Here is a 72,089-nt window from a genome sequence, read left to right as displayed (position 1 = left end):
TGTCAGAAGGCTCTTCTTGGGAACAAATGACTCAGCAATGAATCACAGACTGCCATGGCCCATGTGCCTTTTGGGAAGTAATTGGACATACCTATCTAGATCCTAAAATTTTGAACAATGAATGAATAGAGGTACATTACTCTCATTTCTATAGGCTGCTGTTTGGTTTGTTTTTCAAATACCTGACCTCACAGAAGGATCTCCTTTGTGGGGTAAGCAGACAGTGTTTTAATTATGTTTTTTATCTTTAGGAAATTCAGGATATAAATGTCCTGATTCCATGACTAAAAACAATGTAGAAAAAAGAAAGAAGGGGAGGAAGGGAGGAAGAAAGGAAGGAAGGAAGGAAGGAAGGAAGGAAGGAAGGAAGGAAGGAAGGGGCAAGCAAAAAATAATTTAAAAAAATCAACCTTGGCTGTAATTTTGGATTTGTCTGTGGCAGAAAGAGTTAATGGGATAGTGGTCTCATAGAGAGGTCTATTTTAGCTTATTGCTAGGAGAAGCCCATATGGCTCAAAAAGATGATGCAACATTTAGTATAGGACAGCCCTGGCTGGGTCCTGGGGGCTGCCACTGAAAGAGTTAAAGCTAGTCTTATTGCCATGAAGCTCCCAAGGAAGAGGAGAGGCTGCAGGAATAGAAACCTGTGTGTTCCAGAGCTTTTAGGTATGAAAAAAGGAAAAAAAAAAGGCTGAAAAGTGTGGCCAAGAAAACAGAATGTAGGTCCAACTTTTTTTTTCTCCCTTGTTTGACCAGCCTTGGCACTGCCCTCTGCCTCTCCAGGGGAAAAGCTGCAGTTCTGCTTCTGCAACACAAGGAGCAGACTGGAGAATTTAGATCTGCGTCACAGCTCAGAGCAGAGAGAGAGGGAGAGGGAGAAAGGCAGAGAGGGGGGAGAGGGAGGAAGGGAGGGAGGGAGAGAGAGAGAGAGAGAGAGAGAGAGAGAGAGAGAGAGAGAGAGAGAGAGAGAGAGAGAGAGAGAGAGCACGAACACACAAGCTGTCGATAGGTCTGCTAGCAGCAGCCGTGCTGCAGCAGAGAAAGAAATCAAGAAACAAGTCATAACAACACTGGGCACCAGGTTCTGCCAAGTGTTCAGAAATCTGTTTAGGGCCAGAGGCCTCTGGGTAGCCTAGGCTAAGATGTCACGCAAGGTGGCATGGGCGGTTCCCATGTGGAGGAGGTGAGATGGAGGTGGGCAGGCAGGAGTGGGTACAAGAGTTGGTGTGGTGGCAGAGGAAGACTTAATCAGAGTGGATTCTGGAACATTCAGGACTGCGGCACCTTGTATCTGGATAGGAATTTGGGTCTGCTCAGGAGACGACTGGTGGTCCAGTGGGGCTTAAGGACCTGATGGCGTAACCTACTTCTTCTTCCCCCACGTATGTATTTTATGTGATAAGGGCAATTTCTAGGATCTGTGGGTCTTCTGTTTTTTTTGTTTTTGTTTTTGTTTTTGTTTTTCCTTACCTTCTTCCTTGCTTTTGGCAATCCCCCCCCCCCCTTTGGAGGGTTTTGTTGTTGTTTCCCACTGTAATTTCTTCTCCCCTAGTGTCAGCTACTAAAACCTGACCAGGGTAGAGGGGAGGAGTGAACCATCCCTGGCTTCTACTTAACCTCCCACCCTTTACCCTGTTTTCTTCTGGTGGACGGAGAGGTTGGTTTTCCAGGCTGTTTGGGTGTCAGTGTCCATCTGTGCAGGTCTCATGGGGAAGATAGAGAGTGAGAAGTGACAAGAAGCAGTCAGGAGGGACTGTTTTTCCAGGCTTTCCCTTGTTAAAATGTCTAGTCCTGGGCATCTGGGGTGGTAGAGAGCATAGCATAGGGTAGGGTGTGGGCTGGGAGGAGTGGGGTGAAGCTGGTAGGTTGTCACTGCGTAGTTGAGAAAAGTGGAGAATGGTGACGCAGTCACTGTTGCATCTTGTTAGGAGCCCTGTGGGGACAGGTAGTGAGGCTCCTGGGATCTGTGAGGCCAGCAGAAGGGTTAAGAATGAGCTTAGGTGGAAAGCTAGCATTTAGAGATTAAATGTCATCCCTTTGGCGTTGGAAAGTTGTTTACCTTGCGTTCTCTGTGTCTCCATGTTGGCTCCCTTCCAGTTCACATGTGATGGCCTTCCCTGTACTGCTGCATCATTAACTAAGTGACTGAGCTGGCCTTCCATTGGCCAGGGGAGGGCTCTTACTTCAGACACTTCCTCTCATTGGTGGGAGGGCCAATGGCAGGTGAAAAGCCCTTTTTGATTGGCTGAGGACAGGGTATCAAATCTGAATTTGCATTTCACTTGCTTAAAGGGGAGGGGGAGAAGCCCAGCAGCTTCTGAAATCTCTTTTAGGGGTGTGCGTAGGTGCCTGTGTCTGCCTGTTTCAGACTGCCCAGTCGCAGCTTCTTCCTTTACCATTTTAAAATTTCAGTCACTATAAGGAATAAGAGCTTAGTGTGCCCTCCAAACTTTTATTTTATTTTATTTTGAGGGAGGAGACTGGGGAGACTGGTTTGAAGAGGATTGACTAAATTGGAAGAAAATATTGTCCTCTGCTTTGGTGTCAGAAAAGGGAATTTTCCTATCTGCCACACCTCGGTGTTGCGACAAAAATAATTCTTGGCTCCCCTGGAAACCATCGGGCAAGGTAGGGCAGAGCTGCTGCTGCTTTCACCACCACCCTGGGCTTCCTACTGAGTGGGCTGCTCTTACCTGAAGGGATCTGCACTGATGCTGTGGTCATCCTAAGGTCCTCAGATCAGCTCTGAGCCGAGCCCACTCTTAGAAGAACCTGCCATTTGGAAGCTGCTGCTACCTTGTGCTTGGAAAGGTGAGGATGGGGACTAACCTCAGGACATTGCTTGAAAAATGGCTGTTGTGAGGTTTCTGGAAAAGTGAGTGGGTAGAGGTTTGAAGGACTCCCATTAGAACGATTAGTCAGTCTAGGGAACTAAGAAAAAGAGAATAAAACTGGGGCAGCATCAACTGTCTTTTATTGGGGGAGGGAAACTGGAAAATCAGAGTTCTAGCATCCCATCTTGCCCTTGTGGTGTGTCTCATTTGTGGGAGGGGGTTTTCTGGGTCCTGTACCATGCACAGTGGCCCCACCCGTGACTGCGCATCCAGGGCATGAGCGCAGTGCGCCCTCGGCCTCTGGCCTGGGACAAACACCTCCCTGCTGTTATATAACTCAGTGTGGCCTGTGCCTTCTCAAGCCTTCTTTGCAAGTCTACCTCTCCACTCCTCAGGGTTTACAGCTGAGAGTCTGCTGAGGAACATTGGGAGGATCCTTTCCTGTATGGGCTAGCCCTTGTCAACTTAGTGACCAAATATGAGTACAGAAATGGTCTGTTGTCTCATTTGGAGACAGGGGCCCCAGAATGTCCTTCAGAGTACACTGTGTCACAGATGGTCTCTGGGGCTTGGAGGTAAGGTAGTGTCCTCTTTTCCCTTTACCCTTTTGATGTGGGGCCAGGGACTTTCTTAAGAAGACCTGACAATATTAGTATGAGAGAAGGTGTGAAAGCCTATTGGGAGGGGCTTGTCAGTTCCCCTTCCTTGTCTCTGGCTTTCCTTTCCCTGGCTAGTCTCTGGACTCCCTTTGAGGCTGCCATTTTGAAGGCATTTCTGCTGGTCTTCCATATAATGGCCGGTGCTGTTAGCTTTGCTGATCCTGCTGTGACAATTCTGAGGAGTGGGTGGGGCTAAGGACGTGGTCTATGATAGAGGGGTACGGGTACTGTGTGGATGGATGTAGTTATGATTGCTGCAGTGATGGTGGTCTGCAGGCAGAACTGCCTGATTCTACCCTGGGTTACAGCACTGGGTGGGGGTCTAAATGAAAACCTCTAGGTCAAGGTTCCATGGCCTGGTGCCCCATCTTTAGAGTGTGGGCACTTGGCTTCCATTCCCTAGTCAGCCTGAAACTCAGAGATGTTTCACAAAGAGCCCAGTGTTGGAGGAGAGTAGAGGCAGACACAGCAGCTCATCTCAGATGTGGCAGACCTGTAGTTTGTGCTCTTCAAATAGTCTCCACCTCTGGCAGTCTCCACATGGGCATGGGGGTGAGGTACACAGCAGGCAGCAGCGTTTGGTCAGATGGCCCTGCCTTTCCTTTATGCCCCCTGCCAGGGCTACAGTTCTAACTGCTGTTCTCTAGTGAGGCTCCCTGCTGCCCAACCCTTTCTAGGCCCTGCTGCGAATAGCGGCCATCTTGTCTTCCTGCTCAGAGATTTAAAATGGTTTCCTAGCATCGTCAGGTTGCAATTCCTCCCATTCAGTAGGATACTCAGGGCTGTCTGAAAATGGCCTTAGCTTTCCCAAGAAGCCTTCTTCAAGTTAAAAACAAGCCAACTCATATTTCTTTGCTTTTATTTTCTCCCTTTTTCAATACTGGTATTTTCCATGCCTGCTCTCTACCTGTTGCACTGTCTTCATGGATGTCTCCTTGAGCAAATCCCTGAACCACTGTTACTAGTCTCCTTTCTTTCATGGTATTTTATTGTATGTGCTACCATGTGTTTTCTGTCAGACTTTGTGCTTTAACAAGAAGCCTGGGGAAGGGGGAGGAAGACAACCCTATTCACAGCGTCTGTTGCCAGATGCCATGTTAGACACGTCAAGAACAGTTACTTGTTTATTTATTTATTTTTTTGTCATAACCCTTTAAGGAGAGTCCTGTGGCTGACAAGAACCCTAGATTTCAAAGTCTTTTTCCTGTATGAATCCTCCATGTTTGTAAGATGTTAGAAGGTGAACCCTCCAATGTGACTATTTTAGGAATATTGTAAGTTTCTTAACACACTATGTTAGGTCATTCAGCTAGTCCATACCAAATTTATAACATTCTCCTTTTTCTTCTTGGCCAGATTTAGTCAAGGTGATATATTTTTGTAGCTGAAATGAACAAGCCTCGGTTGCTTTGCCTGCCTACCTCTTGGAAGAACAGCCAGAGGTGGGTAGGCAGGAACACCTTCATGAGGGCAAGCCCTAGGTGTTGAGGCAGGTGCACACATGGGACTGGTCATACCAGGTCTGTACCCTAAAACTCAGCTGGGTGATTCTAGACAGGTCATTCTATTTCTCACCTAAGTGACCTTAGTTTGTAAAGTAGAGCCTTAGCAGCCTGTTCTTTAGGCAGGCCCATTGTATTGTCTGTTCCTTGTGGAATAGCAGGTGACTAGCAAATTAGGGGGAAATTATGTACTTCTGTGCTGTCACAGCAAGTACAGAGAGGGGTATCTTAGTAGTTTGGACCTCAAGCCTGCAAGGTGGTGGTGTTCCCCCAGGGATGAGTTGCCCCTTTGTTTCTGAAGCGGGAAACAAAGGGGCACTGGGGGTAGCAGAATGGGGGATTAAGCAAGGAGTGTTCCTGAGAGCCTTTTGGTGCTAGGTTTGTTTCTCTATTTGCTGAATCTCAACAGTGACTGCATACTTTCTGATGCTGTTGATCTCTGTGGGAGGAGAATCCAAGCACCCTGATGCCCCTCATCACCAATTCTGGGCCCTGGTAATGGCTGCTTTGTTGTGTGTGCCTGTGTGTGTGTTTCTTTTTTTTTTTTTTTCCTCTTTGGAAGATGACTCAGTGTATTGGGAGCCGGGAGATGGAGCTCTCAGCCGAACAACCAGAATGTTCTGACAACAGGAAAGCAGCAAAAACAGCTCATGGGGCTCTGGGCTGATTCTCAGCCTTGCGTCATTTTTAGGGAGGTCTGGGCAGTCAGAAGGCAACTGCTAGACTTCAGCGATGAGGAGACACCAGATATCTCGAAAAGGGTTCTGAGACCCTTGGATTTTAGATTCAGAGACGAGACAGCTGATTGTGTTATTCAGTGAGCTTAGAAGATAGTACCTTCATCTTCTTTCCCTCCCTCCCTCCCTCCCTCCCTCCCTCCCTCCCTCCCTCCCTCCCTCCTTCCCTCCCTGTCTCTTTCCATCCCTTCCTCCCTTGCTTCCTTCCTCTTCCTCTTCCTCCTCCTCCTTTGTTCTTTTTATTTTTCTTTCTTTTTTTTTTTTTTTTAATTCTTCTGACTGGTCCCAAATGATAGACATATTTCCAGAGCCAGATTTCTGGGTTTTCTCAGTGGGACTGTATGTGATGGGTTTTATGGTTTTGTTGAGGGTAGGAGGTGACAGCTCATTTCCAAGAGTGGGCAAGGAGATCCTCCATGACAGTGTACTATGGTCCCCTGGAGTAGGTGCTCCATTGGAGGCAGGGTGCCTGCATACCCTTTATCTTCTGAGCTTTGTGTGGATGGTGGTCCATCTCACTTGCCCTAACCTGAAGGCAGCTCCTTCCATGTGGTGCCATGTCAAAGCTTATTCTTTTCCCTTCATCTTCACTTCCTCTGAAATGAATCCCCCCTCCCCCGTCTTCCTTCTGCCCTCTTAGCCTTCATTGTGGAAGCCCAGAGTCTTAGGATTTTCCTGCAGCATTGTGTTAAAGACATGTGATCCCCTGCCCGACCCACCATGCCTCCATTGCAATTGTATCCTGGTCAAACTATTACCCTTTTCTCTCTGGCATTTTTGACACAGTTTAGGGTGAAGAACAAACAGTTTAACTTTCGGAATGAGGGACATTCTGGCCCTGAGCTTCATCCAGACTTTTTCCAGATACCACTTTTAATTCTTACATTTTCTAGCCACTGATTTTAGTGTAGACATTTGCCACCAGAGTACTTCTACCCAAGGACCACCTAGAATGACTCATTTAGGATCTCTGAGAGGTAGGTCTCTTGGACCTGAGGACCAAATAGGGGCAAGGAGATATGACTGGGATCATAGCAGAGTGGAGCAGAGCAGGCCTAGGAACTAACTGTATATGCCCACAGTGGTCTCAAAGGTGTCTGAAGCCTCTAGCTTTTGTGTCTGAGTAGAGAGCATCTTGACTAGAAAGGCTGCATAAGTGTAGGAATTGGGAATTTAATGAAAACCTGACTGCCATTTTTCAGAGAATTCTGTTGTCTATTCGTCACTGGACAAAAGTAGATAGGTACTCCTGGATCAGTTCTTGTACCCACAGGTACAGGTCCTTCTCCACACTGCTCTGCCCAGGTTTATCTTGCATCTGTCACAGTTGAGGACTATTGTTCCAGGGGCTACATATAAACTCCAATTGCAGATCATTAGTTGGTTTTGTGAGCACAGCCCAGTTGATCTACCTTCCTTTCTCTTCCCAACAGAGAACTCAAAGAGTACAGCTCCATCTGTAAGTAGGTGACAACCTCTTGGCAACTCGAGCTCAGCTGAGGATGATGTGTGTGCATCTAAGCTGGTTAGAGCGGTCAGCTTACATTTTTATGGAACAGAAAAGAGGACCTGCTTGACCACTCTGCTTGCAGTAGGTAAGTATTCATCTTCATTCCTGTGTATTTTTTTCTGCTTTCAAATATGCAAAGTGAATAAGTATCTATAGTCCTGGGCTGCTATACCTCCTTCCTCTCCTATGTACCCTCCCTTTGTCCTTCAGAAGGAAAGGTTGAAATTTAGTGTTCAGCCACCATATATCTCCCTTAGACTCCCACTTTAGAAGCCAGTCTTCTCAAAAATGGATCCAGTAGCCTTGTCCTTGGTGAAGAGTGGTAATAGCCTTATGAAGGACCCTGCTGTATGTAGCTTGGGTTGAAGCTCCTAGCTGGTCAGCTGCATGAGAATGGTCCTTGCCAGCACTTGGTGCAGATCTGCCAAGTTCTAGCTCCAAATCTCTAAGCTGGTAGGAACCTCAACCAAATATAGCCTTGAGCTAAGCAGTTCTTATCAGACGTGTCTACTCTTCCCCGTGGGAGAAGAATGCTTCTATCATAACCACAATGTGGAGAGTGAGTTATCTCCAAGGCTGGAAGGTGTATGTCCATATCAGGCTTGAGTCTGTCAAACTTACTCTTCTTTTTCCTATTTCAGATGCTGATAGATGACAGGTCATGCTGGATGAAGTTGCTGAGGTGGGATGGCCAGTAGGATGCCATGTTTAGAAAAGGAAAGACTTGGGTACTCAATATGGCCAAAGGTGGTTATGTCTTATGTCAAATATCAGCTCCTAGTGTCTCCTCTGTTTCCTGCTTGACTTGCCCTGTTCAAGAATATCTTCTGACTTTTCTTCACTCTTTTGGATCTTTTACTCTCTGTGCTTTCCTACACCCCTCTTCTTCCCTTTGATTTTTTTTTTCTTTAGGATGAATGAGGACATTCTCAGTTACTGGTCCAAAGTAACTGTTCTTTCTGTTTTGTATCTTCACCTTCATTTAGCAAGGCAGGTAGAGGAGGTTGTCCTGGGAAGGGAGGTGGGTGGTGAATAAGCTCATGGTGTTGGGTGCTGGAGCATGGTAAGTTAGATCGTCTTTTCTTTCTTTAGGTAATCTTGAGCCACCAATTTGTGTGGTTCCGTGACCTCAGGTGTGGTCTGATGCAACATGGACCTAGTCTTGTTGGTGGATTAATATCAGGCTATTGATTAGAAACTAGAAGCAACAAAGGAAAGGCTTGAGCTTGCCTCCCATGTAGCTGGAGTGTGGCTGCTCCCTGGATCTGTTCCTTGAAACTTTACCATTGAGAACCTCCAACAGTTGTCCTTTTTTCCATTCTTCCATTCCTGATTTTTCTATGAATGGAATGAGTAACTGGCGGAGTCCTGGTATAAGGTCAGCCTGCTCAACTAGCTAGGCTGTGAGATATTTGGGAGATATCTGGGTAGCACTGTAGACAGTGTGTGGCCGTACCAGGGCACCTTTGCTTCCTACAGTCAGAGAAAGGAAGCTTCTTTGCTGCTGACATCTAACCTGAGCTTATTCTGGGTTATCGTTCCCCTTTCAATCCCTAAGATCCTGGGAGCTGCCCAGGGCTCAAGCATGCTCTTTCCTGTGCAGAGTGTTTATTTGCCTTACTCTGGACACACTGAGCCTTTAAGGGGCTTAGGCTAGGTCTGGGGTCTAAAGCTTAGGCTAAGGAGTGACTGGATTCTGAATTTTTCTCTACTTGGGATTTTCCTTTGAATGAATCATTTTCTTCTTTCGGCCTTCAGTTGTCTTCAGAATATCTCCAGGCACTTGACAGGGAAAATCTTCTCCTGCTTTACCGCCAGAGCAGTATTGAGTTAAAGTGATGGTGTCCCTCAAAACTGGGAAGACAGCTCCATTGCAGACACAAACCAGAAAGCAGACAGCAGGTGCTTGCTGGGATACTCAGAATTCCCTGTCTATCATTGCTGGCAGTGTTCTTGGCCCCTAGGGCTAGTGGGAACTAACTAACAGCCAGATGTCTAGGGTCTAAGGAGAAAAGGAATAATCCTGGCTAATTCTACTGGGTACCTGTGGAATCTCAATGCCAGCTAGCCCATGCAGCTACTCTGCTGGCATGGTGTAGATGTGTTTCACCTTCCCTGCCCCTCCCACTACTGTCCAAGGAAGATTAATGAATCCCATCTCACATGTTTAATTGTCTTGTGTCTCCCTTTGGGACAAGCCTCTGAGATCCCTGGCAAGAACAGTCAATTTGGATGAGTTATCTGTTATTTCAAGGAGCTGAACCAGTTCATTTTACTGCCTCAGTGGTGTGTGAGGGTCAGCTGGGGGTGGGGGTAAAAGGGCTGAAGTTTGAATAAAGAGTTAAGTTCAGTTGGCTTTACAGCTGGGAGGTGGAAAGGAATAAACTTGGTTCTTAGAGATGAGCCCCACTGGAAGCCAGATGTGCTGCTAGCTATGCCTCAGAACCTTAGGGCTTGTGCCCTACTGTGGTGACCTCTGCTACCATTCACAGCCCTTCCTTTGCCTGATTAGGAAAGTGAGTGGAGAGCAAAGACGATCTTGGCTTTGCCCTGTGTCATACAGCTGTCTCTCTGAATTAGGGCTGTACCTCCCTGCCCATTTCCTCTTTCAGACCCTTGTCTAATGCCTTGCTCCTAGTCACTAACCTGGCTTCTGATGTGTTACCAGCCAAGCAGGCAGGACAGTTAGCATTCCTTGTAGGATCTAAGCATGCCTGACATTTTTTCCTTGGCCTCTGAGTCTGTGAGTTCTGGAAGACAACTATCATACTGAAGCTGAGATGACATGACTGACCATAGTAAAATGCACGGTGCCCTACCCATGGACCTGATTGGTCCACACCATCTGGGTTCCACTGTATCCTTTTCTTACTGGGGCTATGAATTGTTCAGTGCATATCTTGGATCTATCCACTGGCATGGGTAGATTCCCAAAGCTGCAGATTTAGAGGATATGAACTCTCACAGGTCACTTTTTTATATGTGTGGCCTGCCTGGGGGGTAAGATACTGTCCTTTTAATCAGCCTGCCATCATTTTTCTGGTCAGTGGCCATGAGGAAAGCATATACTGGGTTTACTTTCTTGCTGACTGTTTCTACCTGCTAATGGGCTGTTAAGCAAGAAAATACTCTTGAGACCCCGTGGTCTGTACAGAGCCTCCCACTGTGGAGTCATACCTATGTAGGTAGAGTACAGGAATAGGATGGAGGAAACCATGCAGGGCCATGGCTGTTTGTGATTGGATAATAGGAACAAGTCACAAGGGTGAGGGAAGACACATCCAGGGTGGAGCCAGGATGAGTCTATAGTGAAGCAATGAGATGGCATCAAATATCTTAGTCTCCATATGCCATCCATGGAAAAGAAAACTGTCTTTCCACTCTTGGTAACAGATATTATTTCCCTTTTATTGTTAGTGAAAGTGTCATTATTAAATGACTTAAGTCATAGTCACACAATCGATGAGTGATGTTGAGATTGGCTTCAGCATGTTTGATTCCAAAGCCCTTTGTTTTCTCCTCACTCTAGGGCTGAATTCAGACATTTTTGTGAATTAATATCCTCAGGAAATGATATCATCTCAAGTGAAAACAAGCATTCTAGGTCCCAGTAAGGCTGTGCACATTCATTGTTTGGAGAGGTGAAGCAAATGTTGTTTGGTATCTGTGCTGGGGGGAAACAATTCTCTTTTAGATGTTTAGGAATGTACTTGGTGCTGGATGAGACTAAGTTTCTTCTTGTGCTGTGTAAAATACACAGAAGCCATAGATAACATTGTATGTGGATGAAGAAGATGACACTCACTGAAAATATGGTGACTAATTTCTGTCATGTCAGCACTTAGGAAGCTGAAGCAGGAGACTCAAGTTCTAACCTTGCCTGAGCTATATAGTGAGACCCTGTCTTAATAGACAAGTCTTGAAGTGCCTCAGTACCCTGGGAAACTATGTTCTTTGAGTTGTTTTTTAAAAGATTAGAACTGTATGGCTGCCCTTAGCCTCTGTCTTCTTCCTTCAGCCCTCATCAGGCATCAGTTGCCATTGTTCCTCAGTCTAATCACCAAGGCTCTCTTGTCTGTGCAGCACAGGAAGCATTCAGATCAGGTCTTTGCTAAGTCACTGACTAAGTATGTGCTTGCTAACTTGAATCCCAGTCTCTTCTGGGCCTATGGTTTCTTCAGGGAATAGACAAGCCCAGGTGGGGAGAAGTCACCCAGTGTTAGATGCTTTGTGTGCTTTGTGCTCTAGGAGACCGAGGCAGGCCAGTGGTGCTGAGCCACAAGGGCTTCTGCTCCATGTGTTAAACTTCAGGATTCAGAACTTGTTTACTTGGGAAGAGGTGGCTAAGGTGAGCTAGAGTATGCAATTCCCTCCTCCTTGGCCTAACATTGCTGCTTGGGACTATTCTAAATATAGGAGCAGCCATTGGCTGAAAGTGTCAAAAGCTGCACAGGGGTAAGGGGATGTGTGGTTAAAGGTTATGGCATGTGGAAATAGGTCAGGGAAAGTGAGTTTATGCTATTTTGTGTTCATGCCCATGTCCTCAGTTTACTTGATTGTGAAACAGGTTTTGAATGAGGACCCTGTTGGAGGTTCCAATTCATCTTACCCCTAGGACAATCCTTGATGTTTGTGGAGATTTTGCTTAGCTAGAAACTCAAGGCCAGGAAAATGAACCCAAGTTGCTGAGAGAGAAAGGAGGGATCAAGAAAAGACCTAAGAGCAACCAAGTTTTGTTCCAAAGAGGAACCCTAGTACTAGTGTAAATGATGGTGATGGGCTTTAGGTAGGTAGTAGAAATGGGCTTTTGGATGGGTGGCAGTGAAGAGAAAGAGTTAAGCGAGTGAAAGTAGTTGGTGAGGACCTACCAGGTGACAGGATAAGACACTGTTCCCTCTTAGAGACAAGTGGGAGATGTGCATATGGGATCTGGCTGTAGTGCAGGACTTGGTAGGGTTCTGGATCTCTGGGCCTTCATTTCTTATTTTGCACATTGGAGAGGAGAAGGAAAACCAAGACTATCTTTATTCTCCTGCCCTCTGTTTGTCTTACTGCTTGGAGCTCTTGGGAGATCTGGCTTGCACTTGGCTAGAATACTAGGCATTCCCCATATTCCTGAAAATATTTCTTGTTAAGCCATTTTGACACCTTCATGGAGTTTTTCCTCTGAATCCAGGCCTGTTTCTACTACGTGTTGCTCACTGAGAGAGGAAGTTTCTCTATGGCAACTTTGAGATTTTTCCCATTCTGTTTGTGAAGGATGCCTGGAGCTTTCCCAGCATGTGTGTTGTGTCTCTGTTATCTGTTTGCTGACTAACATATACCACCCATAATAGTTAGATGCTAGGAATACTGTCATCAATTCAGAAGCCTTGCCTCATGATCAGTGTGGAAAAATAGGCCTCCCTTGTGTAGGAAAAGCATGTCAGAGGAGTGATGGGCCCCGGGTTTCTTTGAGTTCCAAAAACATTTCATTCTTTTAAAGGGTGCTGAGGCTGAGTATTGGTCTGTATGACCTCTTGGCTGTTCAGCCTCTAAGTGACCTTTATTTAAATAGACCCAAGGCTCTGATGAAGGGCTAGAGAAGTGCTTGTCTTCGATTATCATGAACTTAGTCCTGAAGGGTTAGACTTTCTCTGGGAGTGTTACCTTCAGAACAATTGAGGTTGCAGGGTTAGCAAACATCTGTGTCTGCTTATAAGTGTCGGTTTCTCTGTGTTCCCTGAATGCAACTGCAACTATATTTTGAGTGGGAGGGTACATGGAAGCACTTTTGATGGAGGAGGCCTTTAGCATCCTTCTATGAGTCTGTCCTGTATTAGAGCTGGTTCTTTCTAGTTACCTGGAGAATGGAAAAGAAGGTGGTTCCAACCCAAAGCTGTGAGGGAAATTCATGTAGATGTCATGAAAGGCCTGTGTGAAACTTTCCTGAGTTCTAAAGGAGTACAGAACTTCCTGAGGAGAAGACATTAGCTGCTCTTGTCAGGTCTGCCTGGGCCTGAGCCTATGGGACTTTGAGATGACTCCTGAAACTGTGTGTGGCCAATGTAGCAGGATATAAAGTGGCTCCTTGGTTCTACCTTTAGTCAACCCTGGCTGCCTTTGTGCATCCTTAAGCTGGGAGAGTGGAGGAGACAGTGTAGGCACAGAACCTGGAAGTATAACCCATTTTCCTTTTCAGAGAGAATTTCTGTCACTGAACCAATGGGAACTGTCCTTAATTCTCATACAAAAAGTAGAGAAAGTATATGCTGTCTCTCATATCTTCCAGGGAAGATCTGTTCTATTCCTGTAATTGTATCCTTACTACTCCTATCCTGGGCCATTACTCCCCATGAAGGGGACTCTTGACTATCATTGTAGTTGGGGGAAAGGTATTAGAGGAAGTGAGATCAGATGAGGTTTTCTAAGAACAAGGTCTAAGAGTTTCAGAGTAGACTCATAGCTCTGGGAGTCACAAGTATTGTTTTTGGTGCTAAAGGCTTAGGTGTGTGTTCAAGTGGACATTATATTTAGAGGAAACCCAGAGTGTGAAATAATTAGTTAATGGCAAAATGAAAGTTGTGTTAAGTATGGAAAAATCCTGTGTCCTTTTGAGTTACTACTAACTGTAGACTTAGTATCAGAAGGCTTGGTAAGACAGGCCTGTCTTAAGCTCACACTTACTTTTGATTTTCTTGTCTGTTTCCTACTCTCCTTCATTCCTTAACCATTTCTGAACACAGTCATTTCAATCTACGGAGGATTGGATCCACAGATGCTGAAGTCCTTTTGTGAAATGAGATTTTCATTTAATTTATACATATCCTCTCACAAACTTTAAATCATGCCCAGATTTCTTATAATACCTAACTCAAAGCAAATGCTGTTTTAAGAATTCTTTAGAGGATAGTGGCAAAAAGGTCTGCTTGTAAAGATGTAATTCATATTTATATATATACACGTATTCATGCACAATGATTGGAGTTGGGGGGGTGCAGAACCTGGGGAGATGGGGAGCTGACTATAGTCTGTGCAGTTACATTGCTACATTCTTGAAGTACAGGTCTTCTGGTATCAGTGAATGAGTGACTTTGATTTGGAGTATAAACAGACTGCCCACTGCAGGGACCTTTGTGTCTCTGGGGTTTGGCTATCTATGAACCCTGGCAGAGGTCAATTTGACCTATCATAGGTACCTAATTTGGGGTGGTGGTTGTTTAGGTATGCAAATCCTAAGCCTGATTAGCTGTTATTTCTTTTCAGCTCAAATTCAGATGGCCTTGGATGTCTAAGACCACATGCCATTCTGCTAGATGAGAAAGGCCAGAATGGATAGGCACAGAGAGGGAGGGACACTGCCTCTGGCCACTGGCTGCTCTCCAAAACAGGTGAACTTTGTGTTCAAAAGGAATGCATTTAATCTTTTGGGCCTAATAGAAGTTACTTGTATTTTCTCTCCTTTTTGCCCCTCCTTCCTCTTCACCCCCACCCTTGTTGCCTCCCCAGCCACCAAAGAATTTAATCTGCTGGACAACAAACAATACAGTTATAAAACTTTGAAAACAAGAGGGTGCGGCCTACCCAATGAGGAAAGGGGCATGCTGGGTAATGGCCCCAGGGAACATGCCAGGCTTCAGATTGAGCCTGTGAGAGCCCAGTTGGCTGGGTACCTGAGTGCCTGCCCTGCCCAGTGCTAAGCTCTCCCCAGTCCAGAAGGGGACTTGTAAAGGGGAGTTGTCTGTGTTCCCCTCTGATCTGATGAGAATGCACTAGACTGTGAACTTCCTCCTCTGCCTCTTCCCTTCCTCCTCCCCCTCCCACCTTCCTTCTCTTTCCACCTCCTCCCTTCCATTGCTCTTGAGACTAGCAGACAGAAGTTATAACAGAGGAGGGTTAGAATGGCAGTATAGGTGCTGCTACTAGCTGGGCCTGCGAAAGGTAAAACAGCGTTTAGGCTTGTGTTGCCTACAGGCTCAGACTTATCTCTGCTAAGCCCAGTCTCCCTCCCCAACCCTGGGCAGTGCAGCGCATATACATTGCAGCATGTCCTCCAGTCTGTGTGCTGCCAGGCGTGTGCCCAGGTACTGTGGAGAACTACCACTAAGAGATCAGTGGGTCCACCCTGGCTTCCTGGGCCTTGCCTAAGGCTGTGCTGAAGAGAATGGCTGTTTTGCCCTCCACAGAAGTGAGGCTTGTTGCAGAAAACTCCTTGGAATCAAGTGAGTAGGCACATGGTCCCCTGAGTATGACAACAGATAGGATGTTGTGTCTATTCCTTCCCTTGCTTCCTGGTAGTAGGAAGAGTTGATCAACCCTGGCTGGATAAGGTGGGGAAGTTAGACTTGGGTATCTCTGCCCTGACCTGATTAAGCTGGTATCCTTATTGAATCCTTCTCCACTGAGCCATATGGACCATTTGGGAGTGGGCTGTGTAGGTCTGGGGCCATGAACTTTGTGGTAGGCATTGGGAGACCACAGACAGGCTTATCTTTCCTCTTATGGCAAGCTTCAGCTTCCATGAAAGTACTTCTGGGCTGTGTTTCTCTCCCCTCTATGAAAGCAGAGCTCTCTACTAAAAGAGGGCACATTGCACTCTAGCCTTCACTCTGTACCTGCTTCCCTCCTTCTTCCAGAAGGCAGCCGTAGTACCATGCCCTGTCTAGCCTAGATATTGTGCCAGGACCTTAGTGACCTGTATGGAATTGTACTGAGTTTGGGAGCTCTTGAGACCCAAGACTTGTTCAGTAGCATTGAGGAAGGGACAGAAAACCTAGTTTTTAGAATTTGGTTGCCCAGGAACATATGTCTCCATGTCTCTAATTCAGTGAAGTCAAGAGAGCCAGTGCTAGCCCCCATGGGCTTCTAAAGCCTTTGCTTTTTTCCCTTGGTTACCCAAGCAGGCACTTGCAGGACACCTTGGGTCTCAAGAATGTTATGCCCACTTTGGGAATCAGTGGTCACTGATGTTAGGCCAACAAGCTCCAAATTTCCCTTTATCCATGTATCCTCAACATATATCCCTTGTTTTATCACCCTTTCCTCTGATTCATTAACCACAGCTTTTTGGCAGCATTCCCTACCTACCCTGACAGCCAAAGACAAAATGTCCTGGATGCTGGGCCTGGGCTACTGTTGAGAGTGACAGGAAGCCAGGCAGCCTGTTCAGTTCACATATGCAGTCTCTCTTGGAGGTAAGATGTTCCCTTTTCTTTGAAAAAAAACCTTCCCTAGCCACCTCTCCCAAAGATGAGTTCTTCTAACTGGTGGGAACCCCCAAATCAGTCTTCAGAGGCAGGCAAGAAAATGGATGGCAGGCTTCTGGCACCCTCCCCCATTCTGGCAGGAACTCTCATCATGCATACAACTGTGACTCAGCACCCAGTGCTGGGTCAGGAGCAAGAAGCTATTGCCTGGCTGGAACCTTCCCACGTTCTGGCGTTCTGGCATGTGAGCACGTCAGACAGCAGAGCTGGGCCAGCAGGGCGAGATTCCTAGGGCAAGTAATTTCCCCCTTCCACTGTTTTTCTTCCCACATTTTTGGGGGTTCTGTTCTGGGCTCATGATATTTAGGATTCTAAAAATCATAGTGGTCATAGACTAAAGGAGAAGTCGTCATTTTGATCTTTGTTTTTAGCCAGTGGCCCATGAAGAGTGTTTAACCTTTAGTTGTGCTGTCTGGCCTGCATCGGTTGGTTTTTCTGTGTTGATTTTGTATATCTCTAGACAGAATATTATTTTTTTCAGATTATTGTACCTCTCTTGCATGCTGTTGCTGCTTCTGGCTATTTCCTTCCTAAGTACTCTGGGGGTGTGTGTGTACATGTGTGCATGTGTGTCTGTGAGAGAGACAGAGACAGAGAATTGACCAGTTTTCCCTAGCTTTACTCTTTACAGATGAATACACTAAAGCCATTCTGAATGATAGCAGGGCCTGTTCGAAGCATGTAGGCAAGCAGGTGCTCTGATTTAACAAAAAGTGGCCTCGCTTCCACCCTTCTGGCTTCTGCCTTGCTGGAGAAGTGTCCCGTCATGGGTGGGTAGAATAGCCTCCAGAAAAAAAACAGGTACAGGGACAGATGGAGGCTGAAGAGTGGTGTCTCATACTTCTTCCCTGCCCAGTGACCTATTCAGTACTGCTAAGTGAGGCAGGGTGGTTTCTTTTCTAGACAACCCCATCAAATCCTGTAGCTTGAAGTTTACTTGAAACCATTTAATTGAGGAGGGGGGAAATCCCATTATTCTCACTGAGATCAGAGCCCTAGCGGCTCAAGGTTTTCATGGGCTGCTGTCATAGACATCCAGGTGACTCTCGGGCCTGGTGCCTGCCGGACTTTATCAAATCACCCAGCTATTCCAAACTAGTGAAGGGTCACCAGCTTATTTCAGAAAAGGAACATTGCTCAGCTGACTATGGGACTCACTTTTATGGGATGCTGAGGCCTGGGTGGAGTTGCATGGACAAAGGGTCTGAATACGCTAAGACTGCTTTTCTTTCCATTTTCTGTAGCTTAGGGTTTAAGTCACCATACTGTCAGTGGTTCTTATCCACCACAAAACAGGGCTTACACTGGAACCCTAGACCTTATTACCTTTTCCTTCACTGGTAGTTCCCCCTTGCTAGGCATAGCACCTGCCCTGGGCCTGGGCAGCATATTTCACTTGCTGAATAGGAAGAAAGGCATTAGCTTCATGCCATGCTGAGGACCAAAAGAAATAGGTATTTTCTAAATAGTAGCAAACTGGGCTAGCCTTGGAGAAAGCTTTCTAGAGCTGAGATAAAACAAGTGGGGATGGCAGCTGAGGGAGTAGGTGGAAAGTTGCCAAAGGGAGGTAACAGCACAGACCTAGACTTCTGGGAGAAAGAGTGTGTCCTGGATCCCTGCAAGATATCTCTCCTTTAACATAGTGGGGGGTGGGGTGGGGTGGACTAAGGATACTAGCAATAGGAACTTGCTAAGAAAATTTAGCTGAAATGAAAATCAGAAAAGATGAGTATTATCATATGCATATTATTATATCTCTCCCCTTCATTTACAAGGTTTTGACCCTTGTTAATAACTGCCATCTATTTACGACCTATTTAGTTCACAAGACCCTAACTTTGGCAACCAGTGTCACTGGCACTCGGGAACTCAGTGTATAGATTTGCTTGCACTTTTCTGTAGTTGAGACCCTGGAGAGCCTTCGGTTTCTCCTCTGGCTAGCCCAGTTTCTTAGAAGCTAAGCCTATCAGTGTCATTGGTAGGCTTCATTGCAATCATCTTCCCTATTGTGGGGAGGCATCTTCCCTATTGCACCAGTGGGGCAATAAAGCAAAAGCAGGTTCTCCTAGACTATCTGACCCCTTGCAGTACCAACACCATGTGCCCTCTTTACATGTGTTACAGTGAGTCTCTTCCACTCCAATCCAGATCCCCTGAGCTAAATATCCCTCCCCAGTCTAGGTAAGAGTTCAGTTCAAAAGAAAGGAGATCACAGTCAGGCTGTTCAAGACCAAGCAGCGGCAGTGGACAGAGGGACAGGAATAGACATTTTAGATCACCTGGTTCTGTGACTACAGTTTCTTATACAGACATCAGAACAATACCTGCTTCATTGAACTCTTGGAACAACTAAGTATTACAACACTGGATGTTCACATTATATGTGTTCTATTACCCTGTAGCAGCCAGGAGCCATAAAGAGAGAGAAGCTTATATCTCGAGGTCAACATACAGCTTTATTCTTTTGTCTCCCTTCTCTGAGTTGTGACAGCAGAGGAAACACTGCAAACATAATTTGTGAATCTTATTTTCCGATAAATTTAAAAAGTATACCCCATTTTTGTGTTAGAGGATTATCTATAGAATACAATAAGATACCAGCTTTTAAAGTTACTCTGGATGGGAAGGGAGAACATGTGCTCTTTTTGAATAATACTTGTGGAAGAGTTGTCCTGACACAGGTGACACACTTGTATTCAGAGGCTAACATCTCATAGGTCACTGTCCTGAAAGAGTGACATAATGTATTCACTATGCATGACAGGCATTATGCATCTTGGGAGACACTACATAAGTTCAAGACATTGCAAATATACATATGTAGAATAAACTCTGTTCTTTTGTCTTATGTATAATAATTAATTTATAATGACTAATGTGAAGTCATACAGGGAACAAGCTTTGCAGTGGTCATGTCTGCTCAACATGTTGCCGGTGGCTCTGATGCTGCTCTGAGCAGCCTTGCATGGCTGTCGTCTGCCTCTGACAGGCAAGATGATTCTCAGAGGTGAGCCTGGATCTTCTGACTGCACTTCTGCTTTCTTCAGCGAGATGCTCTTCTTCTGGAAGCTGGTTTCACATGGTGGCTTAGATTTTTCCATCTTTGTATCTAGCACCATTTGAAATCAGTGTTTTAGGAGTAAGAATTGCAGCACAGCAGAGATTAGACTACAGGCAAGCAGCTGTACACAGGACTGGCTCTCTGTCTTTCAAGAAGTCAAGGGAAGAACTGGACAGTGAAATTTGCTCAAGTCTGTTTAGTTTAGAGGCAGCAATAGTGGGGAAGTTGTGTTCAAAATAAATGCAAGGGCATGATCAGGGCAGGGAGTGATCCCCTTTATCCAGCATTCCACGGGAGTGGGAGGGTGGCTTGGGCCTGGCCCTGTACTGTCTATCGTCCAGTGATGTTCTGGGTACTGATTGTAGCAGATAAGGGGAGAGTGCTCTGCACATGGAGGACTGCTTCATCCGCATCAGTACTGCCTGCCTATACCTGGAAGATGTCTGGAGTGCTCAGTCGTGGTTGCGGCACAGCTGAAGTCAGACTTGCCATTTGTCTGCCTTGAGGTTCAGACCTGAAGACCACCACTGGCCCATCTCTTACACAGGCTGACCGATTTCTCCTGGTGTTCAGAGTCTGTTTTTGTCTAGCACCATTTGAAATCGGTTATGATGTAGGGGGACGAGCACCAGCCTCAGAGCCTCGTGGTGTGTGGTCGGCAGCAGCCTGTCATTGCCTACACAGGCAGAGCAGAGAAGGAAGATCACAGTTTCCTGACTTCTTTAATACATGTGTGTGGTAGCAGAACTTAGAGATAATGGGTTTTATAATTAAATTGTTGTAATTTTATCTGATATCCTCAGTTGCAGTTTCTTACATGTACTACTGTTAACGAATTGTATAAACCATTTTGCTGCTGAACTGTGTTTCTGTTCATGCATCCCGGCTTTAATAAACAATTTGCTATATTCAATTTATCATGTCTGTGTTTTTATCTATTTTCCATTCATAATTCTATGGCAATGAGAAGTGGGCCCTGGGAAGTTAATTTGCTGTGCCAATCATAAGGAATTGGAAGTAGGTTGCTTCAGACAAACATTAAAAATGAAGGTCATTAAGACAGGAATGAAATTCTAAAAATGAAAGATTATCAGAAACAGAAGATTGAAGCTCTAGGCTGAGGGATGTTACTAAATAGGAAAACTATTCTTGGTTCCAAGGAAACTGTGGACTCTGACTCTCCTCCTGTCAGTGTTGCTGCAGGGAACTTAACTGAAGTGTCATGTGGCCCTTAAAGGGAAGTGGGCTAATTTCAATTGCATTTGTAACAGATGGAGTTCTACTTTCAGCTGATGGTTTATTTCAACCCTTGAATAGGCGGTGAGACAATTTTATAAAAGTGTTCAGAGATTTGACAGTATTGAGGGGCAGGGTTCATGCTTGGAGAACTTCAGGAAGAAAGCAGGTGGCCCCTTCCATAGAAGTTGCATAGCTAACTGAACTGTCTGCAGTATAATCATTTCAAGCCAGTGGGTTTCAATAACTGGTGGCGAATCAGCTGCCCTGGAAGCCTTTTCTGAGCCCACATCCCAGTAGTCTCCCCCAGATGGCTGCCTTGCCTATTGTGCTCAAAGTGGGAGGTGAATGAAGCATTCGCTGGAAAGACTTCCCAGTGACTATGATACATCCTGCAGCTGCAGAGCTATTTCAAGCTTTTGATGGAATGTTCTGAGTCTCGGGATGCGGTGGTGGGAATGGCTAAGTCCCTCAGCTGTATTGTTTAATTTGCCCCACTAACGTAGGAGACTGCAGCTCCTAAGTATGACAGTTTGGGTTATTAACTACACATTGGTTTTTTTTTTTTTTTTTTTTTTTTAATTTAGCTACCCTGTCCAAAGCTCCCAATTAATTTATATTGGAAAATATAATTAAAATACCCCCAGGCTATGATTCTAATTCTTAAATGAGTTAAGGGAGAAGGTAGAATTTATTATCAAAGTACAAAACAATGATTTAAGATTTTTTTCTATATAAGAAAATTTATAACATCCTCACTGAATGCTTAAACAGCCCATATCCTGAAGTTCGGAGGAGTAAAATGCAACTGGAACATCTCTCAAACACTTATTTTTTTTTATCTGAATGCCATTAACATAAAAATTGTCACTCTGGGGTAGTTTTTCATAATTGTTAATGCAGAATATTTTTTGGCAATACCCTCCTGAGTCAGACTTATGAATCCATGCTGTCAACCCAGGTAGAAAGTCTCTTGTTGAAGTATTACTAAGTTAAGCCTTACCAGATTTTTTAGAAGTGAATATAGTGTACTTTTGTTAACTCCCGAGGAAGAAAAATCTGCGGTTTAGTAGATCAAATAAATTAAGTCTGAATCCTAGTGTCTTTAAGAAGTTGGCCCAGACCTTCTGTTTGGAAGCTGGCATATAGTCTCATGAATAGCTAGCACACTGTTGTGTACATACTTTTTAGGGAAGCCTAAGATAGTACCTTTAATATGTTATTTCTGGGGCACATTCTAACCCAGTAGCATGTTGCCATAGCTTTGGTCACTGAAAGAGTGATCTTCCGGTCCCAGCCCTTTAAGGAAGTACTATTTATCTGTGCTCAGATTGGGGCTCAGATGAGTATAGTGTACAGCCATTGTCCTATTTCTGAAAAGGCCATACTATTTGGTCATAGTTCTTTGCTTCCAGTTTTTATGTCCATGCATAAATTTCCTGTGACTGCAACAAATTAGCACAGATGTGATGATGTCTCAACTGAAGTCAAGGTACTGTCAGACACAAATCCTTCAGAAATATGAAAGAAAAATAGGTCTCTTGCCTTTCTTTGTCTACAAACAGGCTATTCTTTGGCTTGTCCTCTTCAAGCTTCCAGGGTCTGCAGGATCACACTTTGCTTCATTGGTTACACTGTCTTCGATGGTTAGTGTTCACCTTTTAACAAGATCAGGATGTGATTAACCTTCGCATCAGAATTTGAGAAGCCTATTGCTGTGGGAGCTTACAGAAGGAATTCTTAATGGTTGAAGCTCACCTCAAGTACAGATTTAATATTTTTTGAGATGTTGCAGGTGGAGGTAGGTAATCAGATGGCTTAATTTTTCCCAAGTACCATACTTAATGTGTTCACCTAATTCCCTGAATTCCCAGTGAAGCCACAAGCTCCAAACACCAGGACATCAGAGCTCCTCTTTCTAGTGATTCAAAACAGGGCTTAGGATTACATTGCACAACAACATTCAGAGCTAAAATTTTGTCTGCTATTATTCACATCAGTCTTACTACCGGTCTCCTGTTTCATTGGTTTTTGTCCAGTCATGCCAGGAATCAAGGTGGGTTGCTTTCCAGCATCATCTGTGTGGCAGTGGGTTCACCTGCTATTCCCCCAGTATTATATTTTCCCCATATTAAGAAGTGAGGAACAAAGACATTGTTACTCCCCCCCCCAAAAAAAAAACAGAAGAGAGCTAGTGTTTTACCTGCTCTAAAATAAAATTAATGTGTCTGGAATTCCAGCAATGACAACCTCACAGAGAAGGGGCAGAGGACTGTCAAATACTCCAACATTCCATAAGAGGACAGCAGTGCTATGGTCTCAAAGGTTGACAGCTTATCTAGAGAAACCTCTGAATGAACCCAGAGAGCCAAAAACATAGGGGAAAATATTTGTGTATCAGATTCACTCAATTCTGAATCACTTCTAAAAGTTAATAGACTGTTAAATTCTGCTCTTAAGGTGAATTGTTAAAATATGCTATATCTAGTCTTGATTAAAATGTTAACTGTCTGGTATCACAAACTTCAGAACACTGTAACTCATTTCCCTAAAACCTTAAAATTACTTTAAGTTGCAAATTTAAATTCCTTTTGCCTCCAGGTCTTTCTATCATAATTCAGACAATTTGTTGTTAGTTACTATAAAAGTTCTCTCTATATTTTATGCTACTTTAAAAATATGCTAGAGTTTCATGTTAATTGTCTAAGATGCCTTGGTTAATGTAATTTTCATTCTGTGTTGATACTATTCATAAATATTGCTATCATTTTAAAACTACAGTTTATCATTGCTTATTTTGATAGATATCAGGACCTCTAAGCAAACAAGGTTATGTTAAAGTGTTAATGACTCTTTTTTTTTTCCCAGTGCTGAGGATTGAATCCAGGATCTTTCGAATGATGTGCAAACCTTTCTGATGAACTACAACATCAACCCATAAATAGCATTATTAAAGTCTTTGAAAATTTTTAATAGGTAGAATTAAACTGTGATTTTCTTTAAGGTTTTACCCTCTTTATAAGTTTATATGGAGAGTTGTCTGCCAGGCCTGAAGGTCACTAATGTGGGGTTCTCAGTCCCAATTGGCAAATTAAAACCACCAGAGAAATTAAAACCTCTTGTGTTCAGGCCACATCTCAAATTAATAATATGGGAGCCCACTGGGGTAGTACTCAAGCATCAATAATGCTTCCTGGGGGAGGCTAGTGGACAGCCTTAGGAGAGAAACACTGAGTCTTGTCTTAGTCTGGCTTACTTCTCATATCTGCAAAGGCAGAAAGAACTATGTTTGCATAAAGAGAACCAAATCCTATTAGTTACACAGGTCAAGTTTTTACTTTAATTGCTAGGCCTTGTTTTTTTGAGTCCTCTGAATGCATTAAAGTGATATTAAAGTTACATCTCCTATTAGACACGAATATATAGACTCTTAAATGTGGCTAACTTAAGGCAATAAAGGGTTAAGAGCCCAAGGAGTCAGAGCTTCATAGGACAGGCAGGATACTCATTGGCCTTGGAGATACATGGATCTGGAGAGAATAAGGCATTTCGGGTAACATAGGGTAGGAGTGTGGGAGACAGAGACATGAGCTTAATGCACAGCCATTTCATGCAATGAAAGTGTGAGGTATAGGGAGAAGAGTTGGAAATGCAGAAGGTCTGATATCATACTTAAAATATGTCCTTCTTTCTGCAGGTAACATGCCACTGAACACTTTGTTCAGGACACAGGCACTCAGGGCTGTGTTGAAATCCTTGGTAAGCTGGAGGGACTGGGATGTGAGGAGATGGTCAGAGGTTAAGACAGAGATTGCAGTTTGAAACAGATTTGATTTACACTAGAAACACACACACACACACATTACCATAAATGAAGCTCCTGCAAATATATAATTTTACTTTTGCCAGACTTGAAGAGCCAGTTTTCAAAAAATGGAACAGTAATGACTTCCACACATGGGACTTCTCATCGTGTTGTAGATACAGTTCTGTAGTTAAAAGAACATTTTAAGTTCAAATATGCCTCTTTCTCTATCATTTAGACAATCTTAAAAACAAAAAACCACTTTCCCTCATATATTTATATAACTTATAAATTATTTGGTGAAAACAAAAATACAGATTTATACTTCTCAAGTAAAATACTAATTTGAGGCAGACCATTCTATAAAGGTAAATTCATTTAAAAACTAAAGTATTTGGTTAAAATGTTTTAAATTAAGTTTAAAAACAGTAAAGCCATTTTTTTGTTTTGTTTTTTCAACAGTTAGTTTCATTTTTATTAAGACTATTTGACAATTACTGTAACTTAAAATTCATTATCAGAGGTACAGAAAACATTAATAAGCAGTTAAATACTGCAGTGGATAGTTTCTGGACCATGCATTTAGAAATCCATGTTTAATGGTCTCTAGGGTCTGTTTTACCCTGAGGGTTCCCTGGCTAGTAAAGCCATTTTTTACTTTTAAACAATTAGTAAATTCTTTTTTTAACCTGCTATCTTTTTGTCTTTTTTTTTTTTGGTATCAGGCCTAGGTACAATTGCTATGTTTTTAAAGTATGTGAAAATGAGTACAGACTTCAATTTTTCTTTTTCTTTTTTTTTTTTTTTTGGTTTTTCGAGACAGGGTTTCTCTGTGTAGCTTTGGAGCCTATCTTGGCACTCGCTCTGGAGACCAGGCTGGCCTCGAACTCACAGAGATCCGCCTGCCTCTGCCTCTGCCTCTGCCTCCGGAGTGCTGGGATTAAAGGCGTGCACCACCAACGCCCGGCCAGACTTCAATTTTTCTTAATCCAGACTTTCTGGGTGGTTTGTTTTACTATTCAAACATTATCTTCCCAAAGTATCTGCTTGGAGGGCACAAGAGGAGGGTCACTCAGAGTGACTGCAGGTGTTTATACTCAAGACAGGGTTCACCCTCAACTCAGTTTCAATTTGTATTCACAGTCTTCCCAAGGTGATGCTGCTGTGGCCACTCTATGATACTAAATGTAAATGTTTAAAGCACACCTGAGAAAAGACAGTTAATCAGAAGTGGCAGTTTCTTCTCTCAGCTCTTGGCCGGGTGGAGGCTGACCACTGCTCCATTTGAGAATGACCTACTCAGAGCTCCATCAGTGCAACTGACAGCAAGAGTTAAGGAAAAGGCTTCCTCTGGCAAAGGCAATGTGCAGTGTCTATTTTCCACACTCTTGAGGTTATTTGATGAGTTTATTCCTTACAAGCAGCTTAGATGGCTTGTTGAAAGACTTACACGTCTAATGGAAGAAAGTCATGAATAGCCCAGAACTTCAGAGTGGGTGACTCAACATCTGGAATTTATTTAAGAAAAAAGGCTACAGCTTTCACTTTATATAGATTCTTGTTATGGGTGTCATGGCCATGCCTTTTACAGAAGCATGCAACTAGCTGTGAAATCTTAGTAGTGTTTCTTTGGCTGGATTATTGATGTTCAGAAAAGTTAAAACAAATGCCAGACATCAAACTTGTAATTCATTTAAATCACTGAAGTTGTCAGGGAAAAGTAGAATTTTACTCTACTAACATTTGCATAGTTTTGTGCTATTAATAATATTCTTAGTTAAAGATTTCTAAATTGTTTACATTCCCAGTTTTTAGTGTTCTGGTTTAATGGATCAGAGCTGAAGGGGTATGTGCATTTATGAAAGCTTTTTATAATGAACCATTTAAAAATATATTTTAGAATTGTCAAAAAGAGAAATCTTAAGAATTAACATTAAAAAGACTTCAAAATCACCCTCTTTTTAAAACAAAGTGTAATTTTTTTAAGACAAGGTCTTGCTATGTAGCCAGGCTAACTTCACCCTCAACATTCTCCTACCTCTGAACTATAGGTGTGTGCCACCATGTTAGGCTGAAATGTAATTTCATTATAAATTATATTACTCTGAGTTATAACATTATTATGAAAGTAATAATTTCCCAACTTCAATGGTTCAGGATATGGTATTGACATGCTATGAAATATAAATGTAGTTAAAGGAAACCAGACACTTTTTCTATTCAGAATTCATATACATTTTAAAGACATGTCAATGGCAGGCAGCTATATTCAAGCCACTTTAAAATGTGAGCACTGTGACCCAGTAATTGCATGCATAACAGTGAAAACAGTGACATACATTTTAGAGGCAGAAGATAAAACACTTCTTGGGGTTCGTGGCAATGATGAGGATTTCCGTGTTCGTATGGTTGAGGTTGACTTTTTCTTGTGACTTCTATGCTTACTTTTATTCCTACAAGATAAGGTATAAGGGCAACATCAAAACAAATATAACTACATGCAGAAATTAAGTTCCACAAACCTACTTTGAAAATAGGCATTTTTTTTTTCTTGTAATGGGAATGGAATCCATTTCCTTATACATACTAGGTAAGTACTCTACAACTGAGCTGTATTTTTCCAGCCCCAAGGTAGACAATTTAAAAAAATACTTTTTATTGTATTGTCTGTGAACTAGAAAATATTTCAAATGTTCATGTCTCACCCCCCAAAACAAAAAACAAAAAAACAAAAAACAACCCTCTTCTATCCTTGTGTTTTTGATCCCCTCTAAAACAAGAAGTAAAGCTACTGTGTGCTTAATATTTGTTTCAAATTAGGCCAGGGAGGCAAGCAGGGTTCTTTAATCTCAGAGTTTTGTCCCTAATGAGGTCTGAGAGACACAGTGATTCTAAAAGTCTATACTGTGGCCATTCATGTTTGAGTAGAGACAGCTGCACTCTAGCCCCTGCCTTAGGAAACTGACTGCAACAATTTAACCCAAAACCAAGAGCAACCAGTTATTTACCAGTGTGTATGCATTATTTAGGGATGCCCACCTAGTATAAAAGCCAGCAATAATTACTTGTTCCTCTCTGTGAGGTAGGTTGTCATTTTGATCCTGTCACTATATTCATGCTGTGGTAAGTGACCTAATTATTTAGCTCATCACTGAATTATCTGAGAAGTGCTGTATTTTTTTGTAGTCAATTTTATATAGTGGATTTTTTTCCTTAACTCAAAATTTAAAAAGAAACCCAGAATTCAAAAAAAGGTTAAAAAATAAAACAGAAAAAGAAAAAAAGCAGTGATCTTGCATAGGTGCATAGCTTGGGTCCTAGCCCTCATACAAGGTAGGTCACAGTCACATGTAACCAGCTCTAGGAGATCCCAGGCCTGTGGCTTCCACAGGCACCTGTATTCACATGCACATAACCCATTCCTCAGACACAGACACAGACACATAAAGATAAAATAAATCTTTCTTTCAAAGCAATGGTAAGTTTGGAGTTGCATTTTATTTACTTATTTTTTAAGAAATATATTTAAATGAGAAAAATTGAAACTGAGGTGGAGTTCAGCCAGGGCCACCTAGTAAGGCTACCTAAAAACTAAAGGGAAAAAGAAGTCCTCCTCTATTTGTGCTACAATGTCTATCTGTGTGGCTAGGAGTCAGGGAAGAACCTTTCCCTAGGCCATGAAATCTTAAGAACAAGATGCACAGAAGCTCACGGAAAGGGTATTTTACTGAACAAAGCTGGTATCTCGGATTACAGGGTGGAGGAAAAACAAAACATGCCAACTAGGAGAGGTCTGTCCAGTTATGAAAGTTATACTTTCTAGTCTCCTGGGACAGCTGAGGCTAAAACTAACTAGGAGCTAACTGGCTAAGCTTCATCTTGGGTTCTCCTGCCTCAGCTTCCTGTGTACTGGTATTACAGGTGTGTACCACCATACCTGGCATTTAAAAGAACATGTTAAAATTTGGATTAAACTTCATTTTAATCCAAAAATAGACTTGTGGATGGTGTCAGAAAGCTTAAGGTTAAACAACTATAATTTATTTTGGTTTGTTTTTTGAGACAGTTTCTCAGTGTATCCCTGGTTGTTCTGGAACTTGTCTGGCTCTGAACTCAGAAATCTGCCTGCCAAGTGCTAGGATTAAAGGTGTGCATCACCACCACCCAACACAACTATACTTTTTCAAAAGCTGAGGCTATATTGTTTTCTATAATATGCCAAATATATTTTATTCAGAGAAACAGGTAAATACCTTTATGGAATTAGTTTTAAGTTGGAGTTAAGTACATTTGTAAAATATAAACTATACTTCTAGGGTTAGGGTTAGGCTTTTCTTCCCCTGCTTGCACTTGGATTGAACTGGTTCTATTGACTGTTTCCCTTCAGTCTCTGAAACACCTTTATGTTTAGGTTTTAGCTGTTTCAGAAGTAGAGGCTAGGCTGGGTCATCACTGTTTAAGACTCAAAGTCCTGTCTGTGTACAGTGTGTTGAACTTGGGAAAATAATATAAGAAAACATCAATAATTTGGTGAAGAGGACAGGAATCTAAGCTTCCTCTTTTTATCTTTCCTGCCAATATATCTGAACTCATGGAACTTAATATACACCAGCTGCTTTTCAAAACAACATCACTTATTGGCCCCATACATTTCCCATCCCTCTGTATCCACCCTCTGCCCTTGCAACCTCCCCTCAAAATAAGACGAAAAAGGGGGGAGATCTCATCATGGAAGCTGTAATGTAACAGTTATTCACTCTGTAAACATTTTATCTATATACCTTTGTGTGCAGCAGCCCAGGCCCAACTTTACTATGGCCCTGGGTGACAATGAAACCACCCCTCATCCTGCTGCTCAGAGCTCTTTTAAAGTGACAAGAAAAAAATGAAATCACCTAAATTCTATCAGAAACTTCAAGGCACTAATCTGATCCATGTCCTAAATTTTATTCCAAATCTTACATTATATGAAATTTGCTATGCCTAATTTTGATACTTTGAATCCCTATTTTCACCAATGGGACATACCACACTCTGAATGCCCCTGTCTCTTCTAAATCCTTATTTCTTTTGATATATATATATGTGTATATATATATATTATATATATATATATATATATATATATATTTGTAATTTTTCCTGTTCTAATCCCCCTTTGTTTTCATTTTTATATAGGCAGAACGAAGATACAAGATAATAGAGCACCCTTTGAATTTTAGCCCTTCAGCTACTAAGTCATTCATTAGTGTATGATGCAAAAAAAAATTAGGAGAACAGGAGATGTCAAATCTCCCTGGTTAACATTAATAAATAACGCTATAAATAAATGAGGCCCCTCATAGCTTATTACCACTAGCCAAGTTAGACAAATGTAAGCTTTTAACATAAAAATTTCAGTGACTTTAAAGTGAAAATATCACACTGAAATATTTCAAATTTAATTTTGGCCACTTTTGAACTTAGGATTTACCTAGAGAAGGGAAAACTTCATAATGACTTTGCTTCACTAAACAACTTAAACTTCAAATTTCATAAAAAAAAACTTTCTATGCTAAAAAATCAACTTCACACAGATCCTTATGTTGCAAAGATGTTAAAAGTAGCTGACCATGTTTTAGCAAAGAAATGCAATTTGTAGGGCATATTACTGCAGGCATACTTTAAAAAGGAGGGTGCTCAAGGCAAAGAACAAACTAGTTGCACAAAGGCATATTGAAGATGATTAACTTAGAATACTTACCCTTTCTTCCTGTACTCAAGATATCTGAGTATGATGAGAATAATTACAACAACTCCAACAACTACAAGAAAAGGAAAATAAATAGCATGTAACTCTGAGAATGATTGCCATCTAAGCAGAAGAAATAAATCAGTTATATTTCAGTGGTAACCAGTTATGCATTTAGATTCCATCTGCATTCTTTTTTCCTGATTTTTTAATTTAAATTAAAAACAATCTTATTTTACATACCAATTCCACTCTCCCTCCTGTCCTCCCCTTCCCCCCACCATCTCCCCATCCCACCCACCCCCATTCACTGCTCAGAGAGGGTGAGGCCTCCCATGGAGGATCATCAAAGTGTGTCATATCATTTGGGGCAGGACCTAGGCCCTCCCCCATGTATCTAGGCTGAGAGAGTAGGCCTCCTTAGAGAATGGGCTCTAAAAAGCCTGTTCATGCACTAGGGATAAAATAATGGTTCCACTGCCAGCAGCCCCAAAGACTGCCCAAGGTCCCCAACTGACATCCATGTTTGGGGACCTGGTTCAGCCCTATGCTGGTTCCCCAACTGTCAGTTGGGAGTCTGCACTCTTTGTTCTCTAAATCCAATTCGCCGGAATCACAGTCCTGGCTTGTTTTGTTTTGTTTTGTTTTGATTTGATTTTTCAATACAGGATTTCTCTGTGTAGCTTTGGAGCCTATCCTGGCACTCGCTCTGGAGACCAGGCTGGCCTCGAACTCACAGAGATCTGCCTGCCTCTGCCTCCTGAGTGCTGGGATTAAAGGCATGTGCCACCAACACCTGGCCTGGCTGAATTTTTAAAAATTATCAAAAAGCGTACTTAGGATGAACATTCATAGTATGTCATCTTAAGAAAGTATGCATTATTATAGGCTACTTCTAAATAGACATATAAAATAGGAAATAATATAAATTAGCACAGGGTAATATATAAAAGACCAGATTTTTCTAAGTTTGTCTATCTCAAGTTTAAAAAAAATTTAAATGTACTGCTTTATAGTAACAATTGGATTTAAGCAGTGAAAAATTTGGGTACTTACTTGAAGTAATAACAATCAGAGCAATAATCCATGCATCTAAGAAACAAAAGAAGCCAAGCATTTAGAATTCCTAAATTAATTCAGCTAATCCACACTTAAGAGAAAAATAAAAGTTCATTTATCTACTTTGAACAAAATCATTAATATATCCAAGTCATTTTGATCAAAGAACATTTGTAAGCCCATTTCCAGGTTTGGGGTCCAAGTTGTGAATTTAAATTTTCAGTGTTTTTGTTTTTCTTACCCCATCAGGTTATTTAGTAAAGATTATTATTAGAATTAGAATTCACTAAATAGAGGAAAATCATTACACAATATACTATCTTTTTATATTTGGTTTAGTTCAGTATGCATTCTACAATTTGTTATAATTTGTAAAAGAAATCCATTTCCCCAAAAAGTATGTAGAATTTCATAATAAGTTTCAATGAATTAATTAAACAAATACTGTTTGTAGTTCTTACAAATACCCTACCTTATCAGGGCCCTTCCTGTCTTCCTTATGCCCTCATAACCACCCCATTAACAAAGGCATACTCTTTCTTAAATACCAAAGACCTTCCCTTCTCAAAGTGTAACCTAAGAGGAGGGAAATACAGTTTAGTAACAGAACACTTATGTGACATGCTTTTGAAATACCAGCATACATTGATGAGTTATGCAGAGGAATTTAAATGAGCATAGTTGACTAACTGGGTGTTCTGGTTTTCTTTCTATTGATTAGATAAAAATACTCTGGCCAAAAGGGGAGGAAATAATTTGTCTGGCTTATACTTCACTGAGGTAAGTCAGGGCAGGAACTCAAGGTCAAACTTGAAGACAGGCTTGCCAGCTATTCCATTCAGCATTACATTTAGGCAGGGAAATCACTAACCACTAAAGGAATACAGGAGAAACCATGAAGGAAAGCTATTGCTAGATTGATAGCAGGTTTATGCTTAGCTAGCTTTCTTATATAGGCAGAACTACCTATCCACAGTGGGCTAAAACTCTCCTACATAAATCAACAATGAAGACAATCCCCTTTCCCCAAGCCTACAAACCAATCTGATCTGGGCAATCCCTAAAATGACCCTGCTTTCTCAGGTGACTCTAGGGTGTATCAAATTAATAGTCAATGCTAACTAGGTCTACAGAGAACATTCTTAAATTTTGGAAGTATTTATGTCTAATAATGTATATGCTTCTAAAGTTTCATACTTCTCATTAAGTTGCTGTCAGTCAGAGCATAAAATGTTAGTCTTAATTCTGCTCTTCTTATTTCACACACACTTATCACATGTTCAGCAATTTAAGAAGGCACTGAATTTATTGGCAGTGACCACAGAATTTGAAGTTAAATCATATATAGACAGTTCAGAAACTGCGATGGTTTGACTGAATGATTTTTATTTTACATTGGTAAGACACTCATGCATGTTCAGCAGAAACCAGTGCTGAACTTTGATTTTGGACCTTTTCCTGACTTAGCAATGTGACATGGGACTTTACTGTAGATCTTGGGCAGCAGTGGAAAACCACAGTTCCTACCGAATCAGGATAACATGAGTGAAACTCAAACTTTGACCATGTGACCACCTCTGATAATCTTTAGTAAATATGGTAGGTATATTTTCAATTTGCCATGGGTTTATCAGACCCACCCAATCTCTCCATACATATAGAGACACAAATGTATAAAAATATAAGCCAAATGTGATTTTTTTAAAAATCATTACTAATCTAGTCTAATAAATAAAACAGCAGATTTTTGTCTTGCTTATTATGTCTTTAAATTTCACTGAATTTTAACTGTTGTAACTATACATGACTTAGTTTAATGTACATTGTATAAAATGAGGCCTACATAAATTGTGCTAAACCAATCTTTCACATAAAAAAAGTTAATCCAACTTTAAGGTCTGTGTAGATCAGATATAAATAGGAAGAGAATTACATAGAAGGCAAGTTGTGATTTATGTACTTTAACCTCAGCCAACTAACTTTCCCTTCTATAAAACTGTACTTACCTACATATCACTCAATATAGTAGTACTTACATTTGTCATGGTGTCAGCCCAAAGTAAGTAATCCTAAATGCCAACTATTAGTACTGACAAAATACACTTCTTCTTAACTGCCAGTAACTGAAATGTATGATATTTCCATGTAAAGTGTTAAGGTCTCATACATACTTCAGGGATATATATAACTGAAATAATAACCTAATTCTTGGCCAAATATTCCTTCACGAGTACTAGGATATCCTAGGGGGGAAAAAAAAGAAAGATGGGTTCAGTAAAACAGAGAAACAGAGAAATAAAAAAATAAATAAAAATAAAAATCCTTTAAATTCTCAACTTTAATTTTCACCAATGTATAAAAACTCCTAAACTTTCATTTTCCTTAAAAACCCCACTAATATTTTTAAATAGTGTCATAAAATATTAGCTTTACATTTTCACCATTAGCTTTCTTCCTGTCTACTAATATTCCCTCTAGTAATATTATGTAGTAGCATATAAATTTCCTTTTTAGTACAGTCTCAGAATTAGTCTATAAATTTCATGAGATTCTAATTAAAATTAAACATACTGAATTGGCTGAATAAATACTTCAGCTATCAACCTGGAATGGAAGTAAACTTTCTCAACAAAATAAATCCCATATGAAAATAACCCACAGTTAATATTATCAATAATGAAAGACTGCAAACTTTCCTTCTAAAACCAGGAACAAGATTGGGTACCCAGGTTTGCCACTTATAGTCAACATGGTATTGGAATAGGTAAGTAAAACAAAGAAAATGAATACAAATTAGGACGACATCAAGATATATGTTTGAAACTGGAGTGGTCTTTGTTTTCTTGTGCCGTCGGGGGTTGAACCCAGGCCTAAACGTGAGAGGCTATCTGTCACTCCACTACCACTTTGCTATAGCCTCAGCCACAAGATGACATGCCCTTATGTAGACAAGTCTTCCACAAAACGCTAAGTAGAACTAATTAATGAGTTACACAGAGTTTCGGGATACAAAATCAATACATAAAGAACAATGAATACTTTAAAAGGGAAATTATGACAACTCTACTTGCAATAGCATAAAAATGGTAAAATACTAAGAATAACCCCAAGGCAGTAAAAGATTTACACAGGGAAATCTATAAAACTTTGTTGCTATAAATGATTCAAGAGACGAATACATGGAAATACATGGTTGTGGTTTGCACACAAAATATCTCCCAAAGGCTCATGTGTTGAAGACTTTGTATCAATTGATGGGCCCAGTCTTGTAAAATGGTGGAATTTTGAGGGCTGATTAATTTTATGGACTCCATTGATAGACATGTAACTTGATGGCAGCATTAGTAAGTGGTAGCAGCTAGGGCATGGGCCCTGCTGCAGGATATAGGCATGGGTCTGAAGGTTATACATGGTCTGTTTCTCTCTGATGTCTAGCTGTGAAAAGGTAAGTAGACTCTTCTGTCACAAACACGCCCCTCCATGGTGTTCTGCTTCACCCTAAGTCAGCAGCAGTCGTGTTAGCAGAGTACAGAACAAAACCTCTTTTTTTTTTTTTTTTTTTTTTTTTTTTTTTTTGGTTTTTCGAGACAGGGTTTCTCTGTGTAGCTTTGGAGCCTATCCTGACACTCGCTCTGGAGACCAGGTTGGCCTCGAACTCACAGAGATCTGCCTGCCTCTGCCTCCCGAGTGCTGGGATTAATTAAAGGCGTGTGCCACCAACGCCCGGCAGAACAAAACCTCTTAAACAGTTAGTGAAAATATATTTCTTTTTCATTTTAAATTGTTTCTCATAGTGTTTTGTCATAACAACAAATCCCAATATAAACATCATGTGCTTCTTAGACAAAAGATTATTTCAAGCTGTTTATTGATGGGGGAAGGCTTCCGTACATATGTTTCTCTTATTGATTGATGAATAAAACACTGTTGGCCAATATAGAATCAAGACAGGCAGGAGTAGGAGACAAGGAGGATTCTGGGAAGTGTAGTAAAAGGGAAGTCACCATGTGATCCCGAGAGGAGAGGATGTATGAGTTTGGTGTTCTCAGTAAGATAAGACCATGTAGAAATACATATATTAGTAGTTATGTGTTAATACCTAAGACATAGCTAGCTTATAAGAAATCCTAGTCACCAGCTAACAGCTTATAATTAATATAGTGTCTCATGTGTTATGTGGGGGCTCTGAGGCAGAACTGGGCGGGAACACTGCAACAGTTTATAATACTTAAAGCATTTTACAGACTTAACGTAACCCCTATTAAAATAATGATGATGCTTTCTTTCTGCAGAAATAGAAAAATTTATCCTATGGTCCATAGTATAGTATAGTATAGTATAGTATAGTATAGTATAGTAGTATAGTGTAGTGTGGACCATAGGATCATCCATCAGTATGAAATCTGAAGAACACAAAGTTGAGAGAACTCGTACTTCTTGGTTTGAAAATGTACTAACATATATTAACTAAAACAGTATTATTGGTTAAAAAAAGATAGGCATACAGACCTATGGAATGGAATAGAACTCAGAAATAAATACACATACACATTTTACAGTGATTTTTTAAAAAATAATATTATACAGGAACAGTCATTGGGAAAGGGTAATCTCTTCACCAGTTGGTATTGGAAAATTTGATATTTTCAATCAAAAGAATGAGGTTAGAACTTTAAAATATATAAAAAATAATAACTTAGGTGGATCAAAGTATTGAAGATAATGTCTAAAACTATAAAACTTATAGAAGAAAACACGGGGAACAACTTCATGACTAGATCTGACAGGGATTTCTTGAACATGACGAAAAGTATGGGCCACAATAACAGCGAAGTAGACTAATTGAATTTATTGAGATAAAAAGTTTTGTGCACTAAAGGGCATTAGCATAATGAAAAAGCAATGCACAGGAGAGGAAATATTTGTAAATTTCATATTTGATAAGCTATTACAGAATATCCAAATTACTCTTAAAACTCAGTAGCAACATACTCAATTTGAAGTCCAAGGACTTGAATAGACATTTCTCCAAATAAGATACACAGATGACCAACAAGCTCATGAAAAGATGATCAACTCTTTACTATTATTAGGGAAATGGAAATAAAACCAATCATATACAATCGTATCTACTAACTTAGTATCATGGCTTGAATGTTTGCTTTCTACTCATGTAGAAATTCTTGTCATCACAGGGGTATTGAGGTGATGAGGGCACAAATGTGTCATGCCATTTTCTAGAGACTGGGTTCATTATTGCAGCAGGGAATCTGCCCATGTTCATACACTTTTTCCTACCTCTCTTTTCCCTTCTGGCATGTTATGATGTAGCAAGAAGGCATTTGCCAACAGCAACACTTTGACATTACATATCTCCCTGAATCCAGAACCATGAGAGATAAGTTTCTGTCCTTTATAAATTATCTCATCTGGTATTGTTACAGCAACATAAAACAGATGGCTATTGGTACAAAAGCAAAACAAAACAAAGTGAAACAAAAGACCAGTACAACCAAGAACGAAGATGTAAGAAATTTGTAGCTTTTTTGTCACTGCTAGTGAAGACTATAAAATCATGTAGCTGCTGTGGAAGACAATACATTTCCTCAAAAAACAAAATGAAATTGAATCACCTTTTGACCTACAAGTTCTACTCCTAGATGTGCACCAGAGGAATTAAAAGGGGAAACTTTGACTGTACAGAATAGCTAGGAGGTATACACAAGCAACCTTAGTTTACCAAAATGAACAAACAAACAAAATGTGGAAATACAAATAATGGAGGCTTATTCAAACATAAGAGTCCCACAAGATGAAAGTTACATGGATCTCAAAAAGATTTAGTTTTAGAAGGATTTAGTTATATGAAGTAAGCAAGGCACAAAAGGACAAATTCTGTATGACCTAGGTATAGGAATACTTAGAATAGACAAAGTTATAGGGGAAAACAAGGAGAACAGTGTTCAGCAAGTTCTGGGAGGAGGAGGAAAGGGAAGCCACCATTAAACAATGGAAGTTCCATTTGGGGACGATGAAAGAGAACTGATTACACAGGAATGTGTGTGTAATGCCAAAGAATTGTCTGGTTAAATTGTCATAGGAGTGGTCTAGGAATTTAAAAAAAAAAAGTCAAACATTAAAAAAAAATAAGAGTATTATAGTTTTTTTTTTTTTTTTAAAGACAACTGTGGTGCAGGAATGGGTAGTATTCAAAGGAGAAAGAGGGCTGGAATACCTGTGATTTTTATGTACAATAAAAAGTTGGGCAAGCCGTCTTCTTCCTAGCTGACAACACTTTTAGCCCCTTTTATCCCCTAAGTGGGGGTGAGGAAGAGAGGAACCTGTTACCCCTCCCCACAAACACCATCAGGTGTTTCAAATGTACCAACAATTTGGTACAAAGAACTCAGATATATGAATACAATTATGTAATTCCCACCAGGGGAACGCCAAAAGCCTCTTTTTGTTTAAAGATTTATTTTTATTTTTTTAATTCATGTGTTGCTATGTGTGTGTGTGTGTGTGTGTGTGTGTGTGTGCCATGTGTATGCAGGTACTTGAGGAGGCAGGAAGTGTCAGATCCTCTGAAGTTGGAGTTGCAGTTGGTTGTGAGCCACTCCACATGGATGCTGAGAATCAACCCAGGGGTACTGAACAAGAGCTCTTAGCTACTAAATTATCTCTCCATCCCCATTCTCACCTAAAGCTTTTTATATGACATTCAACTCATAGTCATTGGTGGAATAATTAATATATCTATTCACCCACTTATGTTAAACTTCTGGACACACATGACCACCAGGAGATTAGTAAAGTATAGCATATACTATGCAACTGTTATAGGAATAAATCTAACTAAATGCCAATCTAAGACATTAAGTGAAACAACAAATCAATGAAAAATATGTGCAGTTTGATATGATTTTTGCTTTAAAAAAAAAAAAAAGAAGAGAAAATGTGGGTGGGGAAGGTAGCTTAGAGATCAAGCACTTGCCACATAAGTGTGATGATCTGAGTTTGGATCCCCAGACACCTGCATAAATATAGGCAGTCTATTTGTATTTCTAGCTTTGGAAGGTGGAGATAGGATTTTTAGAGACTAGAGAGACTAGCTATATCTGTGAGCTCTGAATTTGATGTAGACATCCTGCCACAGGGAATAAGATGGAAGAGAGAATGAGAATAATTCTCAACATTAACCTCAGATTTCCACAAGCACATGCATATACCACACACTTGCATCCACATACATGCATATGCACACGCACATGCGCACACACACACAAACACCATAAAATAATGAGGGGAAAAAAGGAAAGGAAAAATAAGAAAATGTTGATGTACAGAAGTAAATAAAAAAATCCTAAAAATACTAGTAGCAATTAACTTTGGTAACACTATTTATATAATTTAAATCTATAAAAATAAATCTATATCCAGCAGTATATAAAGCAATAAACTATTTTAGAAAAAAATGGGAAGAGGATATGAATAAATGACCATTGGCAAGAACCCAGTGGCAAGAACCTAAAGCCAAAGATCATTTAAGATGAGGATTTGAAGAAAGCCTAAGTATCATAGTGAAAACCCATCTCAAAAGATGCTTTAAAATGTAATTTTAAAAAGTTCAGCCTTATTAAAACATGAAGAAATGACAAAACAAGACACTATTTTTCATCTATCTCTCATAGAACTCTTAACTGTATCAGTAGGATAAAGAATTATCAAACCTGGGTAATTGTAAACTGGATGCTTGGTGGGATGAATATCCAAGGGACCTAGAAAAATAAAGTACCAATTCATTAAACTTATTAATATAAAGTTATAGATTTAATTCTAATATTGAAATTTTTTAAATATTACCTATCAAAGTAAAAAATACACATACTTTCTGTACTTTATAGTTCTACTAGGAATTTAGTCTATAAATATGTTCATTCTACATATATAATAGCAGCGACCTATGTATAAGAATGTTCATTACAGCTTTGTATTTTACAAATACAAATCTTAGAAGGTAACTAAAAATAAATCATAAAGAGAATGTGTTCAAGGTAAACATATGCATCCTAACAAGTCAGATACCATAAAATGGACATTGTAATCCCTCCACCTTTCACATACCATCAAACCCACCATAACACCAGTGCAGGCTGCTGCTGCTGCTGCTTTCCAATGCATGTCTTTTCCTAATGGACAATAAAAAGTGACTGACCATTCTACCAAGATATGTTTTTAACAGAAGGATTCCTCTTAGTTTCATTTCTTATGAGCCTTTTCTCACATATCTTGTCTTTCAAATAGGAAACTAGTGTTTTATAAATATTTTGTCAAGTGCTTACTGTCAACTCTTTCAAAAATTTCTTTCAACAAAAATTCAACTCAGGTTCTTGTAGAAATTATCAAAATGTATTCCAGAAGTTGGGCATGTTGGCACTTGGGAGGCAGGAAGATCTTTGTGAGTTCCAGGCCAACCTGGTTACACAGCTTGTTCTAGTACATAGTGAAAATCTTGTCTCAAAAAAAAAAAAGGAAGAAAGGTAGAAAGAGAAAGGAAAGAGAAAGAAGGAAGGAAGGAAGGAAGGAAGGAAAGAAAGAAAGAAAGAAAGAAAGAAAGAAAGAAAGAAAGAAAGAAAGAAAGAAGGAAGAAAAGAGGAAAAGGCATTCTAATTACTGGGTAAGCAAGTGAGCATGCACAATTCTCAAATCTCTCCATCCTTTAAAATATTAAGGACATAGGAAATATTTTAAACAAGTTAGAACCAATAACTGAGATTTAGTTGAGTTCAATGTCCTTGCTAAAGCAACAAGAATCCAAAGTTCATTACATGAAGTCAGTTTGATTAGACAGAGTCAAACTAGGATCCTGTGCACAGACAGGCCCATCTAATGGTCTTCCCATCACCCTGTGTGGGTTCCCGTGCACCAAGGGGAACCACAGCAAGGAACACTGAAGTGGGAATGATGGTCTCTCCCATCATAGCAACTTCTCCATGCTTACAGCAGCCAATTAGGAGTCTCCAACAAACCTTCTATTTCATTTCAGCAGAGGCTTCCTAGATCTCAGTTATTAAGAAATCTAGTTTCTGTTGTCAATGCTGCCTGGTAAAGACAAAAATAACAAAACAAACAAAAAATTTAAGTAGGTTAGAGGAGTGGGGAGGAATGGAAAATACAAGGCTCATTTTGGAGGCAACACACTTTTCTATTTGTATACACTACTTAAAAAAAAAAAACTGAAAAGCTGGGCATAGTGGGTACCTCTAATTCCAGCACTGAAAAGACTGAGCAAGAGTACTGTGACTTTGAGGCCATCTTGGGTATAGACAAGACCATAAACAAAATAATTAACAAGACTTTCACCCCCAAACTGTCCATAGTTCTGGAAATGAAACATTACCCGAGTCTAACAAAAGGAGCAAAAGTGTAAGCAAATCACTTGGGGGAGGAGAAAAGAATGAAGACAGAAAACACACATCAAGAAACAGAAGCTAAGGACCTTCCTTTTCATTAAGATTGATTTAAGTAGAGAAGACATGTAGCTAGCTTTCAGAACATCCTACATGCCAGGTATTGTTCTAAGTCCTTTAAAGGCATCCAACTTAAGTCTTGAACACAATAAAAAAAAAAAAAGGGACTAGATCATTTTACACATAGAAATATACATTTAAAATTGACGTGACTTTTCCAAGTTCACATTCCTATTCATGTGTGAAACTATAGCAAATAAAATCTGACAAATGAAATGGTTGCAAATATATTCATTCTTTCTCTACTACTAAATGTACTAAAAATGATGAGTAAATAGACACTGCAGGAATTTAAAGGGTATCTGAAAAATCACTAGGAATTTATGTTTTAAAATATATATACACATAAGCAGGAAATTACTAAATATGAGAGTGAAAATTAGAGATTTTGAACTGGGAGTTGACACTAGAAAACAAAGTAACAGTGTCGATTGGGTCAAGCACTAGAAATTTAAAATACTGTTAGAAAAATGTAAGCAGAACTTTACCAAACCCAAATAACTCAAAAGCTGGAGATTTTTATACCAGGCTAGGCAACATTGGAAAACAAAATAATGTAATTAAGACCAACCTTTCAACTACCAAGAGCCATGTCTTTCATTCTCGACTTAGTTATATAGCAATAATAGGCTCCAATTTACTCTAAAAAAAATGTTGCAATCCCCCTCCCCCTTTTTTTGGTTTTTTGAGACAGGGTTTCTCTGTATAGCTTTGGAGCCTATCCTGACACTTGCTCTGGAGGCCTCAAACTCACAGAGATCCGCCTGCCTCTACCTCTCGAGTGCTGGGACTAAAGGCGTGCGCTGCGCGCCACCCACGCCCGGCTGCAATCCCCTTTTTATGCAGAAATATTCTTATTCTGCATAATCATTCTTTATGCAGAAATGATCTATTTAACATGCTAAAATCCCCAGAAAAAAATCACAACAGCAGAATTTTGTCATATGTATGGCACAGGAATGATTATAAGCCTGAGCTATGTATCAAAATGATTGCTTTTTGGGAATCTAACATCAAATAAATAAATTTTGAAACAAGCAAGCAGACAAAAACTACCAGAAAAATAAAGGAAATAAGACATCTTTTTTATACCTTGAAGACATACTGGGATTGGAGGCTCCCAAATGCTACTATCGCTGCAGACCACTGTGTCACTGCCCTGCATATAAAAACCGACCTCGCACTCAAACGTCACTGTTGATTGATAGGAAAATCTTCTGGCAAATCCTGCTACCTGTCTTCCATTTGGTAGTAATGGAAGTGGACATTTTACCACTGAAAAGAAGAAAATCACCCAGAACTTAATAAATATCTGGTTTATTTTTCTTATCAATTTTCTGAAACTTTAAAACTACAACCCAGAGTTAGAGATATATTTTGTGTTCCAAATATGAGCACACAGATCCCTCAAAAATTCACATTAATACTCAGCCTTCGCCAGTACACAGAGTATTTTCCATTCTTCCCCATTCATTAAGTAAAATAACTCACAATCTATTAGATTGATTCACTAGGAGAATTGTGGGAGAGGAACAAAAATGGCTAGGTTAGGCACTATACTTATGGCATCTTTTACTGTGAGGTGAAATCTGAGTACCAGCTGAGACCAGATCACACCCACCATAGTAAGCTCAAGTGCTCTTCCTTTTCCCTGTCTGGTTCCACTACCTTCCAGCCCAGGGCTTCCTTTAGCAATTTTTTTTTTTTTTGAATCTAGTCTTTACTTACTTTTTTATTAGTTCAAATTATCTTTTTTCTTTTTTAAGATTTTTCTTTCTTTTTTATAGGATTTTATTTATTTATCATGTATACAACATTCTGCTTCCATGTATATCGGCACATCAGAAGATGTGTGCACCAGATCTCATAATGGATGGTTGTGAGCCACCATGTGGTGGCTGGGAATTGAACTCAGGACCTCTGGAAGAGCAGTCGGTGCTCTTAACCTCTGAGCCATCTCTCCAGCCCTCTTTTCTTTCTTTTTAATGTACATTTTGGGTTTTGCCTGCATGAGGATGCCAGATACCCTGGAACTGGAATTACAGACAGTTGTGAACTGCCACTTGGGTGCTGGGAATTGAACCCGAGTCCTTTGGAAGAGCAGCCAATGCTCTTAACCACTGAGTCATCTCTCCAGCTCCCCTTTAGCAATTCTTGTTAAATTGTTAAAATAAAAGTTTACTAGTAAAGTCCTGGAAATAGTTCACTTATTTTTTTTAAACCTTCTGTCATGAAGGTTTTTTTTATATCTAGAAACCTATAGGTTAATTATTTCATTTTTCGTTATTTCACTTTTCTTTTAGTACTTAATAGATACCATTGTTTCCCAGCCTCAATAAAGAGAAGCCAATTGTCACCTCTGCTTTTGTGGTTGTTTCTTTGACTATTTTTAATTGTTTTCAGTAGGTGTAGCAAACTACTAAAACCTATTAAATTGTTTGCTGTTTTCTCCCTCCACCCCTCATGTGCATGTGTGCACGTGTTTGCGTGTGTGTGTGTGTGTGTGTGTGTGTGTGTGTGTGTGTGTGTAGTGTGTTTTCACAGTTTCCTAGATTAGAGGTTTTTGTTTTGAATCCAATTTTGATCATTTTTGGTCAGTATTTAGCTTACCTCATGGCTATAGGCTGACACTCTACAAAATGAGAAGGGAACTCAATAACTATAATTATTTTTTGATTTAACAGCTATGAAATTAAATTAGAAAACAGTTTTATAAGAGGATGAAGGACATATGCTCACTGTGTTTACATTTAGGTAAAACTATTTACAAATGAAGGAAAGATGATTACCTTTACACTCTGGAGGCTTGCTACTCCAGGTTTTGTAGCCAGAACAGAATAGCACACTCATTCCAATAAGGGAAAACTTATCTGGTCCTGGGTTAGGATCACAAGTGTAAATTACCGCTTCACGGTATTGGAATATATCTATATCATTAAAGGTGTATGTTCCATTTTTTATTTTTGGAGGTGGTAAACAATAGATCTCTATAAAAAGAAAAAAAGGAAATAAGTTAAAAGTAAGGTTGTGTATCTATTCAAGGCAGTGTTAGGAAGTTCTATAAATTATTGTCAACAAATTCATCAATACAGGATTTCTATAAATTATTTATAACCTCAATTTTCATCTAGAAGAGGGTTTCTATGAGAAAATCCATCACTCAAATTTAAACCACTAACACAGAAATGATGTTTCAGGACTACAGTCATTTTCCTAAGGGGAAGAATGACTTTGTTTGTGAGGTCATGCTAAGTGTCCTAGTCAATAGAAAAGATGCTGATCATCTGGTGAAAAACACTTGTGATGAAAAAAATCAAGCTGAAAACTGGTTGATAAATGTGTTTTGAGGTACAGGTACATTAATTCAATAGGCTGGTGGCTTAGAATCATATTAACATACTATCTTGTATTATTTTCATCTTTATAGTACAATGTTTTTGCAGAAGCGACAAACTTTAATAACTGAACAAACTAACTCCCTATGTCTTCCTCCAAGTCAAATATTGAAAAATCTGCAAAAACATAAAGCAGTGTCCCTATTCTTTTAAAATTTGAAATAAAAACATGTGAGATGTATTAATATATAGTTTATTGTCCTTAAAAATAATTATTTAAAAATATCTCCATTCTAAACCCAACATGATTAATATCAATAGACACAACCATGGAGAAAAGTTTTTTGGGTATTTATTAATCTAAAATCATAATGGTTGAGAACTGATAGTCTAAATTTTAAAAAGAGAATTTACTTACTTTCACAGCGTGGAGAAGGACCGTCCCAGTATGCTTCATCACCTTTAAGCATACAGTGTAGAAGTGGCGTGCCAACTAAGTAATAACTAAATAAACAAAGAAAAAGTTACCGTTTTCTTTGGCAGCTGGTAAGACACACACAATAATGAAGGACAGTTTTAGATATTTTTTTTCCTATGGAAGGATAGGTTTCTTAAATATCATGAAAGTACTAAAAATCTAACTAAACTTTAATGAAAGAGTTTGTGTCTGTGAACACACAGTACAAGAGCTGTGGTGTCTAGACACATCTGATATGATCTGGTATCTTTGCTATTTCCTACAATCATTTTATTCTGCTTCTGTGTCTTTGCTCGTCCACTCTGCTCTGGGAGAATGAAGCACAGGAGAAAGGTTCCTTAGGAAAGGATTGCCTGGGCTCTAGTCTTATTTCCATGACTGACAAGCTACTCAAGCTTGGACAAACAATTTAAAGTTTCTCATGTTCCTCAGTTAAAAACTTACAAATAGCTAGGTGTGGTGGCACACAACTTTAATCCCAGAACCCAGGATATAGAAGCATGCATATTTCTGTGAGTTAAAGGCCAGTTTGGTCTACACAGCAAGCTCTAGGCCAGCCAGGGTTACATAGTTATACCTTTCTTTCTCTCTCCTCACCTCTCCTCTCCTCCCCACCCATCTCTCATAGGATTGTTCAAGAGAATTAGATAAATAAGAGTCTGGCACACAACAAATAGAAAGCATGTTATCTCTTTCTAATATGATTTTAATGTCTTTCTATGACAAACTCATGATTAATTCTGTCAAGTCTCCCCATTATTTAAATTCAGAGATTATTATTCTGAACTCTCATGCCATCACCACAAAGTATTCTTATCTGCTATTCTTTGTTACTTTGCTCTGGTAGCTTCTGTCTCTACTGGGTTTCTCGGCAAGATTAGTCTTTGGGAAAGACTTATGGCCTAAACTTTTGGTTCCCTCAAGTACCTAGAAAATTTTCTCCACATAGCTTTACCTGAATGTACTTTTACTTGATAAAGTTAAAAAAAATTATTGCCAGGCATGTTGGTGTATACCTTTAATTCTAGCAAGCAGGAGGATATCTGGGCTATAAAACATGTTCCAGGACAGCCAGGGCTATTAAACAGAGAAACCTTGTCTCAAAAAACAAAAACAAAATTATCAATGAAACTCTCTAGTGACAGTCACAGCCAACTTTCCCCAAGAGTCACAATTACTTCTAAGAGAGCTCTAGTGAAGAAAGACTTACTTAGTGGCTAATGCCTCCTTTGGAGACACTTCAGACTATGTAGAAGTCTGAAAAATGTTTTCCAACTGAAATATCCCATCACATGGTGGTAAGGATGAGTTAGGTTACATTCTGACTTGTTACTGCCTTCCAGAATTCTCCTTTGGTTAGCAGTTAGTTCTACCTCAATTTCATGAGAACCCCACTTTAACTTTGAGTTGGCAGTAGGTAACTTGACGATGAACAGTAAGGGCACCATGATTACCTTTCCCCTTTGGATATGTAGCCTATACTGTCCTGGAACTCACTGTATAGACGGACTGCCCTTAAACTCATGGAGAGCCACCTGCCTCATCCTCCTGAGGGCTAGAATTACAAGATGAACCAACACCCTTGGCAGATTATTCTTAATGTTTATCATAGACTTATTATTAGATACAACAAGTGTGGTACAGATTTGTTTTCCTTCAATTTGTTTATTGATTAAGCATCTCTCCTATCTCCATAAAGTACCCAAATGTTGTTTAGCAATGAGTACCATTTGTCATATAGTAAGCAAAATTAAAGCAAATTTACTTGAAAACTAAAAAAGAGAAGTAGAACAATGGGATCAGGAACATTTACCTTATTTCCCATAAGGAGCAACTTACCCCTCCACACAAGAAAATTGAGCTCGGCTACCCCATGAAATTTTGCCATCTATGTAGTGTACTTGGCCAAATGAAGGGTCCTGTAATCTAGCACATTTTACTTCTAGAAGAAAACAACAATAAAAATTTTAATTCAACTCCAAAGCCAGGCACACTTGAATCAGAATAAAGAGAAAATCATACAGGTTTCTTTTGAGTTTGTGGATTATTTTCTTTAATGGTTACATTATAAGGGTATAGTGATTTGAATAAGATGTCCTCCATAAGAGCATCTGAAAGTTGGGTCCCCAGTTGGTGGCTGTTTGAGGAAGATTAGGAAGTATAGCCTTGCTAGAGAAAGGATGTCATTGGGTGGGGGTGTGCTCTGAGATTTCAAAAGACTTGTGCCATTCTCAGTATACTCCCTGATCCTACTTGCCATTCTGAGATTCGAGCTCTCAGCTGTTATGCCACCACACCTTTGATCCACCATCATGGACTCTAACCCGCTGAGACCATAAGCCCAATTAAACCCTTTCTTTTATAAGTTGCCCTGAACATGGTGTTTTACCACAGTATCAGAAAATGTTTTCCATTTGTCTAATACAAAGGACAAGTACAAGATTAACAATTATGAAATCAACTAAATTTCTAAGAAAAAAAAGATTCCCTATAAATTTCTCAAAGCCTGAAAAACAAACAAAAAACAAAACAAAACAAAACCTCACATTTAAATCAAAGCTTTGTTTCACATAGGAAAAGCATCACTGCAATAGGGGTAGATGTACCCTGCCCTGAAATGTCTGAAAATCAAGAAAAAAAAAAAAAAAAAAAGGTTGAGTTTACTTACTAACACAACCGTCATCTGAAATAGGGACCCATGTGTGATTCGGCTCACAGGTAGCGACCATGGAGAACGGAAGCAGATAAACGTAACCCTTTTTACATCCATACTGTATTGTCTCTCCAACCTCGTAGTAGGGTTTAGGCTCGTCCTTGAGTTCCATAGCTGCAAACGCTGGGGGTAGTTCACAGGCATCTACAAATAAGAGGGCAAGAACATGAAGATGAAGTGTGAATACCACTTTAATCAACTAAGAATGTTATTTTGTGCCAGGAAGGACAGAAAAAAAGAAATTTTTTAGCAAGATTCTAAACTATTAGTACATGCCTTTCCTTACTCAAGCAGTGGCAGTGATGCAAGAATATCCCAGACTGTTTTAAAATAACATCAGCTTTTGGGTTATTTCAGAATGAATTGAACTTTTATTTAAAAGTAAAACAAGGAGACATGAAAAATGGTCTTGGTTTTTTAAAGAAGAGAGATATGATACCATCCTGTTCTTAAGGACTATGTATCATTCATTATTATTTCTCTAGTATCCAGTACCAAAGTTGAATGAGTTCTGTGATTGATTCTTTACCCTCTTTAAATCAAAATTCAAATTCTTTGCTATTCAGAGAATTTGCTTTGATGATATCTGAAAATCAAGTTTTCTTTGCTGTTTTTCAGCCAGTCTTAAAAACAAATGTTTACTAGTTTAGCTATAAACATTTCCCTGTGTTAACGTTTATTTCATGTCAAAATATTTACACTTGACTAGTTTATTATGGACTCATTCTGAATTACTGCTATAATTAGAAAATGAATTACAAATACTGTGGGTTGTATTTTCCTGGAAGTAGAGTAATAACATATCAGAACTTAGAACAATAGTGATGAGGATTTTTTAAAAATCAGAAATAGCAAACACTTAGCACTCTGTGCTAAGCATATGGTGTCCTTTAACTTATTATCTTCATACTCATTATGGGCAGGCCACACTGGGCACCACTGCCAATGCCATGACCCTTGTCCTTATCTGGACTCCCCAAGGCAGATGCCATCCCATCCTGTGTTTTAGTCCTCAAAAAATTGCCTTTTATATTGCTTGGGGACACCACAGAAGCTCTAGTTTAGACTCAAGTTGTATTAAGTAAGGAGTCAAAGATGTTCCACACATCAGGTAAAAACATCATAGCCTGAACTGTTCCAAACTAGCCCCTTGCTTCTCATGATTCTTTAGCACTCTACATTGCTCTTGTCTTTTTTGTGTCAAACTAAGTAGTTGCTGATCAGCTGTGTCCCACCTTGGGGTGTCTTTGCTTGCATATTTCTACAGCCCAGTTCCTAGCTATGTAGACTGAGCAGCTCTCTCCTCTTTCTAAACAACTGTAAAGAACATCTTGTGCCTCAATTCTGGAAGCAGTACTCTGTTCCCTTCCTTTGGGCTGTTCCCTATCAAGGTATCTTACATAGGTCACATGACATCTGTGTTCAATAGCTAAGATGAAATCTAGTCATCAATGTGGCTACAATAACCAGCATCAGCTCCTAACAGTGGCATAAGAGTTCAAGAAAACACTTGCAAGGATTATATTGTCATGATTTTAATAATGAAAATAGTCATTTTAAAGATTTATTCATTGGATAAAGGAAAGCCATTTTTTTTTTGGTCTGTCTGCTAGTATTTTATAACTCAGCATCTGGCCACATAAAGATTATTCCCTTACATTATAGCACACAGAGTAAGGACTGAGATACTAGAGTATAAGCATTTATTTACTGGGCTTAGAAAGACCTAAATAGGTATACAAGAGCAGACATGACAGGAGGCTGCAGCTTTGTTCAAATAAGCATCTGCTCTTCTGAAGGAAGGAGAAGAACCTAAAAGTCCTCAACAGATTCTCTTCTGCAATCCTGATGACAGGTTTCTGCTGCCGGGCACTTACAAATCCTTTTCCTCACAAGTTGAGCCATTCCAAAAATGAGACCCCTATTTTATCATTCAATTCTCCCTGCCTAGCACAATGAGTTTGCCTTTTATGTTTTCCGGGTTTCATATCTTTTAGTTCTCAAATTGTATCTTGTTTTTCCTTTTCATTTTCCCTCCATTTATGTTATGCCCTATTTATTTTATTTATCTGTTTTCATCTATTTCAAATAGCTTCAGAGTCTTCTTAAACATTTAGCTTGAAGTCTATTCCAAACACTATTATTCTCAAAAAAAAAAAAAAAAAAAAGCCATTGGTTTCTTATTACTGCTAGTACCTGCCTCTTCTATTCCTTGTGAAGTGAATTTTTACAGATATCAGTGAAAAATGGAGCTCTTTAAAGAACTTTCCTCCTGCAGGCAGGAAGAATCTTCTCTGTGCTCTGTGCATTAGCCAATATGATATTTAACATTCTGGCACTTGAGTTATGTCAGAGTGCCAACACTAAGACCACAAAACAATCAGCCATTTGGAGTATCAACTGTGTAAAAAGATATGATCTCTGCTTTCCAATGGGGAGAGGCAGAGAACAGAAATGATAGTTTTAGAAGTGTGATTGCGCCGGGCGTTGGTGGCGCACGCCTTTAATCCCAGCACTTGGGAGGCAGAGGCAGACGAATCTCTGTGAGTTCGAGGCCAGCCTGGTCTCCAGAGCGAGTGCCAGGATAGGCTCCAAAGCTACACAGAGAAACCTTGTCTCGAAAAACCAAAAAAGAAAAAAAAAAAGTGCGATTGCAAGTTGAGACGGGGGTAAAGTGGGTTATGTCTACTGAGGGTAGTTATAGGAGGTCTTCATGAGAGGTAACTCTCCAGTGGAGTTTGACAAGAAGACAGTCAAATATGTAATGTCAGGGGAAGGTTCCATATGTGGGGAAAGCAGTAACAAGCCAGTGGTTTAAAGGGGCAGAGTGTGGACTGTAGTTTGTCCTACCCCCAGTCATTTGTGTTTTTTTTTTTTTTTTTTAATCCAATCAGAGCAGCTTTACTCTGCTAGTATGGTTCTATTCGTTAGTGTTGAGCTTTGGTTAATAGTTGCCACTCCTAATAAATGTTAGCAAATGTTTATAGATCATCTACTATGTATCTGTCACTGGGGATCTATAAGCATAATAAAGTATTTGCTTATATCCATACACCTATATGTGTGTGGACAATCAGTGGAAGATCACAAAAACAAGACTGGTTTGTGACTGTATCCCAGCATATCCATCCTTAGACCAGCAGAGCCTGGAACATTGAAGGAAAATGTTGCTGAATGGATGCTACTAATGAGAGATATAAAAATACATACAGCCTAGGCGCACAGGATTATGTAGGCGTAACCAGGATTTCTCTTTTGGGCCACCAACTAGCTCCCAAATCGTTACATGGAAACTTAGTTTTGAATGCTTAGGCTAGCTTAGTTTTGCTAGCTTAGGCACATTTTTACAGGCTAGTTTAAAAAAAAAAAAAACTTAAATTAACCTGTTTCTCTTTATTTATCTTTTGCCTCTGGGCTTTTACTTTTCTTTCTTTCTGAATACCTTACTTTCACTGGTTATGTCTGCTGGCTGGTGGCTGCCTGGCTTTTTGCCCTGGTTGCATCCCTCTTTTGCCCCTCTCCTTCTTCTCCTCGTGGTTCTACTATTTATTCTCTCTCCCTGCCAGCCCCACCTATCCTTTCTCTGCCTACCTGGGGTGAATACCAGAGTGCGACTTATACTTCTTGTCTTAGGAGTGATGTTTAGTTTTTTTTTGTTGTTGTTGTTTTGTTTTTATGACTTTGTCTTCAAAGGAAGATAAACAATGCTTCAAAGCCACTTGGTAATATCATCAGACACTGTCTATATTGTCTCCAAGTCGGGGGTGAGGGGGTGAGGCATACATTCAAACAAGTTCTATGTGAAAAAAAAAAAACTAATAAAAATATAAAGCCAAACAAAACAACCACTTGTAAACCAAACCCATCCTGCCTCAGGCAACAAGGAAACTTGACTCAAGGTAAAAACAATCCAGGTGTGACTTTCCCTCCCCTCTAAACCTAGACAGTTGCTTACCCACAGCACAAGCAATGCAACCTGCCTTTCCCAGGGTCAAAGACCAGGCCTACTCTTAATTCTGAAAACAGTGCACACTGCGGCTGCCACAGCCAGGCTCTGGATGGACATCCATTCTCTCTCCTCTCAGACTGCCCACCCCTTAAGCGCTGCGCACTAAGCAAGTCTGCACTTTGGGGATGGGGACTGCATGGTCTCCACATCACAAGTTTGCATACCCCTAGGAGAATTCTACCAGATCCTTCACTACAACTGTGCCCATCCCAACCTCAGATGAGCTCCTCGCTATCCACCTGCCTGCAGGCCAGGTTCCAGCATCTCCAAGACACAGACTCTCTCCTGGTTCCTACCTGATAAAGTAGACAGCAGGAACAGAAGGGCCTCTGCGCAGATGCCCAGGAAACACCACCAGAAAGCGTGGGTCTTCCTCCTGCGGCGGGGAGACTTTGCGTTCGGCGCGAGAGGCGCCGCCGGCATGTTACCAGAATGAAGAGGAAACTGAGCGCCAGGCCGCCAGAGAGCAGCTTTTGAGCTAAGTGAATAGACGCAACAATCCTGAAATTAAAGTGTGCTGGGCGACACAACAGGTGGGCGTGGCCAGGCCGCTCCTGGAGGCGGGTGACTCAAGGTGGTGCTGGCTAGGCCAATCCGCTGGCAGTAAGGCGGGGCCTCAGCTCAAGGGGCTGGGACAATGGGGTTGCGCTCCTGCCCAGGAATATCAGGCTTATCCACGCCACTGTCTGCCTTTGTCTGCTGGGTTTCTTCTGTTGCACCTTAACTCCATCCACATCAAGCTGCAGTCCTGCCAAGTCCTCTGCGGCTTTGCTGCACTCCTCAGCTTGTGTGGCACTCTTCCGCAGGCTGTGGAGCTCCTCCCCAGTCAGGGTTGCGCTTCTCTATGGGCTGTCTCCTACCTGATGTTGCTCTGTATTCCTTCCCCCAGGCGCTCTAGGGTGTGCTTACCAGCTAGAGCTGATCCTGGTGGCTCTTAAACAAGGAGGCCACTCTACTCAGGAAGGGTGGAAAGATTAGTAGGCCACGTGATCATTGCTCAGAACTGGAGCTTGAAAAATAAAGCACCAGGTCCTAAAAACAGAGACCTGGAGCACAGCTGTGGGTTACCACACAGCCAGCACCCGCAGGGCTCATTTTATCCAGGCTGCCTCAGACTGGCCTCCCCGTTTATAGCAATAAAACCCCACCCAAGACAGGAAGACACCAGATGCTGGCTCCCCGGCCTCCACAACCACGTGCACACTCATGCATGTACCCACACCTACATGCACAGGTGCATGCACCAATATTAACATTTAACTGGCTGGCTTACAGTTCAGAAGTTTAGTCCACTATTGTCATGGTGCAACATGGCACGAAGGCAGACGTGGTGTTGGAGAAGTAACTGAGAGTTCTATATCTGGGTCCACAGGCAGCAGAAGAGACTGTGAACCATTAGGCCTCGCTTGAGCTTCTGAGATCTCAAAACTCTTAACAAAGCTATACTTATCCCAACAATGCCATTCCTCCTAATAGTGCCACACCCTATTGATATACAGAGGTGGAGAATCACCATATTCTCCAATTTATTTTGTGAGGTAGAATCACTGAATCTAAAACTCATTGAGCCAGCAAACCCTAGGAATCTTCCTGCCTCTGTCTCGCCATATGTGTTCATGAATATGTATGCATACATCTTGTGTGTGTGTGTGTGTGTGTGTGTGTGTGTGTGTGTGTGTGCGCGCACAAATTTACATTTGAGGCCTGAGATTGATACTGGGAATCTTATTTTAAAAGATGTTATTTTTATTCTATGCGTATGAGTATTTTGCCTGAATACATGTCTGTACAACATGTGTGTGTAGTGCTCTTGAACACCAGATGAGAGTGTTAGATCTCTGCATTTACTCCTAGAGTTAAGGATGGTTGTGAGCTGAGCCACTGCATGGGTGCCAAGAACAGAACCCTAGGTTCTATGAAAGAGTAACAAGCGCTCTTAACCATCTCTCCAGCCCCAGGTATCTTGTCCAGTTGATCTTTCACTTTATCTTCTGAGGCAAGGTCTCTCAATCAAATTCCGAGCTTGCAGTTACACAGTTTAGATAGCCAGTTTGCTCAGGGCATGATATTTTTCAGTCTTCTGAAGCTGGAATTACAGGAAAGATCCTGGGAATCTGAATTCGGTCCTCTTGCTTGTGTGTACGGGATTTAACTGCAGTCTCCCTAGTCAGGGCCATTTATTTTAAAAGTGTGAACATATGATTACTAACTAGGTAAGTTCTTTAAAAAATAACAAATAATTTATAAGTATCTAATGGGTACCATGTGATATTTATAAAACATATATCTGTATACATTGTATAATTGTGATAGTTAAGGAAACTTCATTCTATACCAGGTGCCCTCTGCCCTAAATTCCTGAAAGATGAGCTCCTAGCATTGTGCACCCTCTCAAGAATGGTGTAACTGCTGTGAGATAATTAACCACGTGCTCTGGCTTCTGTAAATGTGCTTATTGCTGTGTGCAGGGGAATGAGGCGGATCTTCATGTTGGCAATGGGAATGAAACAGTTTCTCAGGCAGCTATAAATTCCACAGAAACAAGGTAATTGTAGTCTTCATCTTTAAAAACCCTTCCCTTCACCTTCTGGGCAGCACATCTTCAATGTAGCTTAATGGAGGCTTCCCTGCAAGCAGCTTCAGTAAAAAAATTTAATTATACTGAGGATTGAGTCAGTGGTCCTCAACTCTGTACCATAATATTCAAATCAGTTTAATTGACCTCAATTACTATCATGTTTTTAACAGGGAAAAGTTTGTAAATCAATTCTTCTAGCTTTTGTTTTTACAGTGTCATAGGTTTCCCATAGCTGCCCTGCTTTGCAGTCTACCTCAGCACTACCTCTCTGACCTGACTTCCAACTTAGCATGTGATGACTGATGCCTCTTAAAGGTTGTACTTTAAGTGTATCCTGAATTTATTCAAAGGTAAGTTATTTTATGACAACTGTTCTTTTATTTCATTTGAAAAATACAGAGCATGGTACAAAGAACTTTTAAAGTAGAAGAAACCCAGTGTTTAGTTTCAGACAGTTCTCTTGAGTAGTCTTGGGAACTTTCCCCCATGAACATTTAAAGTATTTTTAAATAAGCAAGTTACTTCTACTCCGTAGAGAAGGTGACAACTGATATTACATATGCTTTTCTCCAATCTGTTTAGAGTGTGTTCTGTTACACAGAATAATTATTACTTGTCTTCATGTTTTTGCATTTTTTTTAATGTTCTTTAATGGACTCGTTCCATATTAAGAATTCTGGGAAAACATCTTTTTTCAAGTCAATTTTCTGTCCACTCAGTCTTGTCCTCTAACTATATGGTGTGTGATTTTAATATAAAGTAAGGGTTCAGGGGAGTGACCACCAAACAGGCAGGCTAAATGCAGAATTTGCTGGATGCTGTTGAAGCTTCATCATCCCCAAACAAAATTTCCTGCATTTCTGTGAAGTAATGTCAAAAGTCTGAATTTTAGATTTTACTGTGTTCAAATGAATTGGCTTTTTAACTAACATGGAATCCTGGGTTTCCTCTAACTTTGCCATTTTTTTGCTTTTTTTTTTTGTTTGTTTGTTTTTGTTTTTGTTTTGTCAACAGGGAACATTAAAAAAAAAGTCACAGTAGGGGGCCTGAAGAGATGGCTCAGAGTTAAGAGCTCTGGCTGCTCTTCCAGAGGTCCTGAGTTCAATGCACAGCAACCACATGGTGGCTCACAACCATCCATTATGAGATAGGCTACTCTTTTCTGGTGTGCAAATATACATGGAAGCAGGATGTTGTATACATAATAAATAAAATCTAAAAAAAATCACAGGATATTTTCATTTAGATGATGGCATGATGGATAACCAAACTATCAAGAATTCATATGCTAATAATCAGGATGCTTGTATTACATATAAATGCAGACTTATCAAAAGTGTTTATTATCCTCTTTTGTGTTTTTTTATGCAGGGCACAAGAAAGTATAATATAAAGGAGGAAATGGAGTGGAAATAAGAAATAAATGAGTACATTTCTTTTTTTTTTTTTTTGTCAGTTAATAAACTAGTTCTGGAAAATACATGGGTCAACCACAATGCACAAAGCATTTTCTTGAGTCTCTTTAGAAGTGTGCTTGCGGCAGAGCTGTAATGGTGGCTTGCCCTCTGAGAAGAAAGTTAGCTTTAGAAAGTGTGACCATTTCCTGTTACTACCATGAAGAACAAGCATGGGTGGCATATTCAGTATGGGGTACTGGATAACACTTAGGCCTTTACTTTTTGGCCTCAATGCTGTCCTTCAACCAGTTGGCAAACACTTCCATTTGTTACTGCCCACTTGATTGCTCCTCCTTGTTTTTTCTCTGTCTCAAGACTGGTCAACATCACCCACTACCTACACTCCTACAAAAATGTGCCTTATATGCCTTCAACCTGTCACTTCTTCGCTTTGACAGCTGGCCTGGATACACAGGTCTTGTGCTTAGTATAGATTTTCACTCCTTGTCTACAAAGTGTTGCCAAAAATAATTTACCTTGATGCTTTGGAAGATTGTAGTCAAGAATGACCTTGATCTGCTTACGATATAAATTTTGGTTTTTCTTTTCAGACTCAAGGTGATCCTCTTGCCTCAAGGTTCTCCAGAGTGAGTCAGGAGTCAGCATCACATCTGGCTATATATATATTATTCTGTATATTTACCATTTTAAAAAATGAGGTCATACCACTTTTTAATTTTTATTTATTTTTTATTTTTGAGACAGGTTAAACATCCTGAGTGGCCTTGAACTTGTGGCAATCCTGTGTTAGCCTCTCAAGTGCTGGAATTACATGTATAAACCACACATCTGGCTCTTAAAAGAAAATATTTATTTTAAAAGGGATACAGTTTTAATATCCAGAGAGAAGGGCATTTTGCAATATGGCTATTTAGGAGGCTTCTTGGGTGAGTGAATTCCGAGCTGCGCTATTGGAACTTGGGCAAAAAGAAAAATGGAAGAGTTTCAGGTGGGTAATCTTGCATATGCAGATCTAAATAAACAATATTTTGAGCATTTCTGCGGAATGTTTTAAAAACAACTTCCTGTAAAAACAACCCCAGCTCCCAGTCTGTTATTTTCTTCCTACAGTGTGATTACATGGTTAGCCTTTCCCATTATAGATCCCAACAGTAAAGCAAGTAACTCTACACTTAAGAACCTTGGGTACAGATCTCAGAGAATTCCCCCAAATCATGGCATTCTATGTTATTCTGTCTCAAAAAAATTCACATTATTATCTTTCCCTCTTTTATAATGCATATGTGTGCTATTCTAGAAGTAGTATGATTTTCCCTTTAAACTTCTGGACTAACATTAAAAAGTATTGTTGTAGGATGGCATGCTGCTACAAACTCAACTTTGCTATTTCCTGGTGGATTAGCCATGATGATAATAGTAATTTGAAGAGGATCAGATTAGATTATCATTACATAGGGGTAACATAAATTCTGAATTTTAAAAAAATGAGTGTTTCAGTTTCTTTTATACATAATATGAAAAAACAAGCTTCAAGACAAAAGGAAAGAAGAGACTAGGAAACCAGATAATAAACAGAAGGCCTTGCAAATTCACTTCCATTGCAGAAGAAAAGAAAATATTAGCTGCAGTTTTTTTGTTTAAAAAAAAATTAAGTTGCCTGTATTTACAATCCTATTGACTATAAAATGCCTTTCCCAAGACTATTTTTTTCCTGAGGGCCTCTGGTAACTGTCTATTATTGAATTAAGGATTTTAGACATATGCATTGGGAGAAAATGCCAAGTGTCAATTAATACACATTACTGCCAGAAGGAGGACATAGAAGATGTTGAATGCTGAATGAGGTACCTGAATAAGCAGTACAGAGCTAAGCAATCTATAGGACATCTACTGAAAAGGCAAGGGAAGAGGGTAGAAATTCAGGGCTTAGGAGGGACTAGCCAGTAAAACATATGTTGTCACTGTTGGGTCTTTGATATAAAGTAGAATTTCCCAATGTCACTTGTGCCCACAGAACACACAATGCTATGTCAGGTTATAGTGCAACGCTGTAGGTATATGAAACTGTCAAAATTGTAGTGATCTTACTTACTAATCACAATTGCTTTAAAAACAGGATAAATTTGTAATTATCTGTGGCTTGGTGGGCCATTTGACTTCTGGGCCTGATTCACCGCTCAACTGCTACTAGGTTGGAAAGCAGCCACTGACAGCATGACTAGGTGAGGAAGTGCAATTAGAATGACTTATACAATGCAAATGGCCAGCTGCATTTGGCCCAGATTGCAGTTGGATCCTTGGAATCATTTTGTTTTTAGTTCGGTGACTCAATGTTCAGTTACATCATCATGCTACATTCAGTTGTACAAACCTTTGGCTAGTATTTGCCATATAAGGGATGTGGTGAGGATGCATGGATGAGGGGAATGATGAGTTAGAGATGGAAATCACTGCAGTGGAGGACAGAAAGAAGAGAAAGAGTGAAGTCAGACGGTGGTGGAGCACGCCTTTAAGGCCAGTACTTGGGAGGCAGAGGCAGACAGATCTCTGAGTCTAAGAGTGAGTTCCAGAATATTCTGCCAGGGTTACACACAGAAACCCTACCTCAAAAATTAAACAAACAAACAAACAAATAAATAAGTGGGTGTGGAGGGGAGTGGGAGTCACAGGAAGCCAAGTGAGGTATGGAAATTAGTGATAATCAGAAATTGGGAAAGAGATAAAGACACCCACATCAGTATGTGGGAATACCCTAAGGATCAGGTGCTTGGCTTCCAGGAAAAGCAAAGCCCACGACCCCAGAAAGGGTCACAGGACACACCTTGACAAGTTACCAAACAAAATCATAAAAATGGCAGTGATCCAGCTCAAGAAGGAGTTTCCAACTTCTGTGTATAACATCCTGTTTGAACTGTTTCTATTTTTGAATCTTAGTTGCCGTAAACATTCTGAACTCAGGATGTGCATAGGTACCTGCTGTTCTCCTGACTTGAGAGCAGAGCTTGAGGGTGATTACAGCTGTCTTCTTGAGGATTTAAATGGATACTCACTCCTTTACACTTGCCGTCGGAGGTTTTGCTAATTGGTAGGGGGGAAATAAAAGGAAAACTATATGAATCATGTTTCAGCTTTGAAAATAATTAGTGCCTTTCATTTTGAGATTTGTTATAATTTCACTAAGTAAAATCTTGAATTAGGAAATACTAAACCCATTATGTCAAACCTTAGCTTGTCTATATATGTGTGTCTACACCTTAAACAATACATCTTACTATTTCTGAAATAATTTTGGCTAGTAAATAGGTGTCCCACGAGATCTGACAACTTTACATACTAATAGCTTTGTAACCTGATAAGTATCATTGTGCTCTGTGATCATTAGTGATGTTGGGAAGTTTATTGTACTATAGTATCACAAGTAATTTAGAGATAATTAAGATATATAGAGAGTTACAGTAAAGTACTATCCATTTTTTTTTGTTGTTGTTGTTGTTGTTGTTGTTGTTGTTTGATTTTAGAGACAGGGTTTCTCTGTATAACATCCCTAGCTGTCCTGGAACTAGCTCTGTAGACCAGGCTGGCCTTGAACTCACAGAGATCTGCCTGCCTCTGCCTCCCAAGTGCTGGGTTTAAAGGCATGGGCCACCATTGACTGGCCTTTCAAATTTTTTATTTTATGTGTAGGTGTGAGTGCCTGTGTGTATGTAGGTACACCATCTGTATATCTAACACGCTTAGAGGTCAGAAGCAGGAACTGAACCCTGGTCTTCTTTGAGAGCAGCAAGTGCTCTTAACAGCTGAGTTATCTCTCTAGTCTCCAGTACTACCCATTTTTATTAAGGTATCTGAATAACCAAAGACTTTGGTATCTGAGAATTTTAGAACCAACGGCCTTCAGATGAGGGATGACTAGATGTAGTAACTTACAGAAAACAAAAATATTTAATTACTTTTAAAATCAGCAACTATATGAATAATAGCTAACATTTTCTGGCATTCATTGTAATAAGCATAGTACTATGTTCAGTGAGATAGGAGCTATTATCTCATTGGCAAGGAAGATGAAGCCTGATGGTCAGTGTTTTGCCCAGTGATTCATAGCTGGTGACTGACAATGCACTCAGGTCTGACTATAAGCCCGAGATGTTTTCATCAGAAATTCTACACTGTGTCTTCTGGGATTACTTAGCAAGTATGTTATATAACGTAAATAACAAATATATACATGCTGGATTACTTGTGAGTTGGTATTAGAGTTGAAGAATGAAAGACACAGTTAACTCACTTACCACTACTCCTCACCACTCAACTCCTCTTTACCCTCTAAGACTGACAGAAGCACAGAGGGACCATGAATCACGGGGCAGTTTCTCTAGCACACAGCCAGTGTGAGACTGAAGATAAAGAAGAGTGAAGTGTGGTGATGTAGTAGTGAGACAAGCCGTGCGTAAGTGGTGAATGGCACATATGGGTGAGGGGCTTGCTTAAAGAATGCCCTCTGGTTGGTTATTAGTGGTAATACAAACATAGGAAAGTGCTTTTATAGATAATGGCTCTAAGAGTTTTGTTACTTCAAATATCGTACCAAGGAAGTTGTCAATATTTTCTCTGATTCGACAAGAAGGCTACTTTGTATAGATCTGGGCATGGTTAGAAACAGCAAGAGAACAAGGTCAACAGCTCTGAATGGAGAAGTCTAAACAGTATTAAGGAAGAAAGGAAAAATTCCCTTAAAGAAATTGAGGAAAAGCCGAACAAAAAAAAATTAGAGAAAATGAACAAATCCATTAGAGAAAGCTAGAAAGAGCAGTTGAATGAAATGAGTGAAACTGCTTAAGACCTGAAAATGGAAATACAAACAATAAAGACATAAACCGACTGGATTCTGGAAATAAAAAAATCTAGGTAAGGGAACAGAAGCTACAGACACAAGCATCAACAACAGAATACAAGAGATGGAAGAGAGAATCTCAGGAACTGAAAATATGATGAAAGAAATAGATACATCAGTCAAAGAAAACATTAAATCTAAAAATTTCCTGACATAAAACATCCAGGAAATCTGGGACACTATGAAAAGACCAAACCTAAGGATAGTAGGAATAGAAGAAGAATCCCAGCTCAAAGGTCCAGAAAATACTTTCAGCAAAATCATAGGAGAAAGATTTCCTAACTTAAAGAAGAACGTGCCTACAAAAGTACAAGAAGCTTAGAGAACACCAAATAGTCTGGAGAAGAAAAAAATTCTCTTGCCAAATAATAGTCAAAACACTAAATATACAGAACAAAGATTATTAAAAGCTGCAAAAGAAAAAGGGCAAGTAACATATAAAGGCAAACCTAATGGAATTACACCTGACTTCTCAATGGAGACTCTCAAAGCCATAAAAGCCTGGATAGATGCCCTGAAGACTGAGACCAGGGATGCCAACTCAGACTACTTTACACAACAAACTTCTAATCACCACAGATAGAGAAAACAAATTATTCCATGATAAAGTCAAATTTAAACAATAGCTACCCACAAATTCTAGCCCTACAGAAGATACTAGAAGGAAAACTCCAACCCAAGGAGGGTAACTACACACATGAAAACACAAAAAATAAATATCTCACACCAGCAAAACCAAAAGGGAAGCAGACATACATACATTCATACATACATTCACACACACACACACAAAAAAAAAAAAAAAAACCACCACCACCAACAACAACAACAAAATAACAAGAATTAACAATCTTTGACCACTGAGATCTCTCAATATCAATGGACTCAATTCCCTGATAAAAAAGATATAGACTAGCAGAATGGATGTGAAAACAGGAGCCAAACTTATGATGCATACAAGAAACACATTTCAGCATGAAAGATAGACATTACCTCAGAGTAAAGGGTTGGAAAAAGATTTTCCAAGCAAATGGACCTCAATAGATACAAGAAAATTGAAATAACTCCATCCCATCATGGATTAAAGCTGACTTCAACAACAAAAATGGCAGCCTACAAACTCGTGGAAATCTAACAATGACTACTGGGTCAAGATAGAAAAAAATTAAAGACTTCTAAAAAATCAATGAAAACAAATCTACAACATAACCAAACTTATGGGTCACAATGAATGTGGTGCTAAAAGCAAAGTTAATAGCACTAAATGCCTACATTAAAACAAAACAAAACAAAACAAAAAATGGAGAGATCCCATACTAGCAACTTAACAGCACACCTGAAAGCTCTAGAAGGAAAACAAGACACCCCCCCCCCAAGAAGAGTAGAGGGCAGGAAATAAAATGAGGGCTGAAATCAATAAAATAGAAACAAAGAGAACATTACAAAGAATCAATGAAACAAAGAGTTGGTTCTTTGAGAAAAACCAACAACATAGACAAACCCTTATCCAAACTAATTAAAACACAGAGAGACTATCCAAATTAACAAAATCAGAAAGAAAAAGAGGGACATAACAACAGAGAAAATCCAAATCATCATCAAGTGATACTTTAAAAGCCTGAACTCACAAAATTTGAAAATCTTAAAGAAATAGATGTTTCCAATTGACAACAAGATCAGATAAACAACTTAAATACATTTATAACCCCTAAGGAAACAGAAGTAGTCATTAAAAGTCTCCTAAGGAGAAGCTTTTCAAAGAAGAGTTAATGTCATTACTCCTCAAATTATTACACAAAATAGAAACAAAAGGAACATTGACAAATTCACTTTATGAGGCCACAGTTACCCTGATAGCCAAACCATACAAAGATTCAACAAAGAATTATAGACCCATTTCCCTTATGAACATAGATGCAAAAATACTCAATAAAATACTTGCAACTGAATAAAAGAACACATCAAAAAGATCATCTACCATGACCAAGTAGGCTTCATCCAGAGATGCAGGGATGGTTTACCACATAAAAATCAGTCAATGTAATCCATCATATAGACAAACTGAAAGAAAATAAATTACATGATCATCTCACTAGATGCCTCCCCCCCAAATAAAGTCTTTGACAAACTCCAACACCCCTTCATGATAAAAGTCTTGGAGAGATCAGGGATACAGGAACATACCTAATCAAAAAGGCAATTTATAGCAAGTCTATAGCCAACATCAAATTAAATGGCGAAAAACTCAAAGCAACTCCACTAAAATCAGAAACAAGGCAAGGCTGTCCACTCTTTCCATACCTATTCAATATAGTACTTGAACTTTTAGTTAGAGACATAAGCCAGCTGAAAGAGATCAAGGAGATACAAAATGGATAGGAAGAAGGCAAAGTATCGTTATTTGCGGATGACATTCAAATAGTATACATAAGTGACCACAAAAATTAACAGTGATACCAACCACTGATAAACACCTTCAGCAATATGGCTTAATACAAGATGAACTAAAAACAAAAACAAAACCCAAAAAACAAGTAGCCCTCCTACATACAAATGACAAACTGACTGAGAAAGAAATCATGGAAACACCTTAGCATTGGTGGCACATGCCTTTAATCCTAGCATTCAGGAGGCAGAGGTAGGTTGGGATATCTGGCCAGCCTAGTCTACAGAGTGAGTTCCAGGACAGGCTCCAAAGCAATACAGAGAAACCCTGTCTCAAAAAGAGGGGGGTGGGTAGAAATCATGGAAACAATATCCTTTACAATAACCACAAACAATATAAAATATCTTGGGGTAACCCTAACCGAGCAAGTGAAAGACAAAAACTTGTATGACAAAAACTTCAAGTCTATGAAGAAAGAAATTGGAGAAGAGATCAGAAGATGGAAACATCTCCCATGTTCATGGTAGAATTAACAATATAAAAATGGCCATCCTGCCAAAAACAATCTACAGATTCAAGGCAATTACATCAAAATTCCAATACAATTCTTAACAGACCTTGAAAGAACAATTTTACATGAGGGGAAAAAAAACCCTCAGGTAGCTAAAACAATCCTGTACAATAAAAGAACTTCTGGAGGTATCACTGTCCCTGAATTCAAGCTGTACTACAGAGATACAGTAATAAAAAGTGCACAATATTGGCATAAAAAGAGACAAATTGATCAATAGAAGTGAATCAAAGACCCACACACCTAGGAACATCTGATTTTTGATAAACAAGCTAGAAATACATAATGGAAAAAAGAAAGTGTCTTCAACAAATGGTGCGGGTCTAACTGGATGTATGTAGGCAGAAGAATGCAAATGGATCCATATTTATCACCCTGAACAAAACTCAAGTCCAAGTGAATCAAGGACCTCAACACTAAATCAGACACATTGAATCTGACAGAAGAGAAAGTAGGGAACAGCCTTGACCACATTGGAACAAGAGACAAATTCTTAAACAGAACCCTTATAGCATAGGCACTAAGATCAAGAATTAATAAACGGTACCTCATGAGCCTGAAAAGCTTCTGTAAGGCAAAGAACACTGTCAATAGGACAAAGTTGGTTAAAAAAAAAAAAAAAAAAGAAAAGAAAAAAGTTTTTTACCACATCTGATAGAGGGCTAATATATAAAATATATTAAAGAACTATATATATAATATATATATATAAAGAACTAAAGAAACTAGATACCAACTCTGACCTCCCCCCCCAAAAAAAAACCAAACAATCCAATTAACAAATAGGGTACAGACCTAAACAGAGAATTCTCAATAGAAGAATCTTAAATGGCTAAGAAACACTTAAGAAATGTTAAAAAACACAAGTGACAGCTAATGCTGGTGAGGATGTGGAGAAAGGGGAACACTCTTCCATAACTTGTACAGCCACTATGGAAATCAACATGGCTATTCCCCAGAAAATTGGTCATCAAACCTACCTCAAGACCAAGATATACCACTCTTGAGTGTATACCAAAAAGATGCTCCATACTACCACAAGGACACTTGCTCAACTATGTTCACAGCAGTTTTATTAATAAAAGCCAGAAACTGGAAACAACCTAGATGTCCCTCAACCAAAGAATGGATAAAGAAAATGTGGGATATCCACATAATGAAACTTCTAAGAGCGGGAGAGGGTGTTTCTGACTCTTTTGCCTACTCTCAGGACCTTTTCCTCCTACTGGGTTGTCTCGTGCAGCCATGATATGAAGGTTTGAATCTAGCCTTGTTGCATCATGCTATGCTGTGTTTGGTTGATATCATGAGGAGGCCTGCTCTTTTCTGAAGGAAAACAGAGGAGTAGTGGTTCTGGGGGAGAGGGGAGGTGAGGGATGGGAACTGGGAGAAGTGGACGGAGGGAAGGTTGCATGTATTTTAGGGGAGAAGAAGAAATGAATAAAACAGTAATTTTGTGTGAATGTAGGTATTTCCTGCTCACAAGTAACTGATGATCTGGGAAGGAGGGAGTAGAAGAGCATGGAACTTAATGAATAATAGAGTGGGAAGATAGGAGTTTTTCAAAATCCCTCGAGCATCACTATAATTTGTAAGGCAATGTTTTTATTTGGTTTTGCTTTTTTTTTTAAACTAAGCTAGAATAAAGGAAGAATTCCTTAATTGGAGTCAGGAATGGAATTACACGAGTAGATATTCTGAATTTGGGAAAGCTGGGGATTAGGGTGTGTCATGTGAGATCATTGATGTGACAAATGTTGCCAAATTCGATGTATGACGATGTATGACGATGGACTCCCTAAACGACTGATTGAAATCCCAAACCCCAGTGTGATAGTATGAGGCAAGCCTTTGAGAAATAATTGATTCCTGAGGGTGAAACCCTTAGGGTGGAGATTGGTGCCCTTGTGAGAGCTCATAGTTTTCCTATCTTTTTCCTTCTATGTGGCGACAAGTAAAAGGACTGCAATTTATTAATTGGGAAGTTGACTCTCACTAAGTAGCAAGTAGGCTCTCCAGCCAGAACTGTGAAAAAAAAAAAAAATCAATGCTTATTTTCTAAGCTACTCAGTTTTGTGTTTTTCTAGTTACCCATGTAGACAGAGATGGTTGATTCATTAGAACAGTAGACATGAGCTGTTAGGACTAGTTACAATGCATTCTGATTTGGTAGGTGATTATAGTAACAAGCTTTCTTTTGCAACACTCTTAGCAATGGCTGACAAGTTTACTCATTTCGTAAATATTTCAAGCACCCTGTGTGTCAGGAGGAGCCAAGTTTCAGTGCTTCTACACTGGTAGTCTAAGACGTGCATGCTATAGGGTACCCCACTCAGCTTCTGGAGCTCTGATCAGTTCTATGTTTACAGGTCGGCATCTGCTGCATGTCCACCATAATAAGGTGTCAGCAGCTTCATACCTTTAAAAATCTTTAACACTTTTTAAGAAACTCCTGCCTGTTTTCTCTTTCTTCAATTTCTTCTTAAAAGGTTGTTTCTTTTTACCTAATTTTTTTTTTTAAGTGCTGGTGGGCTGGCATTATGGCTCAGTGAGTAAAGGTGCTTGCTGCCAAGCCTGATGATCTGAGTTTGATCTTGGGTCCTGACTTCCACAAGTTATCCGCTCACTACCATGTTGGTGTTATGTTGTTAGCGTGTGTGTGTGTGTGTGTGTGTGTGTGTGTGTGTGTGTGTGTGTACGTGTACCTGTACGTGCATACACACACACAAATTTACAATGACTTACCATATATATGTCTTTTGGTGTAAACATACTATTTTGTGTAACCAAGGCTACCTTCCTGAGAATTATCACATCTGTCTTTATGGAGGTCTGTTCTGTTGCTTTCTTTTAATCTGCTTTGCCTTCCAGGAGAAGGAACATAAAATTTGCAGATTCAAATTTTTCCTTTATATTCTCTCTTTTTCTACCCCACCCCCTTTCTGCATATATATATTTGCATATGTGAGGGTTATATATGTGATGTGTTAGGAGTCTTCCTCTTTGCTTTCCTCATTATTCCACTGAGACAAGGTCACTAAAACCCAGATCAAACTTATATGGCAAGTATGTCTAGTGAACTTGTTCCAGGAGATCCATTGTCTCCACCTTCTGAGCACTGGAATTATGGGAGGGCCACCATGTCTACCAGGCAAATACATGGGTGCTGAGATCCAAACTCTGGTCGTCATACTTGCCATACAAGTGCTTTCACCACCAAGTCACCTTCCCAGGTTAGTTTTGTTTTGTTTGTTTGAGCCCGGGTATTATTCTGTGACTCAGACAGGCCTCAAACCCATGGCTATCCTGTCTAAGCCAGCAGAATATTAGGACATAGGTACAGACCACAGCTCCCTGCGACAGTTTTTTTAGGAATGTGGCTATACTCACTCTTTTTTTTTTTTCTTCTGAATCAAACAACAGAGAGCAATGATGAATAAAATAACGATGATCATTCCAATGACAATACCTGAACAAGAAAACAAAATAATTAAATGAAAAACACAATATGGAAATTTTAAACTCTGTCTTAATAGCTAATTCCATTATTGGTTTCCACTGATTCTTTTCCATGTACTGGTTCTGTTAACTCCAGGTTCTGTTCATTCCTGGTTTTAATCTAGAACATCAGACCTATAACCACAGTACTATAGTTATCGGGTGACCAGAGCATTCTATCAGCTTCTTCCCAATAACACAGCCCTTCATAGCAATCGTGCTGCTTGGCTCAGCATACACAGTTTACCCAAGTCTTTAATGGAGGCATGAGACAGGCCACTCTATGCAATAGAAATCCCCTTGGTATCAAACTCTGTATAAATCTATTTGTGCTGGTTAAATGGACAACTTGACACAGTTTAGAGTCATTTGAGAAGACTGTCTCAGTGAGGAATCATCTAGCTCTGGTTGGCCTATGGGTATGTCTGAGGGAGGTGTCTTAAGAACATTTATTAACGTGGCACCTCAGCCTTGCACACACATACGCAGGTGGCATCATTCTCAGGCAAGGGATCATGAACTGTACAAGGACGAAGAAAGGTTCCTGACTGTGGAGTGAATAGCTGCTTCAAGTTCCTGCCATCCTGATTTCCCCATAATGATGGATGAGATCCTGTAATTATTAGCTAAAAATAAGAGCCCCTTTCTCCTCTAAGTTGCTTTTATCACAGTAACAGAAACAAAGGTAAAGACAATATCCTTCTATCTCCAGACACACAATTTACTCACGTAACTTTAATATACAAATTATCAGGATGACTACCCAGAAACATATTTCTGGGTACAAAGCAAAGAGGGAGCTGACTCTCCTGAAATGTTAAAATAAAGAATTGCTGATAGTGAAGAATGTTTGCTCACTCAAATGATTCAAAGATGAGGTTCCTCAATGCGCATGAGGATGCAAATCTCGTGTCACTCAAAACCAGCGGTTCTTAGCTTTCCTACTGCTGTGACCCACGTGTAGTCCCTCATGTAGTGACCCCAACCATAAAATTATTTTCATGGCTACTTCATTTAACTGTAATTTTGCTACTGTTATGAATCACGATGTAAATACCTGTTTCCTGATTGTCTTAGGTGACCCCTGTGAAATGGGATCGCAACCTACATGTTGAGAACTACTGCCCTAAACTTACATTAATTTTAATTAAACTTAAAAGATATTTTGACTTCTTTTAACATATCACTTATTATAAGTAGATACTTACTGTTTAAGCAAACCCATCACAGGACTTACCAGTTATGAGACCACTGTTTGAATCTGAAAGAGAAACAAAGCACAGAAATGTTACTGGCACATAAGGTGGCCACATAGCTGCTTTGGCTAGTATGGTTCATTCTGATTTTAATCTAGGAGTCAGTTATTGTTTTTCTAATATAAAAAGCCTTTGGTGTCATTCTTACAATCTCATTTTATCATTTTTACTCACCAAAAAAATAATATCACTGTAAAAGAAAATTTATAAAGTAACACAAAAGAAAAATATCACTCAAAAAGGTTTTGGCACATTTTCATTGCATACATTTCCTCACACAAATAAAGTCTTCATATAGTGAGCTAGAAGTACAAATTACCATAGAAGCAGCAAACACAACCTATCCCACAGATAAATCACTGTTCAGTGACTTATTTTTATTTATTTATTTATTTATTTTGTATTGGTATTTTTCCCTGCATGATGTGAAGGTGTCAGATCTTGGAATTAGAGACAGTTGTTAGCTGCCATGAGGGTGCTGGGGAATTGAACCTGGGTCTTCTGGAAGAATAGCCAGTGCTCTTAACCACTGAGCCATCTCTCCAGCCCCCCCACCCCTTATGTATTTAAGATACTTCAAGTTTTTGCTTTTAAACTGTTAAGAAAATGTGTATTTTCATATTTTACATTACTTCATTAGCTTATCCAGGTCTCTTTACACATTGCATCACTGTCTTTTTTGTAAAGGTTTTTCCAAATACACAATAGTACTTTCATTATACAACAATATTACTACATTCTTGTGTGTTAAATACCATTTCCCTAAAACCCTTTCCACTGTTAATAAAATGGGGAAAATTTACCTTGTTGTTTTCTTTTTTTTTCATTCTTATGAAATTAAAGTTTCTATATATTTATATACCAGAGTAAAAATAATAGCTATACCTATTCTCCAAATTCTGTATTCTAAGATATTTTCTGTACTTACTGCTTCTGTTCCAGGGTCATATTATATTGAACTGGATAAATATCTTTTTCCTGAGAAATGGCACAGGTACTAGGAATGTGAACTAGGAAGATCCATAAAAAGAGAAGACAGCAGGGAACTTGTGCTTTTGAGAGACAGTTGGGACAAAAACAACAAAACAAAACAAAAACAAAACAAAACTGGATTCTAGAAAAGCAGTTACTCCAATGAAAGGGATTGTGGGGGATGAGAATGGATTTTAGAATATGCTTTACATGTCACATTTTGAGCCTTCATTAGAGAAAACTCTAATGAAGACTTCTGTGAGTTTTCACATCTTCTCTGAAGGTGAATTACTTGTCTTGAAAGCAACACCATGCTTGCATGGGTTGTAACAAGGTTAGCCCTTGCCTAAGAAAGATGCAGTTGTGGTTGCACTAACAGGTCACTGAGTTGGTGATATGGTAGACCTGAGAGTGCCAACACTTTCATCCTTTGGTACTGGTACTCAAAGGTAACTGTTCTTATTTTAATTGCTCTCAAAATTTCCCACAGTGAGCTATTTCAAGGCTGTAGTGTCTCTACAACTTACTCCCTAATTTCCTTTTTTAGGAAGACCAATGGGTAGTATCTTTGGGAATTTATTCTAAGTCATAGGAACAAATACTTTTTTTTTATCTTTTTCTTTTTTTCCTTCTGTGCTCTCATTTGCCTCTTTTCCCCTCAAAGAAGTAAGATTTCAAGGTTTGAGACCAGATGATATGGAGAGTTCAAAGGCTGCTTTAGTCTAGATCTCAATCCAGAGAAAAATGTTCACTATGGTACAGCACAATCCATGAGGAGTTTACCCTAAAATCTGACTTCAAGAACCTTCAAGTTGGTAGATATTTGAACCCTTATGTCTCCACCTCTGTGTTGGATAGTTTTATGTCAACTTGACACAAGTTATCAAGTTATCTGAGAGAAGAGAGTCTCAATTAAGAAAAGGCCTCCATACAATTTTGTTCAAATGACTGCAGAACCTGGAAAAGCTGTTGCTGCTATTGATGCATAACATACTGCCATTATTGGTCTTTATATATATTATATATATATATATTATATATATATATTATATATATAGAAAAAAAAAAGAAAATACCTCCATTATATCAGGCTGTAGGCCAGCCTTGTAGGGAGGGCCCAACCCATTGTGTGTGGTGCGATGCCTGGGCTGGTGGTCCTGGGTTCAATAAAGAAACAGGCTGAGAGCGCCAGTAAGCAGCACTCCTCCATGGGCTCTGCATCAGCTCCTACCTCCAGGTTCTGGACCTGTTTGAGATCCTGTCCTGATTTCCTTTGATGATGGACTACAATGTGGAAGTGTAACCCAAAATAAACCCATTCCCCCACAAAGTTGATGTGTGGCACCTTTACCTAATAGTTGTCCCTTTAACTATAGTACTAGAAATCATTCCTCTTGACATTTATTTAGGACATTTGTTCATTTATTTGTTATAGCACACAGTGTCTATTGATATGTAGAGTGACTGATTGTACCCAGACTACATTATTTGTGTGGTTTTGGGAAAGTTATCTAAGCCCTTGATGTCTCAGTTTCCATATCTGCAAAAATGGTGTCCTAAGAATATGACCTGATGGTTGTCACAAGTGTTTAATTAGAATATCTATCTATCTATCTATCTATCTATCTATCTATCTATCTATCTACTAGCTATCCATCCTTATTTATCTACATACCTACCTATCATCTACCACCTATGTATCTTATGCCTATTACTAGCCTTTGAACATCAGTACTAAATATTCAATAACAACTTTACAATTATTTCCATCACCACAACTACCACTATAGTACTTTATAACACTATTACCCTTTCATTCTATTTTGTATGTACTTTCCATCTCCTCAGTACTTTCTTATTTACATTTCAAATTTGTCAACAGGTTCAAAACATGAACAATTTTTATAAAAAGTTGGCTTCCTTCATTGTTGGTAGTGCTAAAGATCAAATGTAGGGTTTTTGCAGAAGATGACATGGAAAGATATTAAGAGCCAGAGGAGATGGAAGAGGAAACAATGCCTTCCAGACATAACAGGACCGATGCACATATGAACACAGAGACTGTGGTAGAATGCATAGGGTCTGCATAGGTCTAAGACAAATAGGGTACCAGCACTGAGAGGGTCAAGTGGACATGATCTCCTATTACTAACCAAGAAGCCATCTCCAATTGACAATAGCTTGCAAATGAGAAACTAATTTTTTCTTGTGGAATCTCACTGGGTATACAAAGCACACTGAAGGGCAGGCCCCATGTCCAGCAGTAGATGGCCAACTCAAAATAAACTCAGTAGTACTGGGAAAGCTTTTTTTGTCTCATATTGCTTTGTCTGGGAAAGTTTTAAAAACCTTACTGGTCTTTTGCTTACATGTTACGGTGTCCGATGTTGTGGCTTTACAGGTTTTCTGTTGTATGTTGTCTCTCTGTGTGTATGTGCTGCTTGTGCTTCTTCTATTCCTGTAGTCATACTTCAAGTGATTTTACTAATATCTTAACTTGTTGTATTTTGAGAGAGCACATTCTCAGCTTTCTTAGCACTACACATTGTAACACCCATCACAGTAGGCACCAGAATAGACAGACGACTGTGCAGTCAGTTATCATGCTGGGGAGGGCCTCCAATCCCTACATTTTGTACTTACGAGGTACACATTTGCCCAGAGAAGGAACCCAGCTGGCATTTGACTGGCACTTGCTCTGAGAATTGCCTTCTAGAGTATACCCATCCTGACATTCCAAGGTTAAAGTATCTTCATAGTAATATTTTTTCTCTTTCAACTCCTTCCGGATTTCACTCTGTAGGAGAATACATTCCACTTCTGCAATTAGAAAAATCACAAGAAAATTATTATTTTGTTTTTAATTCAAAGTGCTATTATAGAAACATCTGCAACACCAAACTCTGCCTTCTACAAAACATATTTTCAATAAAGAATTATTGTCACCCCTCCAAACTTCTTATACTTTAAATTTTTCTGACTTTCACTTTTTGTGTATAGTAAGGGAACATGGGACACTTATCTACTCAGTAGCTGGAAATTTTCAGAAACATCAAAAGTTAGGACAACCATGTT

At 39.7% G+C, this 72,089-nt stretch overlaps 1 protein-coding gene and 2 non-coding genes across 5 annotated transcripts; 2 read left to right on the top strand and 1 right to left on the bottom strand.

Annotated features, from left to right (window-relative positions):
• Positions 1-19,555: 19,555 nt before the first annotated feature.
• On the top strand, positions 19,556-19,619 carry Mir29b-2 (microRNA mir-29b-2). The gene has a single exon (NR_162747.1). It is a non-coding gene; the product is annotated as a microRNA mir-29b-2 (primary transcript).
• Positions 19,620-20,090: 471 nt separating this feature from the next.
• On the top strand, positions 20,091-20,166 carry Mir29c (microRNA mir-29c). The gene has a single exon (NR_105196.1). It is a non-coding gene; the product is annotated as a microRNA mir-29c (primary transcript).
• A 1,174-nt stretch (positions 20,167-21,340) lies between these two features.
• Cd46 (CD46 molecule) lies at positions 21,341-55,038 on the bottom strand. Of its 3 annotated transcripts, XR_003485535.2 has the most exons (13): positions 51,741-55,038; positions 47,391-47,579; positions 46,562-46,664; positions 44,663-44,748; positions 43,699-43,896; positions 42,002-42,184; positions 39,110-39,157; positions 33,581-33,622; positions 31,377-31,412; positions 30,333-30,393; positions 26,929-27,042; positions 24,651-24,773; positions 21,341-22,442 (listed from the first exon to the last, which is right to left on the bottom strand). XR_003485535.2 is itself a non-coding variant. In XM_027416573.2 (12 exons), the coding sequence occupies exons 1-12, from the start codon at positions 51,865-51,867 to the stop codon at positions 24,752-24,754; spliced, it is 1,209 nt and encodes a 402-aa protein (XP_027272374.1). In that variant the 5' UTR covers positions 51,868-55,038; the 3' UTR covers positions 21,341-24,751. The 3 variants fall into 3 exon arrangements, 2 of the variants coding, with proteins under 2 accessions (XP_027272374.1, XP_035301589.1); XM_027416573.2 differs by having other exon boundaries at positions 21,341-24,773; XM_035445698.1 differs by lacking the exon at positions 51,741-55,038 and adding an exon at positions 51,027-51,689 and having other exon boundaries at positions 21,341-24,773.
• Between the last annotated feature and the right edge of the window lie 17,051 nt (positions 55,039-72,089).

The sequence above is a fragment of the Cricetulus griseus genome, chromosome 5 (assembly GCF_003668045.3).
Source record: "Cricetulus griseus strain 17A/GY chromosome 5, alternate assembly CriGri-PICRH-1.0, whole genome shotgun sequence".
Classification (NCBI taxonomy): Eukaryota; Metazoa; Chordata; class Mammalia; order Rodentia; family Cricetidae; genus Cricetulus; species Cricetulus griseus.
This window is presented reverse-complemented; position numbering and strand designations above follow the sequence as displayed.

Bases quoted from the DNA above. Each gene is read 5' to 3' on its own strand.
- Cd46 (XM_027416573.2), bottom strand. From the start codon at position 51,867: ATGCCGGCGGCGCCTCTCGCGCCGAACGCAAAGTCTCCCCGCCGCAGG. The intron at 47,580-51,740 runs GTAGGAACCAGG...TCTTATTTGTAG, and splicing joins CCTGCTGTCTACTTTATCAG to ATGCCTGTGAACTACCCCCA. The intron at 30,394-31,376 runs GTAAGTACCCAA...CTTTTCTTGTAG, and splicing joins TCTGATTGTTATTACTTCAA to TTGTTGGAGTTGTTGTAATT.